This window comes from Oncorhynchus gorbuscha, unplaced genomic scaffold (assembly GCF_021184085.1).
Source record: "Oncorhynchus gorbuscha isolate QuinsamMale2020 ecotype Even-year unplaced genomic scaffold, OgorEven_v1.0 Un_scaffold_998, whole genome shotgun sequence".
In the NCBI taxonomy this organism is placed as follows: Eukaryota; Metazoa; Chordata; class Actinopteri; order Salmoniformes; family Salmonidae; genus Oncorhynchus; species Oncorhynchus gorbuscha.
The window spans coordinates 2,025-74,113 of NW_025745915.1; the positions used below are offsets into that span (position 1 = coordinate 2,025).

At 42.0% G+C, this 72,089-nt stretch overlaps 1 protein-coding gene across 1 annotated transcript; it reads right to left on the reverse strand.

The window, feature by feature from the left end:
* Nucleotides 1–3,206: 3,206 nt before the first annotated feature.
* LOC124020935 (Golgi apparatus protein 1-like) lies at nucleotides 3,207–29,070 on the reverse strand. Its single transcript, XM_046336245.1, has 8 exons — nucleotides 28,732–29,070; nucleotides 21,743–21,772; nucleotides 18,131–18,217; nucleotides 14,212–14,427; nucleotides 12,125–12,328; nucleotides 11,169–11,240; nucleotides 7,714–7,900; nucleotides 3,207–3,733 (listed from the first exon to the last, which is right to left on the reverse strand). Exons 1-8 carry the CDS (start codon nucleotides 29,068–29,070, stop codon nucleotides 3,207–3,209), a joined length of 1,662 nt encoding a protein of 553 aa, XP_046192201.1.
* Between the last annotated feature and the right edge of the window lie 43,019 nt (nucleotides 29,071–72,089).

A 72,089-nucleotide genomic window follows, 5' to 3' on the forward strand; every position in this document is an offset into this window, starting at 1 on the left:
ATTCACACCCTGAGTCAATACTTTACATCCGTATTCACACTCATGAGTCAATACTTTACATCCGTATTCACACTCATGAGTCAATACTTTACATCCGTATTCACACTCATGAGTCAATACTTACATCCGTATTCACACTCGAGTCAATACTTTACATCCGTATTCACACTCGAGTCAATACTTTACATCCGTATTCATGCTCATGAGTCAATACTTTACATCCGTATTCACACCCCTGAGTCAATACTTTACATCCGTATTCACACCCCTGAGTCAATACTTTACATCCGTATTCACACTCATGAGACAATACTTTACATCCGTATTCACGCTCATGAGTCAATACTTTACATCCGTATTCACGCTCATGAGTCAATACTTTACATCCGTATTCACGCTCATGAGTCAATACTTTACATCCGTATTCACACCCCCGAGTCAATACTTTACATCCGTATTCACACTCATGAGTCAAGCACCTTTAGCAGCGATTACAGCTGGGTGCAGTTCTGGGCCTAAGAGCTTTCCACACCTGGATTGTCCAACATTGGCCCATTATTATTTTCTAAATTCTTCAAGCTCTGTCAAATTGGGTGTTGATCATTACTAGACAAACCTTTTCAGGTCTTGACATAGATTTCCAAGTAAATAGAAGTTCAAACTATAACTCGGCCACTCAAGAACATTAACTACCTTCTTGGTAAGCAACTCCAGTGTTGATGTGGCCTTGTGTTTTAGGTTATTGTCCTGCTGAAAGGTGATTTCATCTCCCAGTGTCTGGTGGAAAACAGACTGAACCAGGTTTTCCTTTAGGATTTTGCCTGTGCTAATAGCTCCATTACATTCCTGAAAAACTCCCCGGTCAAGCATACCCATAACATGATGCAGCCACCACTATGCTTGAAAAGAGTGTTACTGAGTAATGTGTTTTATTGGATTTGCCCCAAACATAAGTTTTTGTCCTGACTACAAAGTGTTCATCTCTTTTACCACATGTTTTGCAGTATTACTTTAGCACCTTGTTACAAACCTGTTTTGGAATATTTTTATTCTGTACAGGCTTCCTTCTTTTCACTCTGTCATGTAGGTTAGTATTGTGGAGTAACTACAATGTTGTTGATCCATCCTCAGTGTTCTCCTCTCACAACCATTCAACAACCAGGATGCATTTAGGTTAGTACTGTGTTGTTGATCCATCCTCAGTTATCACGGCCACTAAACACTGTAACTGTTTTACAGTCACCTTTGATGGTGAAATCTTCATTTTTAATTAATTTGAAGAAGAAACAACACCATTCCACTATAGGGTATTGTGATGTCATTATAGGGTATTGTGATGTCATTATGGGGTATTGTGATGTCATTATGGGGTATTGTGTGTAGGCCAATGAGATCTCAACTTAATCCATTTTAGGTTGTAACACAACAAAATGTTGAAAAAGTCCAGGGGTGTGAATACTTTTTGAAGGGTCTGTGTCGCCAGGGTGCTCTGTGTCGCCAGCGTGCTCTGTGTCGCCAGCGTGCTCTGTGTCGCCAGCGTGCTCTGTGTCGCCAGCGTGCTCTGTGTCGCCAGCGTGCTCTGTGTCGCCAGCGTGCTCTGTGTCGTCTCTGTGTCGTCAGCGTACTCTGTGTCGTCAGGGTGCTCTGTGTCGCCAGCGTGCTCTGTGTCGCCAGCGTGCTCTGTGTCGCCAGCGTGCTCTGTGTCGCCAGCGTGCTCTGTGTCGTTAGCGTGCTCTGTGTCGTCAGGGTGCTCTGTGTCGTCTCTGTGTCGTCAGCGTGCTCTGTGTCGTCAGGGTGCTCTGTGTCGTCAGCGTGCTCTGTGTCGTCAGCGTGCTCTGTGTCGCCAGCGTGCTCTGTGTCGCCAGCGTGCTCTGTGTCGCCAGCGTGCTCTGTGTCGCCAGCGTGCTCTGTGTCGCCAGCGTGCTCTGTGTCGCCAGCGTGCTCTGTGTCGCCAGCGTGCTCGTGTCTCTGTGTCGTCAGCGTACTCTGTGTCAGGGTGCTCTGTGTCGCCAGCGTGCTCTGTGTCGCCAGCGTGCTCTGTGTCGCCAGCGTGCTCTGTGTCGTTAGCGTACTCTGTGTCGTCAGGGTGCTCTGTGTCGTCTCTGTGTGCTCTGTGTCGCCTCTGTGTGCTCTGTGTCGCCAGCGTGCTCTGTGTCGCCAGCGTGCTCTGTGTTTCAGCTGCTCTGTGTCGCCTCTGTGTCGCCAGCGTGCTCTGTGCTCTGTGTCGCCAGCGTGCTCTGTGTCGTCTCTGTGTCGCCAGCGTGCGCTGTGTCGCCAGCGTCTGTGTCGCCAGCTGCGCTGTGTCGTCAGCGTGCGCTGTGTCGTCAGCGTGCGCTGTGTCGTCAGCGTGCGCTGTGTCGTCAGCGTGCGCTGTGTCGTCAGCGTGCGCTGTGTCGCCAGCGTGCGCTGTGTCGTCAGCGTGCGCTGTGTGCCAGCGTGCTCTGTGTCGCCAGCGTGCTCTGTGTCGTCAGCGTGCTCTGTGTCGTCAGCGTGCTCTGTGTCAGTCGTGCTCTGTGTCGTCTGTGTCGCCAGCGTGCTCTGTGTCGCCAGCGTGCTCTGTGTCGCCAGCGTGCTCTGTGTCGCCAGCGTGCTCTGTGTCGCCAGCGTGCTCTGTGTCGCCAGCGTGCTCTGTGTCGCCAGCGTGCTCTGTGTCGCCAGCGTGCTCTGTGTCGCCAGCGTGCTCTGTGTCGTCTCTGTGTCGTCAGCGTACTCTGTGTCGCAGGGTGCTCTGTGTCGCCAGCGTGCTCTGTGTCGCCAGCGTGCTCTGTGTCGCCAGCGTGCTCTGTGTCGTTAGCGTGCTCTGTGTCGTCAGCGTGCTCTGTGTCGTCTCTGTGTGCTCTGTGTCGCCTCTGTGTGCTCTGTGTCGCCAGCGTGCTCTGTGTCGCCAGCGTGCTCTGTGTCGTCTCTGTGTCGCCAGCGTGCTCTGTGTCGTCTCTGTGTCGCCAGCGTGCTCTGTGTCGTCTCTGTGTCGCCAGCGTGCGCTGTGTCGCCAGCGTGCGCTGTGTCGCCAGCGTGCGCTGTGTCGTCAGCGTGCGCTGTGTCGTCAGCGTGCGCTGTGTCGTCAACGTCAGCGTCTGTGTCGTCAGCGTGCGCTGTGTCGTCAGCGTGCGCTGTGTCGTCAGCGTGCGCTGTGTCGTAGCGTGCGCTGTGTCGTAGCGTGCTCTGTGTCGTCAGCGTGCTCTGTGTCGTCAGCGTGCTCTGTGTCGTCAGCGTGCTCTGTGTCGTCTCTGTGTCGTCAGCGTGCTCTGTGTCGTCTCTGTGTCGCCAGCGTGCTCTGTGTCGCCAGCGTGCTCTGTGTCGCCAGCGTGCTCTGTGTCGCCAGCGTGCTCTGTGTCGCCAGCGTGCTCTGTGTCGCCAGCGTGCTCTGTGTCGCCAGCGTGCAGCTGTGTCGCCAGCGTGCGCTGTGTCGCCAGCGTGCGCTGTGTCGCCAGCGTGCGCTGTGTCGCCAGCGTGCGCTGTGTCGCCAGTGTGCGCTGTGTCGCCAGTGTGCGCTGTGTCGCCAGCGTGCATCGTCTCACCGCGCCTGACAGAGTCCGTCCCCTGTGCTTCCTTGTCCCCCGGCCCACCCTCATCAGACAGTGGAGGGTACGTCCTTTCCTGTGGAGTCCGGAGCAGTGGGTCTCGATCTCCCCTCTACAGTGGAGCACTATTTCTGGACTCAGAGAGAAATCCTCTATCAGCATCCTACGGTACTCCAACATCTCCCCCTGGCAGTCCTCAGACACTGTACGACCTGGGGAGAGAGGAGGGGATAGGTTAGAGAGGCATTCAGACCAGCATCCTGGGGAGACCTGGGGAGACAGGAGGGGATAGGGTTGAGAGGCATTCAGACCAGCATCCTGGGGAGACCTGGGGAGAGAGGAGGGGATAGGTTAGAGAGGCATTCAGACCAGCATCCTGGGGAGACCTGGGGAGACCTGGGGAGAGAGGAGGGGATAGGGTTGAGAGGCATTCAGACCAGCATCCTGGGGAGACCTGGGGAGAGAGGAGGGGATAGGGTTGAGAGGCATTCAGACCAGCATCCTGGGGAGACCTGGGGAGAGAGGAGGGGATAGGGTTGAGAGGCATTCAGACCAGCATCCTGGGGAGACCTGGGAGGAGTACGACCTGGGAGGAGTACGACCTGGGAGGAGTACGACCTGGTTAGAGAGACATTCAGAAAGTATTCAGACTCCTTCACGTTTTCCACATTTTATGTTCCCATCAATCTACCCACAATACCCCATAATGACACACCGAAAACAGATTTTTAGAAATTAAAAAACAGAAATGTCTTATTTACATAGGTATTCAGACTCTTTGCTCTGAGACTTGAAATTGATCATCCTTGAGCTGTTTCTACAACTTTATTGGAGTCCACCTGTGGTAAATTCAATTGATTGGACATGATTTAGAAAGACACACACCTGTCTATATGAGGTCCCACAGTTTTTTAAATTGTTTATTTATCCGTTATTTTACCAAGTAAGTTGACTGAGAACACGTTCTCATTTGTAGCAACGACCTGGGGAATAGTTACAGGGGAGAGGAGGGGGATGAATGAGCCAATTGTAAACTGGGGATTATTAGGTGACCATGATGGTTTGAGGGCCAGATTGGGAATTTAGCCAGGACACCGGGGTTAACACCCCTACTCTTACGATAAGTGCCATGGGATCTTTAATGACCTCAGAGTCAGGACACCCGTTTTAACGTCCCATCCGAAAGACTGCACCCTACACAGGGCAGTGTCCTGGGGCATTGGGATATTTTTTTTAGACCAGAGGAAAGAGTGCCTCCTACTGGCCCTCCAACACCACTTCAGTTGACAGTGCATGTCAGAGCAAAATCCAAGCCTTGAGGTCGAAGGAATTGTCCCTAGAGCTCTGGGACAGGATTGTGTCGAGGCACAGATCATGGGAAGGGTACCAAAACATTTCTGCAGCATTGAAGGTTCCCAAGGACACAGTGGCCTCCATCATTCTTAAATGGAAGAAGTTTGGAACCACCCAGACTCTTCCTAGAGCTGGCCGCCCAGCCAAAATGAGTAATCGGGGAGAAGGGCCTTGGTCAGGGAGGTGACCAAGCAACTGATGGTCGCTCTGACAGAGCTCCAGAGTTCCTCTGTGGAGATGGGAGAATCTTCTAGAAGGACAACCATCTCTGCAGCACTCCACCAATCAGACCTTTACAGTAGAGTGGCCAGACGGAAGGCACATGACAGCTCGCTTGGAGTTTGCCAAAAGGGACCTAAAGGGCTTTCAGACCATGAGAAACAAGATCCTCTGCTCTGATGAAACCAAGATTGAAATATTTGGCCTGACTGCCAAGAGTAAAACATGGTGGTGGCAGTATCATGCTGTGGGGATGTTTTTCAGTGGCAGGGACTCGGAGACTAGTCAGGATCGAGGGAAAGACGAATGGAGCAAAGTACAGAGATCCTTGATGAAAACCTGCTCCAAAGCGCTCAGGTCCTCAGACTGGGGCGGAGGTTCACCTTCCAACAGCACAACAACCCTAAGCACACAGCCAAGAAAACTCAGGAGTGGCTTCAAGACTAGTCTCTGAATGTGCAGCGACGCTCCCCATCCAACCTGACAGAGCTTGAGAGGATCTGCAAAGAAGAATGGGAGAAACTCCCCAGATACAGGTGTACCAAGCTTGTAGCGTCATACCCAAGAAGACTGGAGGCTGTAATCGCTGCCAAAGGTGCTTCAACAAAGTACTGAGTAAAGGGTCTGAATGTCTAAAAACCTGTATTGGGTTAAAAATCATAATTTATTTTTGAATAAGTCTGTAATGTAACAAAATACAGAAGGAGTCAAGGTGTCTGAATACTTTTCAAATGCTCTGTAAATGAGGGGTGATAAACGCCATAAATGAACATGATTTTTTATATATATATATATATATATATATATATTTTTTTTTTTTTACTTAAATGTGTAAATGTGTTATTATTTGGACCATTCAACCATGAATAATAGTGCGTTTTATTTTGTGAAGTGGTTTCTTGCATCAAACAGTCACCTTGTCTGAAGGACAAGTGGATAAACAGGTCAAACCCTGCATGTCTCATGGAATGTAGGCCTACACTAAACTCCCTGTATCGGCTGCAACTGTCGGCTGAATGATCGAACAGCTATTTCCATGTTAAAGTGTTATGGGATGCATTTTCTCCATTGTTTTTGATGGTAGGCCACTCTGGTAGGCCTAGATTATGATCAAATAGCCACAGTAGCCTACTTGGCCACTGTTAAAACTGTAACTTAAAGCGGCTCCAGCCTCAGTGTTCACAGTAAACCTGTAACTTAAAGCAGGTACCGCCTCAGTGTTCACAGTAAACCTGTAACTTAAAGCAGGTACCGCCTCAGTGTTCACAGTAAACCTGTAACTTAAAGCAGGTACCGCCTCAGTGTTCACAGTAAAACTGTAACTTAAAGCAGGTACAGCCTCAGTGTTCACAGTAAAACTGTAACTTAAAGCAGGTACAGTTTCAGTGTTCACAGTAAACCTGTAACTTAAAGCAGGTACAGTCTCAGTGTTCACAGTAAACCTGTAACTTAAAGCAGGTACAGCCTCAGTGTTCACAGTAAACCTGTAACTTAAAGCAGGTACAGCCTCAGTGTTCACAGTAAAACTATAACTTACAGCAGGTACAGCCTCAGTGTTCACAGTAAACCTGTAACTTAAAGCAGGTACAGCCTCGGTGTTCACAGTAAAACTGTAACTTAAAGCAGGTACCGCCTCAGTGTTCACAGTAAAACTGTAACTTAGTGGGTACAGCCTCAGTGTTCACAGTAAAACTGTAGCAGGTACAGCCTCGGTGTTCACAGTAAAACTGTAGCAGGTACAGCCTCAGTGTTCACAGTAAAACTGTAGCAGGTACAGCCTCAGTGTTCACAGTAAAACTGTAGCAGGTACAGCCTCAGTGTTCACAGTAAACGCACGCTGGAAGTTGCACAGCATTTTCACAACGTTCACATTTGAGCTCAGCAGACCTGAAATGTACTAACTGAAAAAGTTGTGGTTCGTGTGTTTTCTATACAGGCATTATAACCCCCAGGGGTCCTGTTAATACATTGGCTATTATATTGTGGAGTGAATTCCATTAACGCAGCTGTTAGGAACTGAATTAAATCAGACACTTCGTATCGTTACACAAACAATAAAAATATATATTCTTAAATACACACGTTCAAGTCACACCTTCAAGTATCAACCCTCAAACATTAACCATTGAATGTATGGCATTTATCACCCCTCATACACATGTACACACATTCAACAGTTAATGTATGGCATTTATCACCCCTCATACCTCATACACATGCATTTATCACCCTCATACATGTACACACATTCAACAGTTAATGTATGGCATTTATCACCCTCATACACATGTACACACATTCAACAGTTAATGTATGGCATTTATCACCCTCATACACATGTACACACATTCAACAGTTAATGTATGGCATTTATCACCCCTCATACACATGTATACACATTCAACAGTTAATGTATGGCATTTATCACCCCTCATACACATGTACACACATTCAACAGTTAATGTATGGCATTTATCACCCTCATACACATGTATACACATTCAACAGTTAAATGGCATTTATCACCCCTCATACACATGTACACACATTCAACAGTTAATGTATGGCATTTATCACCCCTCATACACATGTACACACACACGCTCTCTCCTCCACCCACCCCTGTGTACAGCAGACTCCAGGCATAGCAGCAGATATGATAGTCGTGCCTCTCTAGCGCGGGGCATGTTGGTGTCCAGGTTACAGCGGTGCTTCCTGAGGTCAGCCCTGCAGGCCTTGGTCAGAGAGTAGCTAACCTTGTAGTCCTGGGTTATCAGCTTCTGACGCGTGGTCAGGGCCTCTCGACACTGAGGGAGGGGAGGGGAGGGAGGGAGGGAGGGGAGACAGAGAAGTTTTAGTCATTGTCACATGAAAAGAGAGCTTTTACACACGTCCAAATATGGCATAGGAGCTAAAAAAAATGACAGCTTGGGAAAGAAAATGTCTGCTCACTGTTGGCCGCCCTTTAATAAAGCCTTAAGTTCAACACCCAACCACTGTTGGCCGCCCCTTTAATGACCCTTTAATAAAGCCTGTAGTTCAACACCCAACCACTGTTGGCCACCCCTTTAATAAAGCCTTTAATAAAGCCTGTAGTTCAACACCCAACCACTGTTGGCCGCCCCTTTAATAAAGCCTTTAGTTCAACACCCAACCACTGTTGGCCGCCCCTTTAATGACCCTTTAATAAAGCCTGTAGTTCAACACCCAACCACTGTTGGCCGCCCCTTTAATGACCCTTTAATAAAGCCTGTAGTTCAACACCCAACCACTGTTGGCCGCCCCTTTAATAAAGCCTTTAGTTCAACACCCAACCACTGTTGGCCGCCCCTTTAATGACCCTTTAATAAAGCCTGTAGTTCAACACCCAACCACTGTTGGCCGCCCCTTTAATAAAGCCTTTTTCAACACCCAACCACTGTTGGCAGACGCCTTTAATGACCCTTTAATAAAGCCTGTAGTTCAACACCCAACCACTGTTGGCCGCCCCTTTAATAAAGCCTTTAGTTCAACACCCAACCACTGTTGGCCCCTTTAATGACCCTTTAATAAAGCCTGTAGTTCAACACCCAACCACTGTTGGCCGCCCCTTGAATGACACTTTAATAAAGCCTGTAGTTCAACATCCAACCACTAAAAGCTTCATCAAAGCTGTTGACAGCATGTAGCTTCATTCTTATTCTCAGTCCTGACCACAAATCTCCCTCTCTCCCAGCCTAACACAGTACTGTGGGTTTGTCTACGCAGTGACTGTGCCGGAATATTTTGGACTAGAAATTAGAGGTCAACCGATTAAATCGGAATGGCCGATTAATTAGTGCCAATTTCATAAATCGGAAATCGGTATTATATATATATTTTTTACATCTTTATTTAACCAGGCAAGTCAGTTAAGAACAAATTCTTATTTTCAATGAATGCCTAGGAACAGTGGGTTAACTGCCTTGTTCAGGGGAACAGTGGGTTAACTGCCTTGTTCAGGGAACAGTGGGTTAACTGCCTTGTTCAGGGGAACAGTGGGTTAACTGCCTTGTTCAGGGGAACAGTTGTTCAGGGGAACAGTGGGTTAACTGCCTTGTTCAGGGGAACAGTGGGTTAACTGCCTTGTTCAGGGGAACAGTGGGTTAACTGCCTTGTTCACTGCCTTGTTCAGGGGAACAGTGGGTTAACTGCCTTGTTCAGGGGAACAGTGGGTTAACTGCCTTGTTCAGGGGCAGAACAACAGATTTTTACCTTGTCAGCTCTGGGATTCAACTTTACAGTTAACTAGTCCAACGCTCTAACCACCTGCCTCTCATTGCACTCCACAAAGAGCCTGCCTGTTATGTGAATGCAGTAGAAGCCAAGGTAATTTGCTAGCTAGCATTAAACTTAACTTATGAAAAACAATCATAATCACTAGTTAACCTAGTAATGTCATCAACTATGTGTAGTTATCTAGCGTGTCCTGCGTTGCATATAATCGATGAAACGCTGGGGGATGATTTAACAAAAGCGCATTTGCGGAAAAAAAAGCACAATCGTTGGAAGACTGTACCCAACCATAAACACCCCAATGCCTTTCTTAAAATCAATACACAGAAGTATATATTTTTAAACCTGCATATGTAGCTAAAAGAAATCCAGGTTAGCAGGCAATATTAACCAGGTGAAATTGTGTCACTTCTCTTGCGTTAATTGCACGCAGAGTCAGGGTATATGCAACAGTTTGGGCTGCCTGGCTCGTTGCGAACTAATTTGCCAGAATTTTACGTAATTATGACATAACATTGAAGGTTGTACAATGTAACAGCAATATTTAGACTTATGGATGCCATCCATTAGATAAAATACCGAATGGTTCCGTATTTCACTGAAAGAATAAACGTTTAGTTTTTTTCGAAATGATTCGACCATATTAATGACCTAAGGCTCATATTTCTGTGTGTTATTATGTTATAATTAAGTCTATGATTTGATAGAGCAGTCTGACTGAGCGATGGTAGGCAGCAGCAGACTCGTAAGCATTCATTCAAACAGCACTTTCATGCGTTTTGCCAGAAGCTCTTCGCAAGCACAGCGCTGTTTATGACTTCAAGCCTATCAGCCTAATGGCTGGTGTAACCGATGTGAAATGGCTAGCGAGTTAGCGGGGTGCGTGCTAATAGCGTTTCAAACGTCACTCGCTCTGAGACTTAGAGTAGTTATTCCCCTCGGCTTTTGTGGAGCGATGGGTAACGCTGTTTCGAGGGTGGCTGTTGTCGATGTGTTCCTGGTTCGAGCCCGGGTAGGAGCGAGGAGAGGGATGGAAGCTATACTGTTACACTGGCAATACTAAAGTGCCTATAAGAACATCCAATAGTCAAAGGTATATGAAATACAAATGGTATATAGGGAAATAGTCCTATAATTCCTATAATGACTACAACCTAAAACCTCTTACCTGGGAATATTGAAGACTCATGTTAAAAGGAACCACCAGCTTTCATATGTTCTCATGTTCTGAGCAAGGAACTTAAACGTTAGCTTTCTTACATGGCACATATTGCACTTTTACTTTCTTCTCCAACACTTTGTTTTTGCATTATTTAAACCACATTGAACATGTTTCATTATTTGAGGCCAAATATATTTTTATTGATGTATTATATGTAGTTAAAATAAGTGTTCTGTAGCTCAGTTGGTAGAGCATGGCGCTTGTAACGCCAGGGTAGTGGGTTCGATTCCCGGGACCACCCATACGTAGAATGTATGCACACATGACTGTAAGTCTTTGGATAAAAGCGTCTGCTAAATGGCATATATTATTATTATTATTATTATTGTTGTAAATAAAATAAATACAAGTTCGGCCGATTAATCGGTATCGGCTTTTTTTTGGATCCCCCAATAATCGGTATCGGCTTTTTTTGGATCCTCCAATAATCGGTATCGGCCTTTTTTTGATCCTCCAATAATCGGTATCGGCGTTGAAAAATCATAAAATCGGTCGACCTCTACTAGAAATGCAATATGTTTGTATGTAGTGTATATAATAAAAAATATACATGTTGATATAAATCGTCTGCACGTCTCCATCAGTGGTTTTCTCCATACCTTCTCAGACATGGCCTCCTCAAACTTGTGGCTGAAGAGACACTTGTAGACCTTGCCCTCTCCTGCTTGGGTCTGGAAGAACAGAGAAACAGAGGCCGGTCAACATCCTCAGTAACCCGGAGAACAGAGACCAGTCACTGTCCTCAGTAACCCGAAGAAGAACAGAGACCAGTCACTGTCCTCAGTAACCCGAAGAAGAACAGAGACCAGTCACTGTCCTCAGTAACCCGAGCAACAGAGACCAGTCACTGTCCTCAGTAACCCGAGCAACAGAGACCAGTCACTGTCCTCAGTAACCCGAAGAACAGAGACCAGTCAACGTCCTCAGTAACCCGAAGAACAGAGACCAGTCACTGTCCTCAGTAACCCGAACAACAGAGACCAGTCACTGTCCTCAGTAACCCGAACAACACAGAGACCAGTCACTGTCCATAGTAACCCGAAGAAAAGAGACCAGTCACTGTCCATAGTAACCCGAAGAAAAGAGACCAGTCACTGTCCATAGTAACCTGAAGAAGAACAGAGACCAGTCACTGTCCTCAGTAACCCGAACAACAGAGACCAGTCAATGTCCTCAGTAACCCAGAGCACAGAGACCAGTCACTGTCCTCAGTAACCCGGACAACAGAGACCAGTCACTGTCCTCAGTAACTTGAAGAAGAACAGCAACCAGTCACTGTCCTCAGTAACCCGAACAACAGAGACCAGTCACTGTCCTCAGTAACCGAAGAACAGAGACCAGTCAACGTCCTCAGTAACCTAAAGAACAGAGACCAGTCAACGTCCTCAGTAACCTAAAGAACAGAGACCAGTCAACGTCCTCAGTAACCGAAGAACAGAGACCAGTCAACGTCCTCAGTAACCCGAGCAACAGAGACCAGTCACTGTCCTCAGTAACCTGCATCAGGTAATTGTCATTTGGGAGACCGTTATGTAAGGCAAGATGAGCAGCGTACGTTTTCACAGAAGCGTTCTCGGTCCTCTCGGCAGGAGAAGTACAGGAATCTGTCCAGGTGGAAGTCGTCTGACGACAGCTCCGCTACGCGCATGATGCTCTTCTTACACTCCTCTCTGATTGGATGAGCCTGGTCCTGTTGCTCCGCCTCTCGGACTAAGGCTTTCTCCAGACACGCTATGACCTCACCCTGTGAATGGATGTCCTGGGGGTGGGGGGGGGGGTAGTGAGGTAAGGGGGAGGGAGGGGAGGGGTCAGAGTGAGGGTGGGAGCAGAGGGAGAGAGGAGCAGAGAAAGTGTTCCAATTGGTTATACTTAAACTCAGTAACAGCACCAGGCCTCACCCTACTACAATCTGAAGTCTAATGTCTACTGTTTGTTGATGATCTGGTGCTTCTGTCACCAATCAAGGAGGACCTAGAGCAGCACCTAGATCTTCGATACAAATTCTGACAAACTCCAAGCATTGATTAGGAAAGAATGGGCTGCCATCAGTCAGGATGTGGCCCAGAAGTTAATTGACAGCATGTCAGGGCAGATTGCAGAGGTCTTGAAAAAGAAGGGTCAACACTGCAAATATTGACTCTTTGCATCAACTTCATATACAGTGGGGCAAAAAAGTATTTAGTCAGCCACCAATTGTGCAAGTTCTCCCACTTAAAAAGATGAGAGGCCTGTAATTTTCATCATAGGTACACTTCAACTATGACAGACAAAATTAGAAAAATATCCAGAAAATCACATTGTAGGATTTTTAATGAATTTATTTGCAAATTATGGTGGAAAATAAGCATTTGGTCAATAACAAAAGTTTATCTCAATACGTTTTCTGTAAGAGAGGCTCTCAAGAGAAGACAGGCTATGTGCAACACTACCCACTGGTTAGAGAAGACAGGCTATGTGCACACTACCCACAAAATGAGATGGAAACTGAGCTGCACTCAAATGTATGACCATACCAGAGACACATATTTCCCTCAGATTACACAGATCCACAAATAATTCAAAAAACAAAGTCCCACCTCGATAAAGTCCCATATCTATTAAAGGGCCAACGTCCCACCTTGATAAAGTCCCATATCTATTAAAGGGCCAACGTCCCACCTTGATAAAGTCCCATATCTATTAAAAAGGGCCAATCAGTGAACAACAAACCCCATCGGTAATCCAACCTGTATTGATCTGCATTGTCCTCCCACACGATAAATCCTTCAGTACAGACCAGTCACTGTCCTCAGTAACCCGGAGAACAACAGAGACCAGTCACTGTCCTCAGTAACCCGGAGCACAACAGAGACCAGTCACTGTCCTCAGTAACCCGGAGCACAACAGAGACCAGTCACTGTCCTCAGTAACCCGGAGCACAACAGAGACCAGTCACTGTCCTCAGTAACCCGGAGCACAACAGAGACCAGTCACTGTCCTCAGTAACCCGGAGCACAACAGAGACCAGTCACTGTCCTCAGTAACCCGGAGCACAACAGAGACCAGTCACTGTCCTCAGTAACCCGGAGCACAACAGAGACCAGTCACTGTCCTCAGTAACCCGGAGCACAACAGAGACCAGTCACTGTCCTCAGTAACCCGGAGCACAACAGAGACCAGTCACTGTCCTCAGTAACCCGGAGCACAACAGAGACCAGTCACTGTCCTCAGTAACCCGGAGAACAACAGAGACCAGTCACTGTCCTCAGTAACCCGGAGAACAACAGAGACCAGTCACTGTCCTCAGTAACCCGGAGAACAACAGAGACCAGTCACTGTCCTCAGTAACCCGGAGAACAACAGAGACCAGCCACTGTCCTCAGTAACCCGGAGAACAACAGAGACCAGCCACTGTCCTCAGTAACCCGGAGAACAGAGACCAGCCACTGTCCTCAGTAACCCGGAGAACAGAGACCAGTCACTGTCCTCAGTAACCCGGAGAACAGAGACCAGTCACTGTCCTCAGTAACCCGGAGAACAGAGACCAGTCACTGTCCTCAGTAACCTGGAGAACAGAGACCAGTCACTAGACAACTCAGAGAGATAACGGTGCCTCAGCCTTCCTCCCTGTGAGTATCACTACAACACACCCTCCCATCTCACCTTCTCTCCAACGTTGATGCTTCCACAGCGTAGCGTGTTGATGTCCTCTCTACACTTGTCCATGAAGCCACAGATGAGTCTGTAGTCTGAGAAGACGATAGAGGTCATCTTGGTGATGTACTGGTGACACTGGTACTCTGTGATGTTACCACGGTGATCCACCAGGCAGGACACCAGGTAACCCTTACCACGCTCCTCCTCCGAACACTCCTTAATCTGAGGGGGGGGCAGAGGTGAAATACACACTCCTTAATCTGAGGGGGGCAGAGGTGAAATACACACTCCTTAATCTGAGGGGGGCAGAGGTGAAATACACACTCCTTAATCTGAGGGGGGGCAGAGGTGAAATACACACTCCTTAATCTGAGGGGGGCAGAGGTAAAATACACACTCCTTAATCTGAGGGGGGCAGAGGTGAAATACACACTCCTTAATCTGAGGGGGGCAGAGGTGAAATACACACTCCTTAATCTGAGGGGGGGGGGCAGAGGTGAAATACACACTCCTTAATCTGAGGGGGGGAGGCAGAGGTGAAATACACACTCCTTAATCTGGGGGAGGCAGAGGTGAAATACACACTCCTTAATCTGAGGGGGCAGAGGTGAAATACACACTCCTTAATCTGAGGGGGCAGAGGTGAAATACACACTCCTTAATCTGAGGGGGCAGAGGTGAAATACACACTCCTTAATCTGGGGGCGACAGAGGTGAAATACACACTCCTTAGAATACAACACACACCACTAAGGTGAAGTTAAACAGACGTTGTTAATAGGATTGAACAGTAGGATAGGTTTTAGAGGAGTTAAACCTGTAACAAGATGTGTTTTAAATGATTGGATGAAGTTCTATCGTCTCTATGACAACCTGTCCTTTGAAAACATCCAGTAGAAGAGAAGGAAAAGCTGACTAGATGACCTGGCTAGATGGGATGACCTGACTAGATGACCTGGCTAGATGGGATGACCTGACTAGATGACCTGGCTAGATGGGATGACCTGACTAGATGACCTGGCTAGATGGGATGACCTGGCTAGATGACCTGGCTAGATGGGATGACCTGGCTAGATGACCTGGCTAGATGGGATGACCTGGCTAGATGACCTGGCTAGATGGGATGACCTGGCTAGATGACCTGGCTAGATGGGATGACCTGGCTAGATGACCTGGCTAGATGACCTGGCTAGATGACCTGGCTAGATGAGATGACCTGGCTAGATGACCTGGCTAGATGGGATGACCTGGCTAGATGACCTGGCTAGATGGGATGACCTGGCTAGATGACCTGGCTAGATGGGATGACCTGGCTAGATGACCTGGCTAGATGGGATGACCTGGCTAGATGGGTTGACCTGGCTAGATGGGTTGACCTGGCTAGATGGGTTGACCTGGCTAGATGGGTTGACCTGGCTAGATGGGTTGGCCTGGCTAGATGGGTTGACCTGGCCTGGCTAGATGGGTTGACCTGACCTGGCTAGATGGGATGACCTGGCTAGATGGGATGACCTGGCTAGATGGGATGACCTGGCTAGATGGGATGGCCTGGCCTGGCTAGATGGGATGGCCTGGCCTGGCTAGATGGGATGGCCTGGCCTGGCTAGATGGGATGGCCTGGCCTGGCTAGATGGGATGGCCTGGCCTGGCTAGATGGGATGGCCTGGCCTGGCTAGATGGGATGGCCTGGCCTGGCTAGATGGGATGGCCTGGCCTGGCTAGATGGGATGGCCTGGCCTGGCTAGATGGGATGGCCTGGCCTGGCTAGATGGGATGGCCTGGCCTGGCTAGATGGGATGGCCTGGCCTGGCTAGATGGGATGGCCTGGCCTGGCTAGATGGGATGGCCTGGCCTGGCTAGATGGGATGGCCTGGCCTGGCTAGATGGGATGGCCTGGCCTGGCTAGATGGGATGGCCTGGCCTGGCTAGATGGGATGGCCTGGCCTGGCTAGATGGGATGGCCTGGCCTGGCTAGATGGGATGGCCTGGCCTGGCTAGATGGGATGGCCTGGCCTGGCTAGATGGGATGGCCTGGCCTGGCTAGATGGGATGGCCTGGCCTGGCTAGATGGGATGGCCTGGCCTGGCTAGATGGGATGGCCTGGCCTGGCTAGATGAGATGACCTGGCTAGATGAGATGGCCTGGCTAGATGAGATGGCCTGGCTAGATGAGATGGCCTGGCTAGATGAGATGGCCTGGCTAGAGTAGATGGCCTGGCTGAGTAGATGGCCTGGCTGAGTAGATGGCCTGGCTGAGTAGATGGCCTGGCTGAGTAGATGGCCTGGCTGAGTAGATGGCCTGGCTGAGTAGATGGCCTGGCTGAGTAGATGGCCTGGCTGAGTAGATGGCCTGGCTGAGTAGATGGCCTGGCTGTAGATGGCCTGGCTGAGTAGATGGCCTGGCTGAGTAGATGGCCTGGCTGAGTAGATGGCCTGGCTGAGTAGATGGCCTGGCTGAGTAGATGGCCTGGCTGAGTAGATGGCCTGGCTGAGTAGGTGACCTGGCTGAGTAGGTGACCTGGCTGAGTAGGTGACCTGGCTGAGTAGGTGACCTGGCTAGGTGACCTGGCTGAGAAGTAAAGGCTGAGTAGATGGCCTGAGTAGATGGCCTGGCTAGGTGGCCTGGCTCGGTGGCCTGGCTCGGTGGACTGGCTGAGAAGGAAAGGCTGAGTAGGTGGCCTGGCTAGGTGGCCTGGCTAGGGGGCCTGGCTGAGAAGATGACCTGGTTAGATGACCTGGCTAGGTGGCCTGGCTGAGAAGGAAAGGCTGTGTAGATGGCTAGGTGACCTGGCTAGATGGCCTGGCTAGAAGACCCCTGGCAGTAACCGTCTCTTTAATAATGTGGGGGGATTGAAGGCCCTGGTAGTAACCGTCTCTTTAATAATGTGGGGGGATTGAATGCCCCTGGTAGTAACCGTCTCTTTAACAATGTGGGGGGATTGAAGGCCCCTGGCAGTAACAGTAAGAGCCGGTCCATACAGACTCATTGTGATGGAAAACCCACTGTCTCCTTACTAGGGCCACTGGGGATGCAGAGCCTGTGGCCCTACAGGGGACAGGTGGTGCCCACAGTCCCTACAGGTGACAGGTAGTGCCCACAGTCCCTACAGGTGACAGGTAGTGCCCACAGTCCCTACAGGTGACAGGTAGTGCCCACAGTCCCTACAGGTGACATTTAGTGCCCACAGTCCCTACGGTGTGTGTGTGACTAACCTCAGTGATAGTACTCCTGCAGATCTCCATGGCCACAGTCCCTACGGTGTGTGTGTGTGACTAACCTCAGTGATAGTACTCTTGCAGATCTCCATGGCCACAGTCCCTACGGTGTGTGTGTGTGTGTGTGTGTGTGTGTGTGTGTGTGTGTGTGTGTGTGTGTGTGTGTGTGTGTGTGAGAGAGAGTAACCTCAGTGATAGTACTCTTGCAGATCTCCATGGCCACAGTCCCTACGGTGTGTGTGTGTGTGACTAACCTCAGTGATAGTACTCCTGCAGATCTCCATGGCCACAGTCCCTACGGTGTGTGTGTGTGTGTGTGTGTGTGTGTGTGTGTGTGTGTGTGTGACTAACCTCAGTGATAGTACTCTTGCAGATCTCCATGGCCACAGTCCCTACGGTGTGTGTGTGTGTGTGTGTGTGTGTGTGTGTGTGTGTGTGTGTGTGTGTGTGTGTGTGTGTGTGTGTGTGTGAGAGAGAGTAACCTCAGTGATAGTACTCTTGCAGATCTCCATGGCCACAGTCCCTACGGTGTGTGTGTGTGTGTGTGTGTGTGTGTGTGTGTGTGTGTGTGAGAGAGAGTAACCTCAGTGATAGTACTCTTGCAGATCTCCATGGCCACAGTCCCTACGGTGTGTGTGTGTGTGTGTGTGTGTGTGTGTGTGTGTGTGTGTGTGTGTGTGTGTGTGTGTGTGTGTGTGTGTGTGTCGAACCTCAGTGATAGTACTCTTGCAGATCTCCATGGCGACAGACTCAAACTTGGGATCCATTGTCAGGTTCAGCTTGTAGTTCCATAGCAACTGGAGGGAAGAAGGAGAGAGACCATGAGACACACAGACAGACAGACAGACAGACAGACAGAGACCATGAGACACACAGAGACAGAGAGAGACCATGAGACACACAGAGACAGAGAGAGACCATGAGACACACAGAGACAGAGAGAGACCATGAGACACACAGAGACAGAGAGAGACCATGAGACACACAGAGACCATGAGACACACAGACAGACAGACAGAGACCATGAGACACACAGACAGACAGACAGAGACCATGAGACACACAGACAGACAGACAGACAGAGACCATGAGACACACAGAGACAGACCATGAGACACACAGACAGACACACACAGAGAGAGACCATGAGACACACAGACAGACACACACAGAGAGAGACCATGAGACACACAGACAGACACACACAGAGACCATGAGACACACAGACAGACACAGACAGAGACCATGAGACACACAGACAGACACAGACAGAGACCATGAGACACACAGACAGACACAGACAGAGAGAGACCATGAGACACACAGACAGACAGAGAGAGACCATGAGACACACAGACAGACAGACAGAGAGAGACCATGAGACACACACAGACAGAGAGAGACCATGAGACACACACAGACAGAGAGAGACCATGAGACACACAGACAGACACAGACAGAGAGAGACCATGAGACACACAGACAGACAGACAGAGAGAGACCATGAGACACACACAGACAGACAGAGAGAGACCATGAGACACACACAGACAGACAGAGAGAGACCATGAGACACACACAGACAGAGAGAGACCATGAGACACACAGACAGACACAGACAGAGAGAGACCATGAGACACACAGACAGACACAGACAGAGAGAGACCATGAGACACACAGACAGACACAGACAGAGAGAGACCATGAGACACACAGACAGACACAGACAGACAGAGACCATGAGACACACAGACAGACACAGACAGAGAGAGACCATGAGACACACAGACAGACACAGACAGAGAAAGACGGGGGGGGGGTGAAAGAGTCACTAGCCGTCTGCTATCCCTACCATGAGACGGGGGGAGGGGGTGAAAGAGTCACTAGCCGTCTGCTATCCCTACCATGAGACGGGGGGAGGGGGTGAAAGAGTCACTAGCCGTCTGCTATCCCTACCATGAGACAGGGGAGGGGGTGAAAGAATCACTAGCCATCTGCTATCCCTACAATGAGACAGGGGGTGGGGGTGAAAGAGTCACTAGCCATCTGCTTTCCCTACCATGACACGGGGGGTGAAAGAGTCACTAGCCGTCTGCTATCCCTACCATGACACGGGGGGGGTATAGCCTAGTGGGGCGGCAGCGTAGCCTAGTGGTTAGAGCGTTGGACTAGTAACCGGAAGGTTGTGAGTAACCGGAAGGTTGCGAGTTCAAACCCCTGAGCTGACAAGGTCTGTCGTTCTGCCCCTGAACAGGCAGTTAAACCCACTGTTCCCAGGCCGTCATTGAAAATAAGAATATGTTCTTAACTGACTTGCCTGGTTAAATAAAGGTAAAAATTAAAAATAATAATAATCTCCAGACCCAAAACACCCCGCGTCTCCAGACCCAAAACACCCCGCGTCTCCAGACCCAAAACACCCCGCGTCTCCAGACCCAAAACACCCCGCATCTCCAGACCCAAAACACCCCGCATCTCCAGACCCAAAACACCCCCGCATCTCCAGACCCAAAACACCCCCGCATCTCCAGACCCAAAACACCCCCGCATCTCCAGACCCAAAACACCCCCGCATCTCCAGACCCAAAACACCCCTTCTGTTATGTTAGTCTAAAATAGATTCAATGAAACGTGTTGCTCATCAATCTACACACAATACGCCATAATAAAGTGACAACAGGTTTTTAGAAACGTTTGCATCTGAATTAGAAATAAAAAACAAACTGAGTCGAGGTTAAAAGACAGCTAACGGTGCTTCAACAACTTCTATACATTTGCACAAACTTCTAAAAATCTGTTTTTTTCTTTGTCATTATGGGGTATTGTGATGTCATTATGGGGTATTGTGATGTCATTATGGGGTATTGTGATGTCATTATGGGGTATTGTGATGTCATTATGGGGTATTGTGTGTAGATTTGAGGGGGATGAGGGGGCGGGACTATTTAATCCATAAGTCTAACGTAACAAAATGTGGAGAAAGTCAAGGGGTCTGAATAGTTCCTGTAGATTGACTGAGGGATAACAACCACAAGAACTGTAGTGATCCTATTAACAACCACAACGAACTGTAGTGATCCATTAACATCTAGCAACCACAACGAACTGTAGTGATCCTATTAACAACCACAACGAATTGTAGTGATCCTATTAACATCTAGCAGCCACAACGAACTGTAGTGATCCTATTAACATCTAGCAGCCACAACGAACTGTAGTGATCCTATTAACATCTAGCAACCACAACGAACTGTAGTGATCCTATTAACATCTAGCAGCCACAACGAACTGTAGTGATCCTATTAACATCTAGCAGCCACAACGAACTGTAGTGATCCTATTAACAACCACAACGAACTGTAGTGATCCTATTAACAACCACAACGAACTGTAGTGATCCTATTAACAACCACAACGAACTGTAGTGATCCTATTAACAACCACCACAACGAACTGTAGTGATCCTATTAACAACCACAACGAACTGTAGTGATCCTATTAACATCTAGCAACCACAACGAACTGTAGTGATCCTATTAACAACCACAACGAACTGTAGTGATCCTATTAACAACCACAACAAACTGTAGTGATCCTATTAACGTCTAGCAGCCACAACGAACTGTAGTGATCCTATTAACATCTAGCAACCACAACGAACTGTAGTGATCCTATTAACAACCACAACGAACTGTAGTGATCCTATTAACAACGTCTAGCATTAACAACCACAACGAACTGTAGTGATCCTATTAACAACCACAACGAACTGTAGTGATCCTATTAACAACCACAACGAACTGTAGTGATCCTATTAACATCTAGCAGCCACAACGAACTGTAGTGATCCTATTAACATCTAGCAGCCACAACGAACTGTAGTGATCCTATTAACATCTAGCAGCCACAACGAACTGTAGTGATCCTATTAACAACCACAACGAACTGTAGTGATCCTATTAACATCTAGAAGCCACAACTTGGAAGAGTGATCCTCTTTTCAAATCATACGATCTCCACATTGACTGAACTACACTTCCGGAGGTGAGGTCTTCTCCTGCCATGTGAAAATGCCGTCACCTCCGGAGGGGAAACTGTGTCAAGATGAGGAGAGAGAGAGAAGAGAGAGAGAGAGAGGTCTTCTCCTGCCAGAGAGAGAGCGAGGAAGGAGAGAGAGAGGGGGCGAGAGAGAGAGAGAGAGGGGGCGAGAGAGAGAGAGAGAGGGAAAGAAGAGAGAGGGCGAGAGAGAGAGAGAGAGGGGCGAAAGAGAGAGAGGGGCGAAAGAGAGAGAGAGAGGGCGAGAGAGAGAGAGGAGCACTTACATGGTTGCAGTCGACAGCAATCTCGGTTTCCTGGAAAGAGAGAAACACAGGTATTAGACTCAAGATCAAGACGCTTTTTACTCAGTCTTTACAGAAGATGAGAGCACACACACACCTCCACTACTTCACCCCCGACAGGTTTTATTGAAGGCCTCTTAGTGTTACTGAGCTGGCGGTTATAAATATATGAGAACCTCCATTAGTTAGGGCTGGTGTCTGTCCTACAGAGGAACAGAGGAACCATTAGTTAGGGCTGGTGTCTGTCCTACAGAGGAACCAGAGGAACCATTAGTTTAGGGCTGGTGTCTGTCCTACAGAGGGACCATTAGTTAGGGCTGGTGTTTACAGGGCATTAGTTAGGGGTGTCTGTCCTACAGAGAACCATTGTTTAGGGCTGGTGTCTGTCCCAGAGGAACCATTGTTTAGGGCTGGTGTCTGTCCTACAGAGGAACCAGAGGAACCATTAGTTAGGGCTGGTGTCTGTCCTACAGAGGAACCAGAGGAACCATTAGTTAGGGCTGGTGTCTGTCCTACAGAGGAACCATTAGTTAGGGCTGGTGTCTGTCCTACAGAGGAACCATTGTTTAGGGCTGGTGTCTGTCCTACAGAGGAACCATTGTTTAGGGCTGGTGTCTGTCCTACAGAGGAACCATTGTTTAGGGCTGGTGTCTGTCCTACAGAGGAACCATTGTTTAGGGCTGGTGTCTGTCCTACAGAGGAACCATTGTTTAGGGCTGGTGTCTGTCCTACAGAGGAACCAGAGGAACCATTAGTTAGGGCTGGTGTCTGTCCTACAGAGGAACCAGAGGAACCATTAGTTAGGGCTGGTGTCTGTCCTACAGAGGAACCATTAGTTAGGGCTGGTGTCTGTCCTACAGAGGAACCATTGTTTAGGGCTGGTGTCTGTCCTACAGAGGAACCATTGTTTAGGGCTGGTGTCTGTCCTACAGAGGAACCATTGTTTAGGGCTGGTGTCTGTCCCAGAGGAACCATTAGTTAGGGCTGGTGTCTGTCCTACAGAGGAACCATTGTTTAGGGCTGGTGTCTGTCCTACAGAGGAACCATTGTTTAGGGCTGGTGTCTGTCCCAGAGGAACCAGAGGAACCATTAGTTAGGGCTGGTGTCTGTCCTACAGAGGAACCAGAGGAACCATTAGTTAGGGCTGGTGTCTGTCCTACAGAGGAACCATTAGTTAGGGCTGGTGTCTGAACCAGAGGAACCATTGTTTAGGGCTGGTGTCTGTCCTACAGAGGAACCATTGTTTAGGGCTGGTGTCTGTCCTACAGAGGAACCAGAGGAACCATTAGTTAGGGCTGGTGTCTGTCCTACAGAGGAACCAGAGGAACCATTAGTTAGGGCTGGTGTCTGTCCTACAGAGGAACCATTAGTTAGGGCTGGTCTGTCTAGGGCTGGTGTCTGTCCTACAGAGGAACCATTGTTTAGGGCTGGTGTCTGTCCTACAGAGGAACCATTAGTTAGGGCTGGTGTCTGTCCTACAGAGGAACCAGAGGGACCATTAGTTAGGGTTGGTGTCTGTCCTACAGAGGAACCAGAGGAACCATTAGTTAGGGCTGTGTCTGTCCTACAGAGGAACCATTAGTTAGGGCTGGTGTCTGTCCTACAGAGGAACCATTAGTTAGGGCTGGTGTCTGTCCTACAGAGGAACCAGAGGAACCATCAGTTAGGGCTGGTGTCTGTCCTACAGAGGAACCAGAGGAACCATTAGTTAGGGCTGGTGTCTGTCCTACAGAGGAACCATTAGTTAGGGCTGGTGTCTGTCCTACAGAGGAACCATTGTTTAGGGCTGGTGTCTGTCCTACAGAGGAACCATTGTTTAGGGCTGGTGTCTGTCCTACAGAGGAACCAGAGGAACCATTAGTTAGGGCTGGTGTCTGTCCTACAGAGGAACCAGAGGAACCATTAGTTAGGGCTGGTGTCTGTCCTACAGAGGAACCATTAGTTAGGGCTGGTGTCTGTCCTACAGAGGAACAGTTTAGGGCTGGTGTCTGTCCACAGAGGAACCATTGTTTAGGGCTGGTGTCTGTCCTACAGAGGAACCAGAGGAACCATTAGTTAGGGCTGGTGTCTGTCCTACAGAGGAACCAGAGGGACCATTAGTTAGGTTGGTGTCTGTCCTACAGAGGAACCAGAGGAACCATTAGTTACAGAGGAACCATTAGTTAGGGCTGGTGTCTGTCCTACATGTTAGGGCTGGTGTCTGTCCTACAGAGGAAACCAGAGGAACCATCAGTTAGGGCTGGTGCTGTACAGATGTCAGAGGAACCATTAGTTAGGGCTGGTGTCTGTCCCAGAGAGCTGAACATGTCAGTGTGTCTGACAGAGGAACCAGAGGAACCCAGAGAGCTGTGTCATGTCAGAGGTGAACCATTAGTTAGGGCTGGTGTCTGACAGAGGAACTCACCCAGAGAGCTGTACATGTCAGTGTGTTCGACAGACAGAACCTCACCCAGAGAGCTGTACATGTCAGTGTGTTAGACAGAACCTCACCCAGAGAGCTGTACTCAGTGTGTTAGACAGAACCTCACCCAGAGAGCTGTACATGTCAGTGTGTTAGACAGACAGAACCTCACCCAGAGAGCTGTACATGTCAGTGTGTTAGACAGACAGAACCTCACCCAGAGAGCTGTACATGTCAGTGTGTTAGACAGACAGAACCTCACCCAGAGAGCTGTACATGTCAGTGTGTTAGACAGAACCTCACCCAGAGAGCTGTACATGTCAGTGTGTTAGACAGAACCTCACCCAGAGAGCTGTACATGTCAGTGTGTTAGACAGAACCTCACCCAGAGAGCTGTACATGTCAGTGTGTTAGACAGACCCTCACCCAGAGAGCTGTACATGTCAGTGTGTTAGACAGACCCTCACCCAGAGAGCTGTACATGTCAGTGTGGTAGACAGACAGAACCTCACCCAGAGAGCTGTACATGTCAGTGTGGTAGACAGACAGAACCTCACCCAGAGAGCTGTACATGTCAGTGTGTTAGACAGAACCTCACCCAGAGAGCTGTACATGTCAGTGTGTTAGACAGAACCTCACCCAGAGAGCTGTCCATGTCAGTGTGGTAGACAGACAGAAATGCCATTCTAGTTCCGGTAAGACCGCTGAAGTTGTACTCTACATAACTGACGTGTTAGGTACAGTCTAGACAGACTGTCTTCATAAGCACAACAGTGTGATATTTACAGCACAACAGGGTGATATTTACAACACAACAGGGTGATATTTACAGCACAACAGTGTGATATTTACAACAGTGTGATATTTACAACAGGGTGATATTTACAGCACAACAGGATGATATTTACAACACAACAGGGTGACATTTACAACACAACAGGATGATATTTACAGCACAACAGTGTGATATTTACAGCACAACAGTGTGATATTTACAGCACAACAGTGTGATATTTACAGCACAACAGTGTGATATTTACAGCACAACAGGATGATATTTACAACACAACAGGATGATATTTACAACACAACAGTGTGATATTATTATTATTATTTATTATTATTATTACAACAGGATGATATTTACAACACAACAGCATGATATTTACAACACAACAGTGTGATATTTACAGCACAACAGTGTGATATTTACAGCACAACAGGATGATATTTACAACACAACAGTGTGATATTATTATTATTATTATTATTTATTATTATTATTACAACAGGATGATATTTACAACACAACAGCATGATATTTACAGGATGATATTTACAGCACAACAGGGTGATATTTACAACACAACAGGAAGATATTTACAGGGTGATATTTACAACAGGATGATATTTACAGCACAACAGGGTGATATTTACAACAGGATGAAATTTACAGCACAACAGGGTGATATTTACAGCACAACAGGGTGATATTTACAGCATAACATTTACAACACAACAGGGTGATATTTACAGCACAACAGGGTGATATTTACAACAGGATGATATTTACAACAGGGTGATATTTACAACAGGTGATATTTACACAACAGGATGATATTTACAACAGGGTGATATTTACAACAGGGTGATATTTACAACAGTGTGATATTTACAGCACAACAGGGTGATATTTACAGCATAACAGGATGATATTTACAACAGGGTGATATTTACAACAGTGTGATATTTACAACAGGATGATATTTACAGCATAACAGGATGATATTTACAACAGGGTGATATTTACAACAGTGTGATATTTACAACAGGATGAAATTTACAGCATAACAGGATGATATTTACAACAGGGTGATATTTACAACAGTGTGATATTTACAACAGGGTGATATTTAGGAGCATAACAGGATGATATTTACAACAGGGTGATATTTACAACAGTGATGATATTTACAACAGGATGAAATTTACAGCACAACAGTGTGATATTTTTACAACAGTGTGATATTTACAACAAGGGTGATATTTACAACAGGATGATATTTACAACAGGATGATATTTACAGCATAACAGGATGAAATTTACAGCACAACAGGATGATATTTACAGCACAACAGGGTGATATTTACAGCACAACAGGATGATATTTACAGCACAACAGGATGATATTTACAGCACAACAGGATGATATTTACAGCACAACAGGATGATATTTACAGCACAACAGGATGATATTTACAGCAGGATGATATTTACAGCATAACAGGATGATATTTACAGCACAACAGGGTGATATTTACAGCAGGATGATATTTACAGGATGATATTTACAGCACAACAGGATGATATTTACAGCACAACAGGGTGATATTTACAGCAGGATGATATTTACAGCACAACAGGGTGATATTTACAGGATGATATTTACAGCACAACAGGATGATATTTACAGGATGATATTTAAAGCAGGATGATATTTACAGGATGACATTTACAGGATGATATTTACAGATGATTTGATATTTACAGGATGATATTTACAGCACAACAGGATGATATTTACAGGATGATATTTACAGCACAACAGGGTGATATTTACAGCACAACAGGGTGATATTTACAGCAGGATGATATTTACAGCACAACAGGGTGATATTTACAGGATGATATTTACAGCACAACAGGATGATATTTACAGGATGATATTTAAAGCAGGATGATATTTACAGCAGGATGATATTTACAGCAGGGTGATATTTACAGCACAACAGGGTGATATTTACAGGGTGATATTTACAGGGTGATATTTACAGCACAACAGTGTTGTCTTCGTAACCTGTCCATTGATTATTAGTTGGTATATCTACACTGAAGCTGGGCGATGTTTGTGAAACGTCCACATGGTACCTACACCTGTCGGGATATTGGTTCAGGGATCTGTCTCCCAGGGAAACGGCCCTAACAGCAGGCAGGACAAACGGGGAGACAAGTTTCATTTACATTACATTTAAGTCATTTAGCAGACGCTCTTATCCAGAGCGACTTACAAATTGGTGCATTCACCTTATGACATCCAGTGGAACAGTCACTTTACAATAGTGCATCTAAATCTTAAAGGGGGGGGTGAGAGGGAATACTTAGTACCTATCCTATCCTAGGTACTAACCAGCTACATAATATTGTGTTTTACAGCTGACGGAAGACCGCCGGCATCGGTAGTGGCACGGTAACATGTTTTTTACAACGAAGTTGCAAGCTCCTGTCCTAAGGAATTGTTAAACGAGTGTGTTATGAAACACATTCCAGACACTGGCTCTTACTATGTTCCCATTAAGTGATTTGAACAAGAGAAATATCAGCTCGATAGCTGGGTGACAGGAGAGCGGCCATGTCAGCTGTCTGGCTGGGCTCAACACAAGGTCAGCGTAGGCTTCAGACTACACATACAACTGAACTATCTGACCGTGTAGACGGGAGACGTCCTCAACTTCAAAACGTTGTTCTCTCCATAGTTGACCTCTCTGTACTCACTACTGGTCTTGTTGTTGTTGTTATTGAATGACACGGACACACCTGAGAGACAACCAGATCAAAGCGAACCCCCAACCCAAACGCAGATCTAATTAGTCTTCAGTCACCACCCTGCATGGATTAATGACCAGGCTAAATTACAAGGCCAGATCAGGAAGCCTCTTTTCTCTTTCAGCATTTTAACCAGAACATTTGATAAAATTTACTTGAATAACAGTGTAGACGCTGTTGTGTTAACAGAATAATGGCAACTACAAACCTTTATTCTGTTTCCCAAACTGCATCTTCACTGTTCTCCAAGCAGGTCAAATATGTTTTGTGTAAATCACAGTCCTTGTGCATATAGTTACGGTGTTAAACTTTGAAATCCATGGATTTTATTTATTTTTTAATCTGAGTCTGAGCGTCATTCCAGAACAGTGGAATCGCTTCCTAATGAGACTTCTAAAAAACGGCCGTCCGTCATTCATTACCGCATTAGTCAGTTTACTGCAATGTATGCGTTTTTTTGTTGTCGTCATTAGAGACTCGTTTTAGTAATGAAATGACATTCATTGACTAAATACTATGAATAAAGCTCCTGACTGTTTCCTTCTGGAACGGTCTTTGATGAGATACAGTGGACACCAGAGGATATATCAGGCTTCTATCGCGGTGATGAAACATTGTTCAATTATTTTGCCGCTGATAAAACGGAGCTCTTTGCTTTGCATTTAATTTAGACCAATTAGCTTTGCTGTCACTGGAGAATCTGGAGCCATGTTTTACTAAGGAGAACAAGAAGACCATCGGCGATGATGTGGAATGAAGATGTGCCTTACCTGACTGTTGTCGCATTGACATGCGAAAGGCACACACACACACACACACACACACACACACACACACACACACACACACACACACACACACACACACACACACACACACACACACACACACACACACACACACGACACACAGGCAGGCACACTCGCGAACAAAACACGTCGCCACAAATCCCAAATCCCGTTTTACCTCCTTTCTGTCCTGTAAACACTCCAGGACAGCTAAATTGTTGCTCCATGTGTGTTTGGGACAAAGCCGGGTCAAGTCGTCCCGGCAGGACAGCTCCTCCGCCAGCTTCCACCCGGTAGCCCTCCGAGGCTGCGTCATGGCCGCAACAGCAGGAGCAACTGGGACGTTGTTGACTGGACCGGGCGCTCCAATAATATTAACGGGAACCGGAGGGTTTGCTGGCGGATTACTGAGTCCGTTTCCATTGCCGCTAGGTGCTTTCAATCCTTGAACGGTACACAGACAGAATGGCACTGACATCAGCAGTAAGAGTAGGTGAACACGTCCGCTCGCCGCCATCTTCGGGGAAATTATAGCGGAGCGTCTGCGTGTGCGCTTAACGTTGGCTGGTCCATAGATATACGCTAACGGTATCTAGATCCGTAATATTCCCTAACAAAAATATTCTGACGACAAAAATAAGAACACAAAATGCAGGAATGTCTATTTATTATATGGAAATATATGGTTTAGGATACAGCAACATTTCTTTGTGACATTAACACAAGCCCTGGTTTATCTGTGTCTGCGCCGATCTATTATAGTGTATAGTGCTCTCGGTCTGTAATCTACCACCTCCCATCTCTAGAATGTACCTAGAGATACACTGAGTGGACAGAATATTAGGAACACCTGCTCTTTTCATGATATAGTAGACTGGCCAGGTGAAAGCTATGCTCCCTTATTGATGTCACCTGTTAAATCCACTTCAGTCAGTGTAGATGAAGGGGAGGAGACCGGTTAAATAATGATTCCTAAGCCTTGACACAATTGAAACATGTATTGTGTATGTGGGTCCTTCAGAGGGTGAATGTTCAAGACAAAATATTTAAGGGGGGGGAAGGGGTGCAACTCAATAGTAGGAAGGTGTTCCTAATGTTTTGGACACTGTGTAACCATCGTCTTGCTCTATCATTTTGATCAAGGCCACATAAACATCTTATGAAGAGACTAAATGTATCTGAAGGCTGCTTGATTTAAAAATGAAGGGTATTTTGTCACCGTATTCAGTGTCTCTATTCTTCTGAAGTTTCAGTATTTGCGAAATAAATTATCCTTGTGAATATATCAAATACTGTGCTATTGAAACTAACACTATCAATTTGCACACAAATGAACAAAAATCTCTCTCTGAAGTCCAACCATGAAATAATATTGACATATGATAAAGTTAATTAATTCAGGTAGTCAGGCTAGTAGACTACAGGCTGGCCGTGTACCCAGATCTTTAGAACAGCCCTCAGCCGTGGTATATTGGCCGTGTACCACACCTCCTCGGATCTTAAGAACAGCCCTCAGCCGTGGTATATTGGCCGTGTACCACACCTCCTCGGATCTTTAGAACAGCCCTCCCGTGGTATATTGGCCGTGTACCACACCTCCTCGGATCTTAAGAACAGCCCTCAGCCGTGGTATATTGGCCGTGTACCACACCTCCTCGGATCTTAAGGACAGCCCTCAGCCGTGGTATATTGGCCGTGTACCACATCGGATCTTTAGAACAGCCCTCAGCCGTGGTATATTGGCCGTGTACCACACCTCCTCGGATCTTTAGAACAGCCCTCAGCCGTGGTATATTGGCCGTGTACCACACCTCCTCGGATCTTAAGAACAGCCCTCAGCCGTGGTATATTGGCCGTGTACCACACCTCCTCGGATCTTAAGAACAGCCCTCAGCCGTGGTATATTGGCCGTGATCTTAGAACAGCCCTCAGCCGTGGTATATTGGCCGTGTACCACTTTAGAACAGCCCTCAGCCGTGGTATATTGGCCGTGTACCACACCTCCTCGGATCTTTAGAACAGCCCTCACCTCCTCGGATCTTTAGAACAGCCCTCAGCCGTGGTATATTGGCCGTGTACCACACCTCCTCGGATCTTAAGAACAGCCCTCAGCCGTGGTATATTGGCCGTGTACCACACCTCCTCGGATCTTAAGAACAGCCCTCAGCCGTGGTATATTGGCCGTGTACCACACCTCCTCGGATCTTTAGAACAGCCCTCAGCCGTGGTATATTGGCCGTGTACCACACCTCCTCGGATCTTTAGAACAGCCCTCAGCCGTGGTATATTGGCCGTGTACCACACCTCCTCGGATCTTAAGAACAGCCCTCAGCCGTGGTATATTGGCCGTGTACCACACCTCCTCGGATCTTAAGAACAGCCCTCAGCCGTGGTATATTGGCCGTGTACCACACCTTCTCGGATCTTAAGAACAGCCCTCAACCGTGGTATATTGGCCGTGTACCACACCTCCTCGGATCTTAAGAACAGCCCTCAACCGTGGTATATTGGCCATGTTTCAATTGCCCAGCGCCGACTGGATTTGGTTACCCCGGTAGGCCGTCATTGTAAATAAGAATTAGTTCTTATCTGCCTAGTTAAATAAAGGTTAGATAAAACAATAACAAATCAATAATACGAGGACATACTTTATAAAACGACACGTTTAAAGTCAGATTGTCATGAAAAATGACAATGTGAACAAAATATGAATATGAACTTTATTTTCATTGTATTATTTGAGGTCTGACAACACTGCATATTTTTTGTTATTTTGACCAGTTTTCATTTTCTTCAAATAAATGCCGTAAATGACTAAAATAAATATTTGTAATTTGGGAGAAATGTTGTCAGTAGTACATAGAATATAACTAACATGTTCATTTTACCAAAACACCTATAAATAGAGAAACTGATCAGTGGGGTCTCTTCATTTTTTCCAGATGAACATATATGGACGAGTGATGTCAGAGCAGCATAGACTGAGATACAGTAGAATAGTATAGAATACAGTATATACACAGGAGATGAGTAATACATAGACTGAGATACAGTAGAATAGTATAGAATACAGTATATACACATGAGATGAGTAATACATAGACTGAGATACAGTAGAATAGTATAGAATACAGTATATACACAGGAGATGAGTAATACATAGACTAAGATACAGTAGAATACAGTATATACATATGAGTTGAGTAATACATAGACTGAGATACAGTAGAATAGTATAGAATACAGTATATACACAGGAGATGAGTAATACATAGACTGAGATACAGTAGAATAGTATAGAATACAGTATATACACAGGAGATGAGTAATACATAGACTGAGATACAGTAGAATAGTATAGAATACAGTATATACACATGAGATGAGTAATACATAGACTGAGATACAGTAGAATAGTATAGAATACAGTATATACACATGAGATGAGTAATACATAGACTGAGATACAGTAGAATAGTATAGAATACAGTATATACACAGGAGATGAGTAATGCATAGACTGAGATACAGTAGAATAGTATAGAATACAGTATATACACATGAGATGAGTAATACATAGACTGAGATACAGTAGAATACAGTATATACACATGAGATGAGTAATACATAGACTGAGATACAGTAGAATAGTATAGAATACAGTATATACACATGAGATGAGTAATACATAGACTGAGATACAGTAGAATAGTATAGAATACAGTATATACATATGAGATGAGTAATGCATAGACTAAGATACAGTAGAATAGTATAGAATACAGTATATACACAGGAGATGAGTAATACATAGACTAAGATACAGTAGAATACAGTATATACATATGAGATGAGTAATACATAGACTGAGATACAGTAGAATAGTATAGAATACAGTATATACATATGAGATGAGTAATACATAGACTGAGATACAGTAGAATAGTATAGAATACAGTATATACACAGGAGATGAGTAATACATAGACTAAGATACAGTAGAATACAGTATATACACAGGAGATGAGTAATACATAGACTAAGATACAGTAGAATACAGTATATACATATGAGTTGAGTAATACATAGACTAAGATACAGTAGAATAGTATAGAATACAGTATATACACAGACTGAGATACAGTAGAATAGTATAGAATACAGTATATACACATGAGATGAGTAATACATAGACTGAGATACAGTAGAATAGTATAGAATACAGCATATACACATGAGATGAGTAATACATAGACTGAGATACAGTAGAATACAGTATATACACATGAGATGAGTAATACATAGACTGAGATACAGTAGAATAGTATAGAATACAGTATATACACATGAGATGAGTAATGCATAGACTGAGATACAGTAGAATAGTATAGAATACAGTATATATACACATGAGATGAGTAATACATAGACTGAGATACAGTAGAATAGTATAGAATACAGTATATACACATGAGATGAGTAATACATAGACTAAGATACAGTAGAATAGTATAGAATACAGTATATACACATGAGATGAGTAATACATAGACTGAGATACAGTAGAATAGTATAGAATACAGTATATACACATGAGATGAGTAATACATAGACTGAGATACAGTAGAATAGTATAGAATACAGTATATACACATGAGATGAGTAATACATAGACTGAGATACAGTAGAATACAGTATATACACATGAGATGAGTAATGCATAGACTGAGATACAGTAGAATACAGTATATACACATGAGATGAGTAATACATAGACTGAGATACAGTAGAATACAGTATATACACATGAGATGAGTAATACATAGACTGAGATACAGTAGAATAGTATAGAATACAGTATATACACATGAGATGAGTAATACATAGACTGAGATATAGTAGAATACAGTATATACATATGAGATGAGTAATGCCAGATGTGTAAACATTATTAAAGTGACTAGTGTTCCATTTCTTGAAATGTCCAGTGATTTCTAGTCTGTGTCTATAGGCAGCAGCCTCTAATGTGCTAGTGATGGCTGTTTAAAAGTCTGATGGCCTTGAGATAGAAGCTGTTTTATAGTCTGATGGCCTTGAGATAGAAGCTGTTTTTCAGTCTCACGGTCCCTGCTTTGATGCACCTGTACTGACCTCGCCTTCTGGATGATAGAGGGGTGAACAGGCAGTGGCTCGGGTGGTTGTTGTCCTTGATGATTTGTTTGGACTTTCTGTGACAATGTGTGCTGTAGTTGTCGTGGGAGAACAGGGAGTATAGGAGGGGGCTGAGCACACATCATTGTTGGGCCTCAGTGTTGAGGTTCAGCAAAGTGGAGGTGTTGTTTCCTACCTTCGCCACCTGGGGGCGACCCGTCAGGAAGTCCAGGACCCAGTTGCACAGAGCGGGGTTGCGACCCAGGGCCTCGAGCTTAACGATGAGCTTGGAGGGTACTATGGTGTTGAAGAGGAGCTATAGTCAATGAACAGCATTCTTACATAGGTATTCCTCTTATCCAGATGGGATAGGGCAGTGAGCAGAGTGATGGCGATTGCATCGTCTGTAGATCTATTGGGGTGGTAAGCAAATTGAAGTGGGTCTAGGATGACAGGTACAGTAGAGGTGATATGATCCCTGACTAGTCTCTCAATGCATGATGACAGAGGCGCTAAGGGTAGCCTAGTGGTTAGAGTGTAGAGGTGATATGGTCCGTGACTAGTCTCTCAATGCACTTCATGATGACAGAGGTGATATGGTCCGTGACTAGTCTCTCAATGCACTTCATGATGACAGAGGTGATATGATCCGAGACTAGTCTCTCAATGCACTTCATGATGACAGAGGTGATATGTTCCGTGACTAGTCTCTCACTTCATGATGACAGAGGCGCGAAAGGGTAGCCTAGTGGTTAGAGTGTAGAGGTGATATGATCCGTGACTAGTCTCTCAATGCACTTCATGATGACAGAGGTGATATGGTCCGTGACTAGTCTCTCACTTCATGATGACAGAGGCGCGGCAGGGTAGCCTAGTGGTTAGAGTGTAGAGGTGATATGGTCCGTGACTAGTCTCTCAATGCACTTCATGATGACAGAGGTGATATGATCCGTGACTAGTCTCTCAATGCACTTCATGGTGACAGAGGTGATATGATCCGTGACTAGTCTCTCAATGCACTTCATGATGACAGAGGTGACAGAGGTGATAACTTTAGTTCAGTTCCCTTTGCTTTCTTGGGAACAGGAACAATGGTAGCCATCTTGAAGCATGTGGGGACGACAGACTGGGATATGGAGATATTGAATATGTCCGTAAACACACCAGCCATCTGGTCTGAGCTCTGAGGACTCAGCTCGGGCTTCCGTCTGGCCCGGCAGCTTTGGGAGGGTTTTAAATATTTCACTCATGTCGGCCACAGAGAATGAGAGCCCACTGTCACGAACCGGCTCAAACGTGGAGATAAGGAATAACGCAAAGGAACTTGAAGCTTTCCACCTTCTCCACCGTTGCTGTGGATACGGGGATGATTGAGTTGGAAGCGTGCATGTCTGTACTCCCTGTTCATGGGTGAAAGAACATTTCTATTTATTAATCCTTTATTTATACAGGTTATTCTCATTGAGATCTTGAAAATAAAGGAGGGTGCAACTCTAGGAGCTCAGATGCAAATATGAAGTTACCAACGTTTCGACAGCCAAGCTGTCTTCATCAGGGTATAATCACAAACACTGCGGGATGACTCGTTTATATAGTGTCAAAAGACACAGGTGTCTGTAATCATGGCCAAGAGTGGCCTAATATCATTGGTCAGTTCTCAAATATTAAAATGGCATACATATAACAGCATACAAACAACAAATGGATAGCATACGATCATAGATGAATTTGACTACACAAGTTTACAAACAATAATGGCAAAGTCACATTAATCACAAGAATGGCCTCAGATCAAAGTCTACGTTGAGACCGAAGGGAGCAAGGGTCTTTAAGTTAAAGATTCAGGCAGCCTCTTGTTTTGACAATAAATTATCAAGGTCACCCCCTCTCCTAGGGAGGATGACATGTTCGATGCCAATATAACACAGAGACGAAATCGAGTGGCCTGCCTCCAAGAAGTGGGCCGCAACCGGATAAGTAAAGTTTTTACACCTAATGGTGCTACGATGCTCTGAGATACGTACTTTTAATTCGCGCTTTGTTTTACCTACATAATTTTTACCACAAGGACAAGTTACAAGATAAATAACTGCCTTAGTGGAGCACGTAATAACACCTTTGATTGGGATCGATTTCCCTGTTTGTGGGTGTGTGAAGGATCTACATTTATAAGTGTCATTGCATTGAGCACAGCCGTTACACTTGTAATTTCCATCCAGTAGGGGTGCAAATAGACGTTCAGAAATATCTTGGGGTGGGAAATGTTATGCAGGTGAATGAGGACCCAAAAGCGACTTGGCGAAAACAGAGTTTTTAATCCAGTAAAGTAACTTTACAATCAAAAGGCATAATACTACTCGTAATGACGAGAACAGACTGGAGACTTGATCAAGAACTGCAGGTTGCCTCGGGAAGGCACTTGAACGTAGCAGACTCAGACACCTGCTCACCACGCAGCATCTGAGGGAAACACGACACGACAGGGCGATACATAGACACAGCACGGTGAACAATAGACAAGGATCCGACAGGGCAGGAACGGAAAACAAGGAGAGAAATAGGGACTCTAATCAGGGAAAAGGATCGGGAACAGGTGTGGGAAGACTAAATGATTGATTAGGGGAATAGGAACAGCTGGGAGCAGGAACGGAACGATAGAGAGAAGAGAGAGAGGAAGGGAGAGAGAGAAAAGGGGAACGAACCTAAAAAAGACCAGCAGGGGAAAATGAACAGAGGGAAAAGCAAAATGACAAGACAATCTAAGACAAAACATGACAGTACCCCCCACTCACCGAGCGCCTCCTGGCGCACTCGAGGAGGAATCCTGGCGGCAACGGAGGAAATCATCAATAAGTGAACGGTCCAGCACGTCCCGAGATGGGACCCAACTCCTCTCCTCAGGACCGTAACCCTCCCAATCCACTAAGTATTGGTGACCCCGTCCCCAGAACGCATGTCCATGATCCTACGTACCTTGTAAATAGGTGCGCTCTCGACAAGGACGGGAGGGGGAGGGAAGACGAACGGGGGGTGCGAAGAAAGGGCTTGACACAGGAGACATGGAAGACAGGATGGACGCGACGAAGATGTCGCGGAAGAAGCAGTCGCACAGCGACAGGATTGACGACCTGGGAGACACGGAACGGACCAATGAACCGTTGGAGTCAACTTACGAGAAGCTGTCGTAAGAGGAAGGTTGCGAGTGGAAAGCCACACTCTCTGGCCGCAACAATACCTTGGACTCTTAATCCTGCGTTTATTGGCGGCTCTCACAGTCTGTGCCCTGTAACGGCAAAGTGCAGACCTCACCCTCCTCCAGGTGCGCTCACAACGTTGGACAAATTGAGCGGAGGGAACGCTGGACTCGGCAAGCTGGGATGAGAACAGAGGAGGCTGGTAACCCATGCTTCGTCCATGAAACAACCCTCAGCCCCAGAGTCAATCAAGGCACTGCATGTAGCACCCGAACCGGTCCAGCGTAGATGGACCGACATAGTAGTACAGGATCTAGATGAAGAGACCTGAGTAGTAGCGCTCACCAGTAGCCCTCCGCTTACTGATGAGCTCTGGCCTTTACTGGACATGAATTGACAAAATGTCCATCAAATCCGCAATAGAGGCACAGGCGGTTGGTGATCCTCCGTTCCCTCTCCTTGGTCGAGATGCGAATACCTCCCAGCTGCATGGGCTCAGTCTCTGAGCCAGAGGAGGAGATGGTTGCGATGCGGAGCAGGGAAACACCGTTGACGCGAGCTCTCTTCCACGAGCTTGGTGACGAAGATCTACCCGTCGTTCTATGCGGATGGCGAGACAAATCAAAGAGTCCACACTGGAAGGAACCTCCCGAGAGAGAATCTCATCTTTGACCACTGCGTGGAGTCCCTCCAGAAAACGAGCGAGCAGCGCCGGCTCGTTCCAGTCACTAGAGGCAGCAAGAGTGCGAAACTCTATAGAGTAATCCGTTATGGATCGATCACCTTGGCATAGGGAAGCCAGGGCCCTAGAAGCCTCCCTACCAAAAACTGAACGGTCAAAAACCCGAATCATCTCCTCTTTAAAGTTCTGGTAATTGTTAGAACAATCAGCCCTTGCCTCCCAGATAGCTGTGCCCCACTCTCGAGCCTGGCCAGTAAGGAGTGAAATGACGTAAGCAACCCGAGCTCTCTCGCTAGAGTATGTGTTGGGTTGGAGAGAGAACACAATATCACACTGGGTGAGAAAGGAGCGGCACTCCGTGGGCTGCCCGGAGTAGCAAGGTGGGTTATTAACCCTAGGTTCCGGAGGCTCGGCAGGCCAGGAAGTAACAGGTGGCACGAGACGAAGACTCTGGAACTGTCCAGAGAGGTCGGAAACCTGAGCGGCCAGGTTCTCCACGGCATGGCGAGCAGCAGACAATTCCTGCTCGTGTCTGCCGAGCATGGCTCCTTGGATCTCGACGGCAGTGTTACGAGCATCTGTAGTCGCTGGGTCCATTCTTTGGGTCGGATCCTTCTGTTATGCAGGTGAATGAGGACCCAAAAGCGACTTGGCGAAAACAGAGTTTTTAATCCAGTAAAGTTTACAATCAAAAGGCATAATTCTACTAAGTAATGACGAGAACAGACTGGAGACTTGATCAAGAACTGCAGGTTGCCTCGGAAAGGCACTTGAACGTAGCAGACTCAGACACCTGCTCACCACGCAGCATCTGGGAAACACGACACGACAGGGCGATACATAGACACAGCACGGTGAACAATAGACAAGGATCCGACAGGGCAGGAACGGAAAACAAGGATAGAAATAGGGACTCTAATCAGGGAAAAGGATCGGGAACAGGTGTGGGAAGACTAAATGATTGATTAGGGGAATAGGAACAGCTGGGAGCAGGAACGGAACGATAGAGAGAAGAGAGAGAGGAAGGGAGAGAGAAAAAGGGGAACGAACCTAAAAAGACCAGCAGGGGGAAAATGAACAGAGGGAAAAGCAAAATGACAAGACAATCTAAGACAAAACATGACAGGAAATCAGAGTGTACCAATTGGTCTGAGATTTCTGCCCCGCGAGAATACGACCAAGGGAAGGTCAGAAAACACATTACCGAGACGATCATCGGATTTTAGGATGTGTCAATGTTTGTGAACAATTCCCTTAATTTGTTCAGAGCACTTTGAATAGCGGGTAGTTAGAACGCAAGAATGCGTCTTTTTGCAAGACTGACCTTGAAAAAGGTCATGTATCGTTTTGTTTTTTTTTGTTTTGAATTTTCTCAATGGCAATATTAATCTGATCATTGTTGTAGCCCCTCTCCTTGAACTTTCTTTGCGTCTCAGCCATATTTCTGTCGAAATATGAATAAAAATGAACATCTGCTGTTTCAATAAGATCCCCAATGTTGTTGATATACAAAATTAACAACAGTGGGCCCAAAATAAACCTTGCGGAACACCTGAGCACAACTCTATGGACTCAGATTTACAACCATCCACCATTACACATTGTGTACGATTTGATAGGTAATTTATAAACCAATCTAGAGCATGACCAGTAATTCCACAACATTTTAACCTTTGCACTAACACAGCATGGTCAACGGTGTCAAATGCCTTCGACAATCAATAAAATCAGACACACAATGTAACTTCTTATCAAGAGCACAGTGGATGTCATTTAAAACCTTCAATGATGCTGAAACAGTGCTGTGGCCAGACCTAAAACCTGATTGCATTCCATTTAATATGTTCTTTTCTTGGAAGTAGGCCTTTCGCTGCCTACTAACTAAGGACTCCAGTACCTTTGACAGGACAGACCATTTTGATATGGGTACTAAAATGTCTGTGATCAAAACTATCCTGAAGTGTTGATTAGTCCTTAGCACAGTTGCTTCCTGTTTGAGTTTCTGCCTATAGGAAGGGAAGAGCAAAATAGAGTTGTGGACAGATTTGCCAAAAGGAGGGCGGGGGAGGGCCTTGAATACTTGAGAATACTGTTACGGGGCTCCCTAGTGGAGTGAGGGTCTAAGGCACTGCATTGCAGTGATAGCTGTGCCACTAGAGATTCTGGGCGACAGGGATGTCCTTGTCCCATCGCACATTAGCGTCTCCTGTGGCAGGCCGGGTACAGTGCACGCTGACACGGTCACCAGGTGTACGGTGTTTCCTTTCGTCACATTGGTGCGGCTGGCTTCCGGGTTAAGTGGGCATTGTGTCAAGAAGCCTCTCCTGAGTCCGTATGGTGCAGCCACGAGACAAGACTGGAACTACCAATTGGACTCCATGAAGTTGGGGAGAAAAAGGGGGTAAAAACTAGAAAAAGAGAGAGAATTCTGTTATGTTGAAAGAACGAGACCAACAAAATTCTTTATAAACTGCTGGGGTGTTTATTAGCTACAACTCTCCTCACATTCATAACAGGAAGCAGATACGGTGGCTCCCAGAGGACAGATAATGTGAGTCAAAGGGACACAACAATAAAACACTGGTTAGTGAACATAACAACTGTTTATTACTGATTCTCATGACAACACAATGTTGCTTTACTTTGTTTGTCAACGATGTAATTGTCAACAAACACTGTACGACCTCAAAACGTGGTTAAAACTAACGTTGATATCATGGATGGTCAGTCCTCACATCCACAGCTCTATCTATGCATTTGAGTGGTTACATGGATGGTCAGTCCTCACATCCACAGCTCTATCTATGCATTTGAGTGATTACATTTCTCCATCCCTCAGCTGGTTACCAAATCAGTGGCAGGGTGGCTTCTCCTTTTTTTAGGCTGGGTTTCTGTACAGCACTTTGAGATATCAGCTGATGTACGTAGGGCTATATAAATATATTTGATTTGATTTGATTTGATAAATACCTCTTCCCCCTTTTTCCTCTCTCTACCCTACTGATGTGACATTAGAAAACCCTTGGTTAACATAGAGATTCTGGGAACAGAAGGTGGGGGGAAATGAACTATTTTCTGGTAATCCGACCATATGCTCTTAGCATATGAGGTGGTACTTAATGAATATGATGTCAGTTTGGTTGTCATCTGAGACATTCTCATCAATGATAAGATGACATAAACTCTACAGTGGAAAGTCTACACATTAGAGTTATCGGATTCACATGGAATTGTTGTTCAATTTAAATATTTGAATATGAAATTATTTGTGATGGGATAAAATGTGATTTTAGCTTCGTAAATGTGAGATTTGGGTTTTCATAGGGTAGGGCTCTACTCAATCAGTGGCCCGCCCCTGTGAAGGGACATGGGCTATAAAACTTTTCAAACACGCCCTCCTCTCCCTTCCTATATAAAGCCTTGACGACAATATAATCTCCTGTTCCGAGGATGTGAGGACGACGGTCCGATGTCAGAATTGTTCAGATAATAACTACATAACGAAGCCAACATCAGTGTGAGCTTTGGTTGCGAATGGTATGAACTTTGAACTCTTATTCACTACAGAAGTGATACCTCCTAGCCGTTGAGTTAGCAACAGCAACTGCAAACGAGGGATAGGAAGGAACAGACAGAGTATCCCGTCTATCACATAACGACGTTACTACAACCTATCCAATTGACCACCAGAGACAGTCTTCAAAGGACAAAAGACTCGGTTTGGCAACACGGTCTTCCATCTACCACCAACCTACTGAAGCGCAGCTCAGAGTAAAGTTTATTGCATTTTCCTTTTCCAAATGGGCAGTAATTTAGAATGCATAAGAGACTGTATTTACGATAGCACAGCTTCTTCCCTTTGTTCCTCAGTCTTCCCGCTCTTTCACTCAAACCCAGCCCCTTTTCTTTTGTGTAACAAGCTGTAATATCTGTTCCGCCGCTAGGGACGTTTTCCTTTATGACGTAATTTGTATGATTAATTATGTGTATGTGTAATTCTGTGTGATTAGTTAGGTATTTAGTAAATAAATAATTAAATCCAATTTTACATTGCTGATTCAACTTGTTAGCCAGGGTTCGTCAAGATAAACAAGAATTTACAACTTTCAGATGAGACTGAATTAAGAAGACGATTAAAATTGACTGCTATTAATGTAAAATATTACTAGGTCTCTAAGCGTTTATTCAGAAGATAACAGCTCAATAAATATTATTTTGTGGTGCCCCAACTCTCTACTTAATTACATTTACATGATTGTCAATCAGGTGATATTAATTACGGAGAAATGATTTCATAGAATAGCATGTCATATCACTTAATCCGGCATAGCCAAAGCTCTCTCCATAGCTCTATCTATGCATTTGAGTGGTTACATTTCTCCAGCCCTCAGCTGGTTACCAAATCAGTGGCAGGGGGGCTACTCCTTTTTATAAACTACAGATTTAACCCACATTGTTAAAAAAATGTTTCAAGATAAATCATGCTGATTGTATTTGAATTTTTCTCAAATATGTGCTGTTTTGCACCATGGAAATATTGCATTGAGAGCCAAAACAAATCATATAGATCGAAGACTGGATGATCAAGTCAAAGAAAAAATATCATACAGTCTGCAAGGTCCCCAAACTTTCAAATGTGAGTTATCAGTGAAATAAATCTTTAGTTATGTTATTTATCAGATTTTTACATTATCAACCTTAGTGTGCATTTGTGAGCTTTGTACTCTCCCATTCCTGGTCATTATGATATAAATGGTAATGTACAGTAGGTGTTATCAGGCCTTTGTGATAAGGTCAAGCATTTGATGAATTAAAAGGTACAATGTTCTCATTTGCTATGCTTTCTTTATTGATTAACAGAATGATCAGTGTTACACAGGAATCATTTCAATGTATTACTTTACTCAGGTTTTTGAAAATAATATCTGACTAACACAATGCAATATAACACCTTTACAACCCCTTGGTATATTCAGAAGACTTAAACCTGCTGCTAAAATATCATTTATATAATTCAATTGTTAATTGATTGAAAACAACATTAAAGAAGACTTTCTAAATTATCTCTGACAGTGACTTTATGACATAAAAGATAACATTGAGTGCCAGAAAAATATTTAAAAATTAAACTGATAAATTGCCATGCAAAAGCTAATATCTGTCCAAATGTTGGGTCTGATTCTGCCTCTCCAACTCAGGTTTTTATTTGCCATACCAGAGGTAGAGGGGCACACCACTGTTGCCAGCATTCAGATTTTCATCGATGAGGATCAAGCCGGCCTCGTCATAAGGGCCAGTTACATCAGGGTTGGATGTAACGATCAAGGCCTTGATAGGGAGAGATCCATCTTTCTTGAACCAGACATACACTGGCTGACCGCATGTTCCCTCATTGAGGTTAACATTCACCACGGTGAAACCTTAGACCAGCTAGATCTACTGCCTCTATTATATTATGACAGACCAGCTAGATCTACTGCCTCTATTATAATATGACAGACCAGCTAGATCTACTGCCTCTATTATAATATGACACACCAGTTAGATCTACTGTCTCTATTATATTATGACATACTAGCTAGATCTACTGCCTCTATTATAATATGACGCACCAGTTAGATCTAGTGTCTCTATTATATTATGACAGACCAGCTAGATCTACTGCCTCTATTATATTATGACAGACCAGTTAGATCTACTGTCTCTATTATATTATAACAGACCAGCTAGATCTACTGTCTCTATTATACTATGACAGAACAGCTAGATCTACTGCCTCTATTATATTATGACAGACCAGCTAGATCTACTGTCTCTATTGTATTATGACAGACCAGCTAGATATACTGCCTCAATTATATTATGACAGACCAGCTCAATATACTGTCTCTATTATATTATGACAGACCAGCTAGATCTACTGTCTCTATTATATTATGACAGACCAGCTAGATCTACTGTCTCTATTGTATTATGACAGACCAGCTAGATCTACTGTCTCTATTATATTATGACAGACCAGCTATATCTACTGCCTCAATTATATTAAGACAGACCAGCTAGATCTACTGTCTCTATTGTATTATGACAGACCAGCTAGTTATACTGCCTCAATTATTACATAACAGACCAGCTCAATATACTGTCTCTGTTATATTATGACAGACCAGTTAGATCTACGGTCTCTATTATATTATGACAGACCAGCTAGATCTACTTTCTCTATTATATTATGATAGACCAGCTAGATCTACTGTCTCTATTGTATTATGACAGACCAGCTAGATATACTGCCTCAATTATATTATGACAGACCAGCTAGATCTACTTTCTCTATTATATTATGATAGACCAGCTAGATCTACTGTCTCTATTGTATTATGACAGACCAGCTATATCTACTGCCTCAATTATATTAAGACAGACCAGCTAGATGTACTGTATCTATTGTATTATGACAGACCAGCTAGATCTACTGCCTCTATTATAATATGACAGACCTGTTAGATCTACTGTCTCTATTGTATTATGACAGACCAGCTAGATCTACTGCCTCTATTATATTATGACAGACCAGCTAGATCTACTGTCTCTATTATATTATGATTGACCAGCTAGATCTACTGTCTCTATTGTATTATGACAGACCAGCTAGATCTACTGTCTCTATTATAATATGACAGGCAAGCTAGATCTACTGCCTCTATTATAATATGACACACCAGTTAGATCTACTGTCTCTATTATATTATGACATACCAGCTCAATATACTGTCTCTATTATATTATGACAGACCAGCTAGATCTACTGTCTCTATTATATTATGATTGACCAGCTAGATCTACTGTCTCTATTGTATTATGACAGACCAGCTAGATCTACTGCCTCAATTATATTATGACAGACCAGCTCAATATACTGTCTCTATTATATTATGACAGACCAGCTAGATCTACTGTCTCTATTATATTATGACAGACCAGCTAGATCTACTGTCTCTATTGTATTATGACAGACCAGCTAGATCTACTGTCTCTATTATATTATGACAGACCAGCTATATCTACTGCCTCAATTATATTAAGACAGACCAGCTAGATCTACTGTCTCTATTGTATTATGACAGACCAGCTAGATATATTGCCTCTATTATAATATGACAGACCTGTTAGATCTACTGTCTCTATTATATTATGACAGACCAGCTCAATATACTGTCTCTATGATATTATGACAGACCAGCTAGATCTACTGTCTCTATTGTATTATGACAGACCAGCTAGATATACTGCCTCAATTATAACATAACAGACCAGCTCAATATACTGTCTCTGTTATATTATGACAGACCAGCTAGATCTACGGTCTCTATTATATTATGACAGACCAGCTAGATCTACTGTCTCTATTGTATTATGACAGACCAGCTAGATCTACTGTCTCTATTATATTATGACAGACCAGCTAGATCTACTGCCTCTATTATAATGTGACATACTAGCTAGATCTACTGCCTCTATTATAATATGACACACCAGTTAGATCTAGTGTCTCTATTATATTATGACAGACCAGCTATATCTACTGCCTCAATTATATTAAGACAGACCAGCTAGATCTACTGTCTCTATTGTATTATGACAGACCAGCTAGATATACTGTCTCTATTATATTATGACAGACCAGCTAGATCTACTATTTTATTATGATAGACCAGCTAGATCTACTGTCTCTATATTATGACAGACCAGCTAGATCTACTGTCTCTGTCTCTATTGTATTATGACAGACCAGCTAGATCTACTTTCTCTATTATACTGTCTCTATTATAATTATGACAGACCAGCTAGATCTATCTACTGATCTACTGCCTCTATTATAATATGACAGACCAGTTAGATCTACTGTCTCTATTATATTAAGACAGACCAGCTAGATCTACTGTCTCTATTGTATTATGACAGACCAGCTAGATATACTGCCTCTATTATAATATGACAGACCTGTTAGATCTACTGTCTCTATTATATTATGACAGACCAGCTCAATATACTGTCTCTGTTATATTATGACAGACCAGCTAGATCTACTGTCTCTATTGTATTATGACAGACCAGCTAGATCTACTGTCTCTATTATAATATGACAGACCAGCTAGATCTACTGCCTCTATTATATTATGACAGACCAGCTAGATCTACTGCCTCTATTATATTATGACAGACCAGCTAGATCTACTGTCTCTATTATATTATGACAGACCAGCTAGATATACTGTCTCTATTATATTATGACAGACCAGCTAGATCTAATTTCCTATTTTATTATGACAGACCAGCTAGATCTACTGTCTCTATTGTATTATGACAGACCAGCTAGATCTACTGCCTCTATTATATTAAGACAGACCAGCTAGATCTACTGTCTCTATTATATTATGACAGACCAGCTAGATCTACTGCCTCTATTATAATATGACAGACCTGTTAGATCTACTGTCTCTATTATATTATGACAGACCAGCTCAATATACTGTCTCTATTATATTATGACAGACCAGCTAGATCTACTGTCTCTATTATATTATGACAGACCAGCTAGATCTACTGTCTCTATTATATTATGACAGACCAGCTAGATCTACTGTCTCTATTATATTATGACAGACCAGCTAGATCTACTGTCTCTATTATATTATGACAGACCAGCTAGATCTACTGTCTCTATTATATTATGACAGACCAGCTATATCTACTGCCTCAATTATATTAAGACAGACCAGCTAGATCTACTGTCTCTATTGTATTATGACAGACCAGCTAGATATACTGCCTCAATTATTACATAACAGACCAGCTCAATATACTGTCTCTGTTATATTATGACAGACCAGCTAGATCTACTTTCTCTATTATATTATGATAGACCAGCTAGATCTACTGTCTCTATTATATTATGACAGACCAGATAGATCTACTGTCTCTATTGTATTATGACAGACCAGCTAGATCTACTGTCTCTATTATATTATGACAGACCAGCTAGATCTACTGTCTCTATTGTATTATGACAGACCAGCTAGATATACTGCCTCAATTATATTATGACAGACCAGCTAGATCTACTTTCTCTATTATATTATGATAGACCAGCTAGATCTACTGTCTCTATTGTATTATGACAGACCAGCTAGATCTACTGTCTCTATTGTATTATGACAGACCAGCTAGATATACTGTCTCTATTATATTATGACAGACCAGCTAGATCTACTTTCTCTATTATATTATGATAGACCAGCTAGATCTACTGTCTCTATTGTATTATGACAGACCAGCTATATCTACTGCCTCAATTATATTAAGACAGACCAGCTAGATGTACTGTCTCTATTGTATTATGACAGACCAGCTAGATCCACTGCCTTTATTATAATATGACAGACCTGTTAGATCTACTGTCTCTATTATATTATGACAGACCAGCTCAATATACTGTCTCTATTATATTATGACAGACCAGCTAGATCTACTGTCTCTATTATATTATGATTGACCAGCTAGATCTACTGTCTCTATTGTATTATGACAGACCAGCTAGATCTACTGTCTCTATTATATTATGACAGACCAGCTAGATCTACTGTCTCTATTGTATTATGACAGACCAGCTAGATCTACTGTCTCTATTATATTATGACAGACCAGCTATATCTACTGCCTCAATTATATTAACACAGACGAGCTAGATCTACTGTCTCTATTGTATTATGACAGACCAGCTAGATATACTGCCTCAATTATTACATAACAGACCAGCTCAATATACTGTCTCTGTTATATTATGACAGACCAGCTAGATCTACTGTCTCTATTGTATTATGACAGACCAGATAGATCTACGGTCTCTATTGTATTATGACAGACCAGCTAGTTTTTCTGTGATTGTGTATCGCCCTGTCCTGTCGTGTTTTTTTGCCTTCATATCACTGTCTCTATTATATTATGATAGACCAGCTAGATCTACTGTCTCTATTGTATTATGACAGACCAGCTAGATATACTGCCTCAATTATATTATGACAGACCAGCTAGATCTACTTTCTCTATTATATTATGATAGACCAGCTAGATCTACTGTCTCTATTGTATTATGACAGACCAGCTAGATCTACTGTCTCTATTGTATTATGACAGACCAGCTAGATATACTGTCTCTATTATATTATGACAGACCAGCTAGATCTAATTTCCCTATTATATTATGATAGACCAGCTAGATCTACTGTCTCTATTGTATTATGACAGACCAGCTATATCTACTGCCTCAATTATATTATGACAGACCAGCTATATCTACCGCCTCAATTATATTAAGACAGACCAGCTAGATGTACTGTCTCTATTGTATTATGACAGACCTGTTAGATCTACTGTCTCTATTATATTATGACAGACCAGCTCAATATACTGTCTCTATTATATTATGACAGACCAGCTAGATCTACTGTCTCTATTATATTATGATTGACCAGCTAGATCTACTGTCTCTATTGTATTATGACAGACCAGCTAGATCTACTGCCTCAATTATATTATGACAGACCAGCTCAATATACTGTCTCTATTATATTATGACAGACCAGCTAGATCTACTGTCTCTATTATATTATGACAGACCAGCTAGATCTACTGTCTCTATTGTATTATGACAGACCAGCTAGATCTACTGTCTCTATTATATTATGACAGACCAGCTGATTCCAAGAACACAGGATGAGATGTTACTATCCTTTGTGCAAGCACTTCCAAGAGTTAATGAACAGTGAGCGTGGTGAAATTTGGGGAGCGCATCGTCAGTAGTGTACCTTTGGTTCCTAGGGTGTTTCGGCCTTTCACACTATACACCCTCCTCAAAGGCGGCCAGCGACAGGGTGATCAATCCTACGCTTGCGTCCCATTCCCAATTAGTCATAGGAGTTGCCTTGTTGTTGATAGCAAACATCCCATGGGACTATGCATGGCAGGGGCGTCCTCCTCCCTGAGTCAATCATTGTTGACCGCATACCTCCTGGCCCTCTCACTTCGGGGCCCAGCTGGGGTCTTTCCTCTTCATCCAGAGCCACTGACTGCTGCCTTCTGCCGCCTCTGATACAGCTTTGATTGCCGAACGCTGGCTCTGGCCCTTAATTCCCAGGTCTCTAAGCAGTCTGGTTGTAGATGTTGCCACAAAACCTCTGCAGCCCACCTCCACTGGTCGGACTTCTGTGTTCCAGCCATGATGCCGTGCTTCGGCAGCTAGATCAGCATAGCGCAGATGTTTTCGCTCATAAGCCTCATCTACTGAGTTTTCCCAGGGTACTGTGAGCTCAATGATGAAGACCTTATTGAGTGAACGGGACCAGAGCACCATGTCAGGTCTTAGGGTGGTGGTTGCGATCTCCGGAGGAAACACAAGTTGCCGGCCAATGTCAGCTAGCATTTTCCAGTCGCGGGCCAAGCGCAGCTGGTCTCGCTCTAATGGTGTAGAGCCGCTCTTCGGTGGTTTAGCCCCTTCGCGGACAAAGTTTGTCCGTAAGGAGTGTGATGCTGCTGTGGGTGGTAGGGAGTTGGTGGCAGCTCGCTTGTCCTCCAGGGCGGACGCAAGGTTTTTAAGGACTTGGTTGTGACGCCAAGTGTAGCGTCCTTGGGCGAGGCTTGTTTTACAGCCTGTGAGAATGTGCCTGAGGTTGGCTGGCATGGAACAGAGGGCACAGTCCGGATCTTCACCATACCATTGGTGAAGATTAACTGGTGTTGGAAGGACATCATATGTTGCTCTGATGGAAAAGCTCAACCGCCTCGCTTCCATGGCCCACAGATCCTTCCAGCTGATCTTCCTCTTCTCCACACTGTCCCATCGAGTCCACTGTCCCTGTTTGGCAAGAGAGACTGCCTTGGCCCACCTTGCAGCCTCCTCCTGATGGCGTACTTCCTGCACTACCATCTTCCGCCGCTCTGGTGCAGTGGCCTTACTCCAAGCAGCACGGCTAGTTAGCCCAAGGCCTCCTCTCCCTTGCTGAACATGACCCACAATTTCAGCATGTCTGAGGGCTGCTGTTGCCTCCTGGACTGCTTTTCCTGGCCTCCATTTGCGCCCAGTTGCCAAGGTCGGCGCGTTGTTGCTCACCACTGGGTCTCGAGATTCATTCAGTGTCATTTGGAGCCTGGTTTTTGCACACTTGAATTCCTCTGTTAGACTGGTGAGGGGCAGCTTGAGGACACCATCTCCATAGAGGCCTATGGTGGTAAGGCATCGTGGAACTCCAAGCCACTTCTTTAAGTAGCCTGTGACTCCTCTTTCCATCTTCTCCACTGTTGAGATTGGAACCTCATACAGTGCTAAGGGCCACAACACCCGGGGTAGGAGACCAAACTGCAGACACCAGGCCTTTAACTTTCCAGGTAGCTGGGTGTTGTCGATGGACTGTAGGCTACTACTGATGTCTTTGCGCAGCTGTTGCACCTGGTCTTTGTCCTTCAGGCTTGCATCATACCACCTTCCAAGGCTTTTTACCGGCTGCTCAGACACTGTTGGGATTTGGTCATCTCCGATGAAGAATTTCAGGTCAGAGAGTACTCCCTTCACAATCGAGATGCTGCATCTATTGATCTACTGCCTCAATTATATTAAGACAGACCAGCTAGATCTACTGTCTCTATTGTATTATGACAGACCAGCTAGATATACTGCCTCTATTATAATATGACAGACCTGTTAGATCTACTGTCTCTATTATATTATGACAGACCAGCTCAATATACTGTCTCTATTATATTATGACAGAACAGCTAGATCTACTGTCTCTATTGTATTATGACAGACCAGCTAGATATACTGCCTCAATTATAACATAACAGACCAGCTCAATATACTGTCTCTGTTATATTATGACAGACCAGCTAGGTCTACGGTCTCTATTATATTATGACAGACCAGCTAGATCTACTGTCTCTATTGTATTATGACAGACCAGCTAGATATACTGCCTCTATTATAATATGACAGACCTGTTAGATCTACTGTCTCTATTATATTATGACAGACCAGCTCAATATACTGTCTCTATTATATTATGACAGAACAGCTAGATCTACTGTCTCTATTGTATTATGACAGACCAGCTAGATATACTGCCTCAATTATAACATAACAGACCAGCTCAATATACTGTCTCTGTTATATTATGACAGACCAGCTAGGTCTACGGTCTCTATTATATTATGACAGACCAGCTAGATCTACTGTCTCTATTGTATTATGACAGACCAGCTAGATCTACTGTCTCTATTATAATATGACAGACCAGCTAGATCTACTGCCTCTATTATATTATGACAGACCAGCTAGATCTACTGTCTCTATTATAATATGACAGACCAGCTAGATCTACTGTCTCTATTATAATATGACAGACCAGCTAGATCTACTGTCTCTATTATATTATGACAGACCAGCTATAGATCTACTGTCTCTATTATATTATGACAGACCAGCTAGATCTACTGTCTCTATTATATTATGACAGACCAGCTAGATCTACTGTCTCTATTATATTATGACAGACCAGCTAGATCTACTGTCTCTATTATATTATGACAGACCAGCTAGATCTACTGTCTCTATTATATTATGACAGACCAGCTAGATCTACTGTCTCTATTATATTATGACAGACCAGCTAGATCTACTGTCTCTATTATATTATGACAGACCAGCTAGATCTACTGTCTCTATTATATTATGACAGACCAGCTAGATCTACTGTCTCTATTATATTATGACAGACCAGCTAGATCTACTGTCTCTATTGTATTATGACAGACCAGCTAGATCTACTGCCTCTATTATAATATGACAGACCTGTTAGATCTACTGTCTCTATTATATTATGACAGACCAGCTCAATATACTGTCTCTATTATATTATGACAGACCAGCTAGATCTAATTTCCCTATTATATTATGATAGACCAGCTAGATCTACTGTCTCTATTGTATTATGACAGACCAGCTATATCTACTGCCTCAATTATATTATGACAGACCAGCTATATCTACTGCCTCAATTATATTATGACAGACCAGCTAGATCTACTGTCTCTATTATATTATGACAGACCAGCTAGATCTACTGTCTCTATTATATTATGACAGACCAGCTCAATATACTGTCTCTATTATATTATGACAGACCAGCTAGATCTACTGTCTCTATTATATTATGACAGACCAGCTAGATCTACTGTCTCTATTGTATTATGACAGACCAGCTAGATCTACTGCCTCAATTATATTATGACAGACCAGCTCAATATACTGTCTCTATTATATTATGACAGACCAGCTAGATCTACTGTCTCTATTATATTATGACAGACCAGCTATATCTACTGCCTCAATTATATTAAGACAGACCAGCTAGATCTACTGTCTCTATTGTATTATGACAGACCAGCTAGATATACTGCCTCTATTATAATATGACAGACCTGTTAGATCTACTGTCTCTATTATATTATGACAGACCAGCTCAATATACTGTCTCTATTATATTATGACAGACCAGCTAGATCTACTGTCTCTATTATATTATGACAGACCAGCTAGATCTACTGCCTCAATTATAACATAACAGACCAGCTCAATATACTGTCTCTGTTATATTATGACAGACCAGCTAGATCTACGGTCTCTATTATATTATGACAGACCAGCTAGATCTACTGTCTCTATTGTATTATGACAGACCAGCTAGATCTACTGTCTCTATTATATTATGACAGACCAGCTAGATCTACTGTCTCTATTATATTATGACAGACCAGCTAGATCTACTGTCTCTATTATATTATGACAGACCAGCTAGATCTACTGTCTCTATTATATTATGACAGACCAGCTAGATCTACTGTCTCTATTATATTATGACAGACCAGCTAGATCTACTGTCTCTATTATATTATGACAGACCAGCTAGATCTACTGTCTCTATTATATTATGACAGACCAGCTAGATCTACTGTCTCTATTATATTATGACAGACCAGCTAGATCTACTGTCTCTATTATATTATGACAGACCAGCTAGACCAGCTCATTATATTATGATCTACTTTCTCTATTATATTATGACAGACCAGCTAGATCTACTGTCTCTATTTATTATTAGCTAGATCTACTGACCATTATGACAGACCAGCTAGATCTACTGTCTCTATTATATTATGACAATTTGATTTCTGATCTACTGTATTATATTATGACAGACCAGCTAGATCTACTGTCTCTATTATATTATGACAGACCAGCTAGATCTACTGTCTCTATTATATTATGACAGACCAGCTAGATCTACTGTCTCTATTATATTATGACAGACCAGCTAATATACTGTCTCTATTATATTATGACAGACCAGCTAGATCTCTGTCTCTATTATATTATGACAGACCAGCTAGATCTACTGTCTCTATTATATTATGACAGACCAGCTAGATCTACTGTCTCTATTATATTATGACAGACCAGCTATATCTACTGCCTCAATTATATTAAGACAGACCAGCTAGATCTACTGTCTCTATTGTATTATGACAGACCAGCTAGATCTACTGTCTCTATTATATTATGACAGACCAGTTAGATCTACTGTCTCTATTATATTATGACAGACCAGCTCAATATACTGTCTCTATTATATTATGACAGACCAGCTAGATCTACTGTCTCTATTATATTATGACAGACCAGCTAGATCTACTGTCTCTATTATATTATGACAGACCAGCTAGATCTACTGTCTCTATTATATTATGACAGACCAGCTAGATCTACTGTCTCTATTATATTATGACAGACCAGCTATATCTACTGCCTCAATTATATTATGACAGACCAGCTAGATCTACTGTCTCTATTATATTATGACAGACCAGCTAGATCTACTGCCTCTATTATATTATGACAGACCAGCTAGATCTACTGTCTCTATTATATTATGACAGACCAGCTCAATATACTGTCTCTATTATATTATGACAGACCAGCTAGATCTACTGTCTCTATTATATTATGACAGACCAGCTAGATCTACTGTCTCTATTATATTATGACAGACCAGCTAGATCTACTGTCTCTATTATATTATGACAGACCAGCTAGATCTACTGTCTCTATTATATTATGACAGACCAGCTAGATCTACTGCCTCTATTATATTATGACAGACCAGCTAGATCTACTGTCTCTATTATATTATGACAGACCAGCTAGATCTACTGCCTCTATTATATTATGACAGACCAGCTAGATCTACTGTCTCTATTATATTATGACAGACCAGCTAGATCTACTGTCTCTATTATATTATGACAGACCAGCTAGATCTACTGTCTCTATTATATTATGACAGACCAGCTAGATCTACTGTCTCTATTATATTATGACAGACCAGCTAGATCTACTGTCTCTATTATATTATGACAGACCAGCTAGATCTACTGTCTCTATTATATTATGACAGACCAGCTAGATCTACTGTCTCTATTGTATTATGACAGACCAGCTAGATCTACTGCCTCTATTATATTATGACAGACCAGCTAGATCTACTGTCTCTATTATATTATGACAGACCAGCTAGATCTACTGTCTCTATTATATTATGACAGACCAGCTAGATCTACTGTCTCTATTATATTATGACAGACCAGCTAGATCTACTGTCTCTATTATATTATGACAGACCAGCTAGATCTACTGTCTCTATTATATTATGACAGACCAGCTAGATCTACTGTCTCTATTATATTATGACAGACCAGCTAGATCTACTGCCTCTATTATATTATGACAGACCAGCTAGATCTACTGTCTCTATTATATTATGACAGACCAGCTAGATCTACTGTCTCTATTATATTATGACAGACCAGCTAGATCTACTGTCTCTATTATATTATGACAGACCAGCTAGATCTACTGTCTCTATTATATTATGACAGACCAGCTAGAGCTACTGTCTCTATCATATTATGACAGACCAACTAGATCTACTGTCTCTATTATATTATGACAGACCAGCTAGATCTACTGTCTCTATTATAATAATGACAGACCAGCTAGATCTACTGTCTCTATTATATTATGACAGACCAGCTCAATATACTGTCTCTATTATATTATGACAGACCAGCTAGATCTACTGTCTCTATTATATTATGACAGACCAGCTAGATCTACTGTCTCTATTATATTATGACAGACCAGCTAGATCTACTGTCTCTATTATATTATGACAGACCAGCTAGATCTACTGTCTCTATTATATTATGACAGACCAGCTAGATCTACTGTCTCTATTATATTATGACAGACCAGCTAGATCTACTGTCTCTATTATATTATGACAGACCAGCTAGATCTACTGCCTCTATTATATTATGACAGACCAGCTAGATCTACTGTCTCTATTATATTATGACAGACCAGCTAGATCTACTGTCTCTATTATATTATGACAGACCAGCTAGATCTACTGTCTCTATTATATTATGACAGACCAGCTAGATATACTGTCTCTATTATATTATGACAGACCAGCTAGATCTACTGTCTCTATTATATTATGACAGACCAGCTAGATCTACTGTCTCTATTATATTATGACAGACCAGCTAGATCTACTGTCTCTATTATATTATGACAGACCAGCTAGATCTACTGTCTCTATTATATTATGACAGACCAGCTAGATCTACTGTCTCTATTATATTATGACAGACCAGCTAGATCTACTGTCTCTATTATATTATGACAGACCAGCTAGATCTACTGTCTCTATTATATTATGACAGACCAGCTAGATCTACTGCCTCAATTATATTATGACAGACCAGCTCAATATACTGTCTCTATTATATTATGACAGACCAGCTAGATCTACTGTCTCTATTATATTATGACAGACCAGCTAGATCTACTGTCTCTATTGTATTATGACAGACCAGCTAGATCTACTGTCTCTGTTATTATGACAGACCAGCTAGATCTACTGTCTCTGTTATATTATGACAGACCAGCTAGATCTACTGTCTCTATTATATTATGACAGACCAGCTAGATCTACTGTCTCTATTATATTATGACAGACCAGCTAGATCTACTGTCTCTATTATATTATGACAGACCAGCTAGATCTACTGTCTCTATTGTATTATGACAGACCAGCTAGATCTACTGTCTCTATTATATTATGACAGACCAGCTAGATCTACTGTCTCTATTATATTATGACAGACCAGCTAGATCTACTGTCTCTATTATATTATGACAGACCAGCTAGATCTACTGTCTCTATTATATTATGACAGACCAGCTAGATCTACTGTCTCTATTATATTATGACAGACCAGCTAGATCTACTGCCTCTATTATAATATGACAGACCAGTTAGATCTACTGTCTCTATTATATTATGACAGACCAGCTCAATATACTGTCTCTATTATATTATGACAGACCAGCTAGATCTACTGTCTCTATTATATTATGACAGACCAGCTAGATCTACTGTCTCTATTATATTATGACAGACCAGCTAGATCTACTGCCTCTATTATAATATGACAGACCTGTTAGATCTACTGTCTCTATTATATTATGACAGACCAGCTCAATATACTTTCTCTATTATATTATGACAGACCAGCTAGATCTACTGTCTCTATTGTATATTATGACAGACCAGCTAGATATACTGTCTCTATTATATTATGACAGACCAGCTAGATCTACTGTCTCTATTATATTATGACAGACCAGCTAGATCTACTGTCTCTATTATATTATGACAGACCAGCTAGATCTACTGTCTCTATTATATTATGACAGACCAGCTAATATACTGTCTCTATTATATTATGACAGACCAGCATTGTTTGCTGTTTGGGGTTTTAGACTGGGTTTCTGTACAGCACTTTGAGATATCAGCTATTATATTATATAAGACCAATTTAGATCTACTGATTATATTATATTATGACAGACCAGCTAGATCTACTGTCTCTATTATATTATGATTGACCAGCTAGACTGTCTCTATTGTATTATGACAGACCAGCTAGATATACTGTCTCTATTATATTATGACAGACCAGCTAGATCTAATTAATCTACTGCCTCTATTATATTATGATAGACCAGCTAGATCTACTGTCTCTATTATATTATGACAGACCAGCTAGATCTACTGTCTCATTATTATATAGACAGACCAGCTAGATCTACTGTCTCTATTATATTATGACAGACCAGCTAGATCTACTGTCTCTATTATATTATGACAGACCAGCTAGATCTACTGTCTCTATTATATTATGACAGACCAGCTAGATCTACTGTCTCTATTATATTATGACAGACCAGCTAGATCTACTGTCTCTATTATATTATGATTGACCAGCTAGATCTACTGTCTCTATTATATTATGACAGACCAGCTAGATCTACTGTCTCTATTATATTATGACAGACCAGCTAGATCTACTGTCTCTATTATATTATGACAGACCAGCTAGATCTACTGTCTCTATTATATTATGACAGACCAGCTAGATCTACTGTCTCTATTATATTATGACAGACCAGCTAGATCTACTGTCTCTATTGTATTATGACAGACCAGCTAGATCTACTGCCTCAATTATATTATGACAGACCAGCTAGATCTACTGTCTCTATTATATTATGACAGACCAGCTAGATCTACTGTCTCTATTATATTATGACAGACCAGCTAGATCTACTGTCTCTATTATATTATGACAGACCAGCTAGATCTACTGTCTCTATTATATTATGACAGACCAGCTAGATCTACTGTCTCTATTATATTATGACAGACCAGCTAGATCTACTGTCTCTATTATATTATGACAGACCAGCTAGATCTACTGTCTCTATTATATTATGACAGACCAGCTAGATCTACTGTCTCTATTATATTATGACAGACCAGCTAGATCTACTGTCTCTATTATATTATGACAGACCAGCTAGATCTACTGTCTCTATTATATTATGACAGACCAGCTAGATATACTGTCTCTATTATATTATGACAGACCAGCTAGATCTACTGTCTCTATTATATTATGACAGACCAGCTAGATCTACTGTCTCTATTATATTATGATTGACCAGCTAGATCTACTGTCTCTATTATATTATGACAGACCAGCTAGATCTACTGCCTCAATTATATTATGACAGACCAGCTAGATATACTGTCTCTATTATATTATGACAGACCAGCTAGATCTACTGTCTCTATTATATTATGACAGACCAGCTAGATCTACTGTCTCTATTATATTATGACAGACCAGCTAGATCTACTGTCTCTATTATATTATGACAGACCAGCTAGATCTACTGTCTCTATTATATTATGACAGACCAGCTAGATCTACTGTCTCTATTATATTATGACAGACCAGCTAGATCTACTGCCTCTATTATAATATGACAGACCAGCTAGATCTACTGTCTCTATTATATTATGACAGACCAGCTCAATATACTGTCTCTATTATATTATGACAGACCAGCTAGATCTACTGTCTCTATTGTATTATGACAGACCAGCTAGATATACTGCCTCAATTATAACATAACAGACCAGCTCAATATACTGTCTCTATTATATTATGACAGACCAGCTAGATCTACTGTCTCTATTATATTATGACAGACCAGCTAGATCTACTGTCTCTATTGTATTATGACAGACCAGCTAGATCTACTGTCTCTATTATATTATGACAGACCAGCTAGATCTACTGTCTCTATTATATTATGACAGACCAGCTAGATCTACTGTCTCTATTATATTATGACAGACCAGCTAGATCTACTGTCTCTATTATATTATGACAGACCAGCTAGATCTACTGTCTCTATTATATTATGACAGACCAGCTAGATCTACTGTCTCAATTATATTATGACAGACCAGCTAGATCTACTGTCTCTATTATATTATGACAGACCAGCTAGATCTACTGTCTCTATTATATTATGACAGACCAGCTAGATCTACTGTCTCTATTATATTATGACAGACCAGCTAGATCTACTGTCTCTATTATATTATGACAGACCAGCTAGATCTACTGTCTCTATTATATTATGACAGACCAGCTAGATCTACTGTCTCTATTATATTATGACAGACCAGCTAGATCTACTGTCTCTATTATATTATGACAGACCAGCTAGATCTACTGTCTCTATTATATTATGACAGACCAGCTAGATCTACTGTCTCTATTATATTATGACAGACCAGCTAGATCTACTGTCTCTATTATATTATGACAGACCAGCTAGATCTACTGTCTCTATTATATTATGACAGACCAGCTAGATCTACTGTCTCTATTATATTATGACAGACCAGCTAGATCTACTGTCTCTATTATATTATGACAGACCAGCTAGATCTACTGTCTCTATTATATTATGACAGACCAGCTAGATCTACTGTCTCTATTATATTATGACAGACCAGCTAGATCTGCTGCCTCTATTATATTATGACAGACCAGCTAGATCTACTGTCTCTATTATATTATGACAGACCAGCTAGATCTACTGTCTCTATTATATTATGACAGACCAGCTAGATCTACTGTCTCTATTATATTATGACAGACCAGCTAGATCTACTGTCTCTATTATATTATGACAGACCAGCTAGATCTACTGTCTCTATTATATTATGACAGACCAGCTAGATCTACTGTCTCTATTATATTATGACAGACCAGCTAGATCTACTGTCTCTATTATATTATGACAGACCAGCTAGATCTACTGTCTCTATTATATTATGACAGACCAGTCAGATATACTGTCTCTATTATATTATGACAGACCAGCTAGATCTACTGTCTCTATTATATTATGACAGACCAGCTAGATCTACTGTCTCTATTATATTATGACAGACCAGCTAGATCTACTGTCTCTATTATATTATGACAGACCAGCTAGATCTACTGTCTCTATTATATTATGACAGACCAGCTAGATCTACTGTCTCTATTATATTATGACAGACCAGCTAGATCTACTGTCTCTATTATATTATGACAGACCAGCTAGATCTACTGTCTCTATTATATTATGACAGACCAGCTAGATCTACTGCCTCTATTATAATATGACAGACCTGTTAGATCTACTGTCTCTGTTATATTATGACAGACCAGCTAGATCTACTGTCTCTATTATATTATGACAGACCAGCTAGATCTACTGTCTCTATTGTATTATGACAGACCAGCTAGATCTACTGCCTCAATTATAACATAACAGACCTTCTAGATATACTTCCTCAATATATTATGACAGACCAGCTAGATCTACTGTCTCTATTATATTATGACAGACCAGCTAGATCTACTGTCTCTATTATATTATGACAGACCAGCTAGATCTACTGTCTCTATTATATTATGACAGACCAGCTAGATCTACCTGTCTGTATTATAATATGACAGACCAGTTAGATCTACTGTCTCTGTTATATTATGACAGACCAGCTCAATATACTGTCTCTATTATGTTATGACAGACCAGCTAGATCTACTTTCTCTATTATTTTATGACAGACCAGCTAGATCTACTGTCTCTATTATATTATGACAGACCAGCTAGATCTACCTTCTGTATTATAATATGACAGACCTGTAAGATCTACTGTCTCTGTTATATTATGACAGACCAGCTCAATATACTGTCTCTATTATGTTATGACAGACCAGCTAGATCTACTGTCTCTATTATGTTATGACAGACCAGCTAGATCTACTGTCTCTATTATGTTATGACAGACCAGCTAGATCTACTGTCTCTATTATATTATGATAGACCAGCTAGATCTACTGTCTCTATTGTATTATGATATACTGCCTCAATTATATTATGACAGACCAGCTAGATCTACTGTCTCTATTATATTATGACAGACCAGCTAGATCTACTGCCTCTATTATAATATGACAGACCAGCTAGATCTCCTGTCTCTATTATATTATGACAGACCAGCTAGATCTACTGTCTCTATTATATTATGACAGACCAGCTAGATCTACTGTCTCTATTATAATATGACAGACCAGCTAGATCTACTTTCTCTATTATTTTATGACAGACCAGCTAGATCTACTGTCTCTATTATATTATGACAGACCAGCTAGATCTACTGCCTCTATTATAATATGACAGACCAGATAGATCTACTGTCTCTATTATATTATGACAGACCAGCTAGATCTACTGCCTCTATTATATTATGACAGACCAGCTAGATCTACTGTCTCTATTATATTATGACAGACCAGCTAGATCTACCTTCTGTATTATAATATGACAGACCTGTTAGATCTACTGTCTCTGTTATATTATGACAGACCAGCTCAATATACTGTCTCTATTATGTTATGACAGACCAGCTAGATCTACTGTCTCTATTATAGTTTGACAGACCAGCTAGATCTCCTGTATCTATTATATTATGACAGACCAGCTAGATCTACTGTCTCTATTATATTATGACAGACCAGCTAGATCTACTGCCTCTATTATAATATGACAGACCAGCTAGATCTACTGTCTCTATTATATTATGACAGACCAGCTAGATCTACTGTCTCTATTATATTATGACAGACCAGCTAGATCTACTGCCTCTATTATAATATGACAGACCAGCTAGATCTACTGTCTCTATTATATTATGACAGACCAGCTAGATCTACTGTCTCTATTATATTATGACAGACCAGCTAGATCTACTGTCTCTATTATATTATGACAGACCAGATAGATCTACTGTCTCTATTATATTATGACAGACCAGCTAGATCTACTGTCTCTATTATATTATGACAGACCAGCTAGATCTACTGTCTCTATTATATTATGACAGACCAGCTAGATCTACTGTCTCTATTATATTATGACAGACCAGCTAGATCTACTGTCTCTATTATATTATGACAGACCAGCTAGATCTACTGCCTCTATTATAATATGACAGACCAGCTAGATCTCCTGTCTCTATTATATTATGACAGACCAGCTAGATCTACTGTCTCTATTATATTATGACAGACCAGCTAGATCTACTGCCTCTATTATAATATGACAGACCAGCTAGATCTACTTTCTCTATTATTTTATGACAGACCAGCTAGATCTACTGTCTCTATTATATTATGACAGACCAGCTAGATCTACTGCCTCTATTATAATATGACAGACCAGATAGATCTACTGTCTCTATTATATTATGACAGACCAGCTAGATCTACTGCCTCTATTATAATATGACAGACCAGCTAGATCTCCTGTCTCTATTATATTATGACACACCAGCTAGATCTACCTTCTGTATTATAATATGACAGACCTGTTAGATCTACTGTCTCTGTTATATTATGACAGACCAGCTCAATATACTGTCTCTATTATGTTATGACAGACCAGCTAGATCTACTGTCTCTATTATAGTTTGACAGACCAGCTAGATCTCCTGTATCTATTATATTATGACAGACCAGCTAGATCTACTGTCTCTATTATATTATGACAGACCAGCTAGATCTACTGTCTCTATTATAATATGACAGACCAGCTAGATCTCCTGTCTCTATTATATTATGACAGACCAGCTAGATCTACTGTCTCTATTATATTATGACAGACCAGCTAGATCTACTGTCTCTATTATATTATGACAGACCAGCTAGATCTACTGTCTCTATTATATTATGACAGACCAGCTAGATCTACTGTCTCTATTATATTATGACAGACCAGCTAGATCTACTGTCTCTATTATAATATGACAGACCAGCTAGATCTACTGTCTCTATTATATTATGACAGACCAGCTAGATCTCCTGTCTCTATTATATTATGACAGACCAGCTAGATATACTGTCTCTATTATATTATGACAGACCAGCTAGATCTACTGTCTCTATTATATTATGACAGACCAGCTAGATCTACTGTCTCTATTATATTATGACAGACCAGCTAGATATACTGCCTCTATTATATTATGACAGACCAGCTAGATCTACTGTCTCTATTATATTATGACAGACCAGCTAGATCTACTGTCTCTATTATATTATGACAGACCAGCTAGATCTACTGTCTCTATTATATTATGACAGACCAGCTAGATCTACTGTCTCTATTATATTATGACAGACCAGCTAGATCTCCTGTCTCTATTATATTATGACAGACCAGCTAGATCTACTGTCTCTATTATATTATGACAGACCAGCTAGATCTACTGCCTCAATTATAATATAACAGACCAACTAGATCTCCTGTCTCTATTATAATATGACAGACCAGCTAGATCTACCTTCTGTATTATAATATGACAGACCTGTTAGATCTACTGTCTCTGTTATATTATGACAGACCAGCTCAATATACTGTCTCTATTATGTTATGACAGACCAGCTAGATCTACTTTCTCTATTATTTTATGACAGACCAGCTAGATCTACTGTCTCTATTATATTATGACAGACCAGCTAGATCTACCTTCTGTATTATAATATGACAGACCAGCTAGATCTACTGTCTCTGTTATATTATGACAGACCAGCTCAATATACTGTCTCTATTATGTTATGACAGACCAGCTAGATCTACTGTCTCTATTATGTTATGACAGACCAGCTAGATCTACTGTCTCTATTATATTATGACAGACCAGCTAGATCTACTGTCTCTGATATACTGCCTCAATTATATTATGACAGACCAGCTAGATCTACTGTCTCTATTATATTATGACAGACCAGCTAGATCTACTGCCTCTATTATAATATGACAGACCAGCTAGATCTCCTGTCTCTATTATATTATGACAGACCAGCTAGATCTACTGTCTCTATTATATTATGACAGACCAGCTAGATCTACTGCCTCTATTATAATATGACAGACCAGCTAGATCTACTTTCTCTATTATTTTATGACAGACCAGCTAGATCTACTGTCTCTATTATATTATGACAGACCAGCTAGATCTACTGTCTCTATTATATTATGACAGACCAGCTAGATCTACTGCCTCAAATATAATATGACAGACCAGCTAGATCTACTGTCTCTATTGTATTATGACTGACCAGCTAGATCTACTGCCTCAATTATAACATAACAGACCTTCTAGATATAGTGCCTCAATCATATTATGACAGACCAGCTAGATCTACTGTCTCTATTGTATTATGACAGACCAGCTAGATCTACTGTCTCTATTATATTATAATAGACCAGCTAGATCTACAGTCTCTATTGTATAATGACAGACCAGCTAGATCTACCTTCTGTATTATAATATGACAGACCTGTTAGATCTACTGTCTCTGTTATATTATGACAGACCAGCTCAATATACTGTCTCTATTATGTTATGACAGACCAGCTAGATCTACTTTCTCTATTATTTTATGACAGACCAGCTAGATCTACTGTCTCTATTATATTATGACAGACCAGCTAGATCTACCTCTATTATAATATGACAGACCAGCTAAGATCTACTGTCTCTATTATATTATGACAGACCAGCTAGATCTACTGTCTCTATTATATTATGACAGACCAGCTAGATCTACTGTCTCTATTATATTATGACAGACCAGCTAGATCTACTGTCTCTATTATATTATGACAGACCAGCTAGATCTACTGTCTCTATTATATTATGACAGACCAGCTAGATCTACTGTCTCTATTATATTATGACAGACCAGCTAGATCTACTGTCTCTATTATATTATGACAGACCAGCTAGATCTACTATTCTCTGTTATATTATGACAGACCAGCTAGATCTCCTGTCTCTATTATATTATGACAGACCAGCTAGATATACTGTCTCTATTATATTGTGACAGACCAGCTAGATCTACTGTCTCTGTTATATTATGACAGACCAGCTAGATCTACTGTCTCTATTATATTATGACAGACCAGCTAGATATACTGTCTCAATTATATTATGACAGACCAGCTAGATCTACTGTCTCTATTATATTATGACAGACCAGCTAGATCTACTGTCTCTATTATATTATGACAGACCAGCTAGATCTACTGTCTCTATTATATTATGACAGACCAGCTAGATCTACTGTCTCTATTATATTTTGACAGACCAGCTAGATCTACTGTCTCTATTATATTATGACAGACCAGCTAGATCTACTGTCTCTATTATATTATGACAGACCAGCTAGATCTACTGCCTCAATTATAATATGACAGACCAGCTAGATCTACTGTCTCTATTATAATATGACAGACCAGCTAGATCTACTGTCTCTATTATATTATGACAGACCAGCTAGATCTACTGCCTCAATTATAATATGACAGACCAGCTAGATCTACTGTCTCTATTATATTATGACAGACCAGCTAGATCTAGATCTGACAGACCTGCCTCAATTATATTATGACAGACCAGACCTCTCTAGATCTAGACCAGCTGATCTCTGTTATATTATGACAGACCAGCTAGATCTACTGTCTCTATTATATTATGACAGACCAGCTAGATCTACTGTCTCTATTATATTATGACAGACCAGCTAGATCTACTGTCTCTATTATAATATGACAGACCAGCTAGATCTACTGTCTCTATTATATTATGACAGACCAGCTAGATCTACTGTCTCTATTATATTATGACATATGACAGACCTAGATCTAGATATACTGATCCTCAATTATATTATGACAGACCAGCTAGATCTACTGTCTCTATTATATTATGACAGACCAGCTAGATCTACTGTCTCAGACCAGCTAGATCTACTGTCTCTATTATATTATGACAGACCAGCTAGATCTACCTTCTGTATTATAATATGACAGACCTGTTAGATCTACTGTCTCTGTTATATTATGACAGACCAGCTCAATATACTGTCTCTATTATGTTATGACAGACCAGCTAGATCTACTTTCTCTATTATTTTATGACAGACCAGCTAGATCTACTGTCTCTATTATATTATGACAGACCAGCTAGATCTACTTCTCTATTATAATATGACAGACCTGTAAGATCTACTGTCTCTGTTATATTATGACAGACCAGCTCAATATACTGTCTCTATTATGTTATGACAGACCAGCTAGATCTACTGTCTCTATTATGTTATGACAGACCAGCTAGATCTACTGTCTCTATTATATTATGATAGACCAGCTAGATCTACTGTCTCTATTGTATTATGATATACTGCCTCAATTATATTATGACAGACCAGCTAGATCTACTGTCTCTATTATATTATGACAGACCAGCTAGATCTACTGTCTCTATTATAATATGACAGACCAGCTAGATCTACTGTCTCTATTATATTATGACAGACCAGCTAGATCTACTGTCTCTATTATATTATGACAGACCAGCTAGATCTACTGTCTCTATTATTATAGATCTATGACAGACCAGCTAGATCTACTGTCTCTATTATATTATGACAGACCAGCTGACTACTGTCTCTATTATATTATGACAGACCAGCTAGATCTACTGTCTCTATTATATTATGACAGACCAGCTAGATCTACTGTCTCTATTATATTATGACAGACCAGCTAGATCTACTGCCTCTATTATAATATGACAGACCAGCTAGATCTACTGTCTCTATTATATTATGACAGACCAGCTAGATCTACCTTCTGTATTATAATATGACAGACCAGCTAGATCTACTGTCTCTATTATATTATGACAGACCAGCTCAATATACTGTCTCTATTATGTTATGACAGACCAGCTAGATCTACTGTCTCTATTATAGTTTGACAGACCAGCTAGATCTCCTGTATCTATTATATTATGACAGACCAGCTAGATCTACTGTCTCTATTATATTATGACAGACCAGCTAGATCTACTGTCTCTATTATATTATGACAGACCAGCTAGATCTACTGTCTCTATTATATTATGACAGACCAGCTAGATCTACTGTCTCTATTATATTATGACAGACCAGCTAGATCTACTGTCTCTATTATATTATGACAGACCAGCTAGATCTACTGTCTCTATTATATTATGACAGACCAGCTAGATCTACTGTCTCTATTATATTATGACAGACCAGCTAGATCTACTGTCTCTATTATATTATGACAGACCAGCTAGATCTACTGTCTCTATTATATTATGACAGACCAGCTAGATCTACTGTCTCTATTATATTATGACAGACCAGCTAGATCTACTGTCTCTATTATATTATGACAGACCAGCTAGATCTACTGTCTCTATTATATTATGACAGACCAGAGATCTACTGTCTCTATTATATTATGACAGACCAGCTAGATACTGTCTCTATTATATTATGACAGACCAGCTAGATCTACTGTCTCTATTATATTATGACAGACCAGCTAGATCTACTGACTCTATTATATTATAACAGACCAGCTAGATCTACTGTCTCTATTATATTATGACAGACCAGCTAGATCTACTGCCTCAAATATAATATGACAGACCAGCTAGATCTACTGTCTCTATTATATTATGACAGACCAGCTAGATCTACTGTCTCTAATTATATTATGACAGACCAGCTAGATCTACTGCCTCAATTATATTATGACAGACCAGCTAGATCTACTGTCTCTATTATATTATGACAGACCAGCTAGATCTACTGTCTCTATTATATTATGACAGACCAGCTAGATCTACTGTCTCTATTATATTATGACAGACCAGCTAGATCTACCTTCTGTATTATAATATGACAGACCAGCTAGATCTACTGTCTCTGTTATATTATGACAGACCAGCTAGATACTGTCTCTATTATGTTATGACAGACCAGCTAGATCTACTTTCTCTATTATTTTATGACAGACCAGCTAGATCTACTGTCTATGTCTCTATTATATTATGACAGACCAGCTAGATCTACCTTCTGTATTATAATATGACAGACCAGCTAGATCTACTGTCTCTATTATATTATGACAGACCAGCTCAATATACTGTCTCTATTATGTTATGACAGACCAGCTAGATCTACTGTCTCTATTATGTTATGACAGACCAGCTAGATATACTGCCTCAATTATATTATGACAGACCAGCTAGATCTACTGTCTCTATTATATTATGACAGACCAGCTAGATCTACTGATCTACTGCCTATTATATTATGACAGACCAGCTAGATCTACTGTCTCTATTATATTATGACAGACCAGCTAGATCTACTGTCTCTATTATATTATGACAGACCAGCTAGATCTACTGTCTCTATTATATTATGACAGACCAGCTAGATCTACTGTCTCTATTATATTATGACAGACCAGCTAGATCTACTTCTCTATTATTTTATGACAGACCAGCTAGATCTACTGTCTCTATTATATTATGACAGACCAGCTAGATCTACTGCCTCTATTATATTATGACAGACCAGATAGATCTACTGTCTCTATTATATTATGACAGACCAGCTAGATCTACTGCCTCTATTATAATATGACAGACCAGCTAGATCTCCTGTCTCTATTATATTATGACAGACCAGCTAGATCTACCTTCTGTATTATAATATGACAGACCTGTTAGATCTACTGTCTCTGTTATATTATGACAGACCAGCTCAATATACTGTCTCTATTATATTATGACAGACCAGCTAGATATACTGTCTCTATTATATTATGACTGACCAGCTAGATCTACTGTCTCTGTTATATTATGACAGACCAGTTAGATCTACTGTCTCTATTATATTATGACAGACCAGCTAGATCTACTGTCTCTATTATATTATGACAGACCAGCTAGATCTACTGTCTCTATTATATTATGACAGACCAGCTAGATCTACTGTCTCTATTATATTATGACAGACCAGCTAGATCTACTGTCTCTATTATATTATGACAGACCAGCTAGATCTACTGTCTCTATTATATTATGACAGACCAGCTAGATCTACTGTCTCTATTATATTATGACAGACCAGCTAGATCTACTGTCTCTATTATATTATGACAGACCAGCTAGATCTACTGTCTCTATTATATTATGACAGACCAGCTAGATCTACTGTCTCTATTATATTATGACAGACCAGCTCAATATACTGTCTCTATTATATTATGACAGACCAGCTAGATCTACTGTCTCTATTATATTATGACAGACCAGCTAGATCTACTGTCTCTATTATATTATGACAGACCAGCTAAATCTACTGTCTCTATTATATTATAACAGACCAGCTAGATCTACTGTCTCTATTGTATTATGACAGACCAGCTAGATCTACTGCCTCTATTATATTATGACAGACCAGCTAGATCTACTGTCTCTATTATATTAATGACAGACCAGCTAGATCTACTGTCTCTATTATATTATAATAGACCAGCTAGATCTACAGTCTCTATTATATTATGACAGACCAGCTAGATCTACTGTCTCTATTATATTATGACAGACCAGCTAGATCTACTGTCTCTATTGTATTATGACAGACCAGCTAGATCTACTGTCTCTATTATATTATAACAGACCAGCTAGATCTACTGTCTCTGTTATATTATGACAGACCAGCTAGATCTACTGTCTCTATTATATTATGACAGACCAGCTAGATCTACTGTCTCTATTATATTATGACAGACCAGCTAGATCTACTGTCTCTATTATATTATGACAGACCAGCTAGATCTACTGTCTCAAATATAATATGACAGACCAGCTAGATCTACTGTCTCTATTATATTATGACAGACCAGCTAGATCTACTGTCTCTATTATATTATGACAGACCAGCTAGATCTACTGTCTCTATTATATTATGACAGACCAGCTAGATCTACTGTCTCTATTATATTATGACAGACCAGCTAGATCTACTGTCTCTATTATATTATGACAGACCAGCTAGATCTACTGTCTCTATTATATTATGACAGACCAGCTAGATCTACTGTCTCTATTATATTATGACAGACCAGCTAGATCTACTGTCTCTATTATATTATGACAGACCAGCTAGATCTACTGCCTCAATAATAATATAACAGACCAACTAGATCTCCTGTCTCTATTATAATATGACAGACCAGCTAGATCTAATGTCTCTAATATATTATGACAGACCAGCTATATCTACTGCCTCAAATATAATATGACAGACCAGCTAGATCTACAGTCTCTATTGTATAATGACAGAACAGCTAGATCTACTACCTTAATTATAATATAACAGACCAGCTAGATCTCCTGTCTCTATTATATTATGACAGACCAGCTAGATCTACTGTCTCTGTTATATTATGACAGACCAGCTAGATCTACTGTCTCTATTATATTATGACAGACCAGCTAGATCTACTGTCTCTATTATATTATGACAGACCAGCTAGATCTACTGTCTCTATTATATTTTGACAGACCAGCTAGATCTCCTGTCTCTATTATATTATGACAGACCAGCTAGATCTACTGTCTCTATTATATTATGACAGACCAGCTAGATCTACTGTCTCAATTATAATATGACAGACCAGCTAGATCTACTGTCTCTATTATATTATGACAGACCAGCTAGATCTACTGTCTCTATTATATTATGACAGACCAGCTAGATCTACTGTCTCAATTATAATATGACAGACCAGCTAGATCTACTGTCTCTATTATATTATGACAGACCAGCTAGATCTACTGTCTCAATTATATTATGACAGACCAGCTAGATCTACTGTCTCTATTATATTATGACAGACCAGCTAGATCTACTGTCTCTATTATATTATGACAGACCAGCTAGATCTACTGTCTCTATTATATTATGACAGACCAGCTAGATCTACTGTCTCTATTATATTATGACAGACCAGCTAGATCTACTGTCTCTGTTATATTATGACAGACCAGCTAGATCTACTGTCTCTATTATATTATGACAGACCAGCTAGATCTACTGTCTCTATTATATTATGACAGACCAGCTAGATCTACTGTCTCTATTATATTATGACAGACCAGCTAGATCTACTGTCTCTATTATATTATGACAGACCAGCTAAATCTACTGACTCAATTATAACATAACAGACCAGCTAGATCTACTGTCTCTATTGTATTATGACAGACCAGCTAGATCTACTGCCTCAATTATATTATGACAGACCAGCTAGATCTACTGTCTCTATTATATTAATGACAGGCCAGCTAGATCTACTGTCTCTATTATATTATAATACACCAGCTAGATCTACAGTCTCTATTGTATTATGACAGACCAGCTAGATCTACTGCCTCAATTATAACATAACAGACCAGCTAGATCTACTGTCTCTATTGTATTATGACAGACCAGCTAGATCTACTGCCTCAATTATAATATAACAGACCAGCTAGATCTACTGTCTCTATTATATTATGACAGACCAGCTAGTCTCTATTATATTTTAGCTAGATCTACTATCTCTATTATATTATGATAGACCAGCTAGATCTACTGTCTCTATTATATTATGACAGACCAGCTAGATATACTGTCTCTATTATATTATGACAGACCAGCTAGATCTACTATCTCTATGATATTATGATAGACCAGCTAGATCTACTGTCTCTATTATATTATGACAGACCAGCTAGATCTACTGCCTCAATTATAATATAACAGACCACCTAAATCTACTGACTCAATTATAACATAACAGACCAGCTAGATCTACTGTCTCTATTGTATTATGACAGACCAGCTAGATATACTGCCTCAATTATATTATGACAGACCAGCTAGATCTACTGTCTCTATTATATTAATGACAGGCCAGCGAGATCTACTGTCTCTATTATATTATAATACACCAGCTAGATCTACAGTCTCTATTGTATTATGACAGACCAGCTAGATCTACTGCCTCTATTATATTTTGACAGACCAGCTAGATCTCCTGTCTCTATTATATTATGACAGACCAGCTAGATCTACTGTCTCTATTATATTATGACAGACCAGCTAGATCTACTGCCTCAATAATAATATAACAGACCAACTAGATCTCCTGTCTCTATTATAATATGACAGACCAGCTAGATCTAATGTCTCTAATATATTATGACAGACCAGCTATATCTACTGCCTCAAATATAATATGACAGACCAGCTAGATCTACAGTCTCTATTGTATAATGACAGAACAGCTAGATCTACTGCCTCAATTATAATATAACAGACCAGCTAGATCTACTGTCTCTATTATATTATGACAGACCAGCTAGATCTACTGTCTCTGTTATATTATGACAGACCAGCTAGATCTACTGT

Excerpts from the sequence above, each read along its gene's own strand:
- LOC124020935 (XM_046336245.1), bottom strand. The coding sequence starts at position 29,070 with ATGGCGGCGAGCGGACGTGTTCACCTACTCTTACTGCTGATGTCAGTG. Across the intron at positions 14,428-18,130 it reads GCAAGAGTACTATCACTGAG|ATTAAGGAGTGTTCGGAGGA; the intron begins GTTCGACACACA and ends CCCCCCCCTCAG. Across the intron at positions 12,329-14,211 it reads GCATCAACGTTGGAGAGAAG|GACATCCATTCACAGGGTGA; the intron begins GTGAGATGGGAG and ends CCCCACCCCCAG.